Below are 72,089 nucleotides of genomic sequence, written 5' to 3'. Positions count from 1 at the left end.
CTGCTCCGCCCTTCTGGCTTTGCTGGACTTCATTGTATATCTACTTTCTAGCTAGCCTGTGCTCTGTGTCTTGCTCTGTTAGTTTGCTTGGTCTACTGACCTCTATGTTCTATATATTTTGTTTGTTCGTCTGTCTGCTACTATTTCTGTTAGGAGGTGTCCCATATTCCTCCCAGTCCTTAGTACTTGTAGGGATTCCTCCCCCACATCTATAGGTCTCCGTACAGACTAGCTTAGGACTTTAGCAGGTCTGATCGCAGGATCAGGTTCCCTGTTACATCGTAGGGATTCAGCTGAGTTCTATCGTAGGGACAGATCTCCTCTCTTTCCTTAGCTCTGATAGCAGAACATAACAACTGCGACCTCCATCACTTTTCCAAGGGGCATTGATATTGTCTTTTTATTCCACTGCGACCTCCACCATTCTTCCAAGGGGCATTAAACCATCTTGTTAAGCTACTGCGACCTCCACCATTCTTTCAAGGGGATTTAAAACCATCTTGTTAAGCTACTGCGAACTCCACCACTCTTCCAAGGGGCATTGATATAGTCTTTTTATTCCACTGTGTCCTCCAGCATTCTTCCAAGGGGCATTAAAAATGTCTTGTTAAGCTACTGCGACCTCCACGTCTCTTCCAAGGAGCATTAAATCCGTCTTGTTAAGCTACTGAGACTTAAACCACTTTTCCAAGGGGCATTGATATTGTCTTTTTATTCCACTGCGACCTTCACCATTTTTCCAAAGGGCATTAAACCACCTTGTTAAGCTACAGCGACCTCCATCACTTTTCTAAGGGGCATTGATATTGTCTTTTTATTCCACTGCGACCTCCACCATTCTTCCAAGGGGCATTAAAACCATCTTGTTAAGCTACTGCGACCTCCACCACTCTTCCAAGGGGCATTGATATTGTCTTTTTATTCCTCTGCCACCTCCACCATTCTTCCAAGGGGCATTAAAACCGTCTTGTTAAGCCACTGCGACCTCCACCACTTTTCCAAGGGACAATGATATTGTCTTTTTATTGCACTGCGACCTCCACCATACTTCCAAGGGGTATTAAAATCATCTTGTTAAGCTACTGCGACCTCCACCACTTTTCCAAGGGGCATTAAAACCGTCTTGTTAAGCTACTCTGACCTCCACGTCTCTTCCAAGGGGCATTAAAACGGTCTAATTAAGCTACTGCAACCTCCAACACTATTCCAAGGGGCATTACAACCACCTCGTTAAGCTTCTGCGACCTCCACGTCTCTTCCAAGGGGCATTAAAACCATCTTGTTAAGCTACTGCGACCTCCACCACTTTTCCAAGGGGCATTAAAACCGTCTTTTTAAGCTACTGCGACCTCCACCACTTTTCCAAGGGGAATTAAAACCGTCTTGTTAAGCTACTGCGACCTCCACGTCTCTTCCAAGGGGCACTAAAACCGTCCTGTTAAGCTTCTGCGACCTCCACCATTCTTCCAAGGGGCATTAAAACCATCTTGTTAAGCTACTGCGACCTCCAAAACTCTTCCAAGGGGCATTGATATTGTCTTTTTATTCCACTGCGACCTCCACCATTCTTCCAAGGGGCATTAAATCCGTCTTGTTAAGCTACTGCGACCTCCACGTCTCTTCCAAGGGGCATTAAAACCGTCTTGTTAAGCTACTGCAACCTCCAACATTCTTCCAAGGGGCATTGATATTGTCTTTTTATTCCACTGCGACCTCCACCACTCTTCCAAGGGGCATTAAGACCGTCTTGTTAAGCTACTGCGACCTTTGCCACTTTTCCAAGGGGCATTGATATCGTCTTTTTATTCAACTGCGACCTCCACCATTCTTCCAAGGGGCATTAAAGCCATCTTGTTAAGCTACCGCAACCTCCACGTCTCTTCCAAGGGGCATTAAAACCATCTTGTTAAGCTACTGCGACCTCCACCACTTTTCCAAGGGGCATTAAAAACGTCTTGTTAAGCTACTGCGACCTCCACGTCTCTTCCAAGGGGCATTAAACCCGTCTTGTTAAGCTGCTGCGACCTCCACTACTTTTCCAAGGGGCAATAAAACCATCTTGTTAAGCTACTGAGACCTCCACCACTTTTCCAAGAGGCATTAAACCCATCTTGTTAAGCTACTGCGACCTCCATGTCTCTTCCAAGGGGCATTAAAACCGTCTTGTTAAGCTACTGCGACCTCCATCACTTTTCCAAGGGGCATTAAAACCGTCTTGTTAAGCTACAGCAACCTCCACCACTTTTCCAAGGGGCATTAAAACCGTCTTGTTAAGCTACTGCGACCGCCACGTCTCTTCCAAGGGGCATTAAAACCGTCTTCTTAAGCTACTGCTACCTACACCACTTTTCCAAGGGGCATTAAAACCGTCTTGTTAAGCTACTGCGACCTCCACATCTCTTCCAAGGGGCATTAAAACCGTCTTGTTAAGCTACTGCGACCTCCACCACTTTTCCAAGGGGCAATGATATTGTCTTTTTATTCCACTTTGACCTCCACCATACTTTCGAGGGGCATTAAAACCGTCTTGTTAAGCTACTGCAACCTCCACCACTTTTCCAAGGGGCATTGATATTGTCTTTTTATTCCACTGCGACCTCCACCATTCTACCAAGGGGCATTAAAACCGTCTTGTTAAGCTACTGTGACCTCCACATCTCTTCCAAGGTGCATTAAAACCGTCTACATAAGCTACTGCAACCTCCACCATTCTTCCAAAGGGCATTGAAGCCATCTTGTTAAGCTACTGCAACCTCCAGGTCTCTTCCAAGGGGCATTAAAACCATCTTGTTAAGCTACTGCGACCTCCACCACTTTTTCAAGGGGCATTAAAAACGTCTTGTTAACCTACTGCGAACTCCACGTCTCTTCCAAGGGGCATTAAAACCATCTTGTTAAGCTGCTGCGACCTCCACCACTTTTCCAAGGGGCAATAAAACCATCTTTTTAAGCTACTGCGACCTCCACCACTTTTCCAAGAGGCATTAAAACCGTCTTGTTAAGCTACTGCGACCTCCACATCTCTTCCAAGGGGCATTAAAACCATCTTGTTAAGCTACTCTGACCTCCACGTCTCTTCCAAGAGGCATTTAAACAGTATTGTTAAGCTACTCTGACCTCCACGTCTATTCCAAGTGGCATTGAAACCTTCTTGTTAAACCACTGTGACCTCCATGTCTCTTCCAAGGGGCATTAAAACCATCTTGTTAAGCTTCTTCGACCTCCACCACTCTTCCAAGGGGCATTAAAAGTGTCTTGTTAAGCCACTGCGACCTCCACCACTCTTCCAAGGAGCATTAAAACCGTCTTGTTAAGCTACTGTGACCTCCACCACTCTTCCAAGTGGCATTAAAACCATCTTGTTAAGCTACTGTGACATCCACCTCTCTTCCAAGGGGCATTAAAACAGTCTTGTTAAGCTACTCTGACCTCCACGTCTCTTCCAAGAGGCATTTAAACAGTATTGTTAAGCTACTCTGACCTCCACGTCTATTCCAAGTGGCATTGAAACCTTCTTGTTAAACCACTGTGACCTCCACGTCTCTTCCAAGGGGCATTAAAACCATCTTGTTAAGCTTCTTCGACCTCCACCACTCTTCCAAGGGGCATTAAAAGTGTCTTGTTAAGCCACTGCGACCTCCACCACTCTTCCAAGGAGCATTAAAACAGTCTTGTTAAGCTACTGTGACCTCCACCACTCTTCCAAGTGGCATTAAAACCATCTTGTTAAGCTACTGTGACATCCACCTCTCTTCCAAGGGGCATTAAAACAGTCTTGTTAAGCTATTGTGACCTCCACCACTCTTCCAAGGGGCATTAAAACCGTCTTGTTAAGCTACTCTGACCTCCACGTCTCTTCCAAGGGGCATTGAAATGTTGTTTTTAATTACCTCTAATCTCCACGACTCTTCCAATGGGCATTGCATTTCCTCCTAATTTTAGTCAGCTTTGGCTTTTCAATGCATAGGCGAACACTAAGGGAGACCCACTCCCCAATAATGGGTAGAAGGTTTTTAGTACGCTGTAATCCATGTCTGTTTAAAGGGGCATTGCAGTTCTTCATAATTTTTGGAAAGCCTTCCATTCACTGCTTAGGCCAACAGTGTACAGGAGACCCAGTTGCTATAAATGGAAAAAGTGGTTTAGTTAAGGCCCTCTGACCTCCATGTCACTTCCAAGGGGCATTGGAGTGCCTCGAAATTTTTGGTAGGCATTGCACTCACTGTATGCCCTATAACTGTGTAGCCGAACCGCTCCTTTTGTTACAGAAACATATCCTACAAGACATGTGTGGTTGACTGGCCTGATATTGATGTGAATGGTCCCTGTTCCTCCTGCTCTTTCTCCTTTGCCACCACCTCATCCATCATTCATTACCTGAAGCTTTATTTTAACGGGAGTCATAGAACTGGGATAGTAGCAGGAAAACATCCAGCAATCCTTGTAGGAGGTAGGATATGCGCCAAAACGCTGACCACCTCACGCCTAGCCATTACTACATACATGCGCCTGCATTCCAAGGAACTGAAAGCTAAGGAGATGGATGGCCTCATGATCATGAATAATTTACTTGTTGTGTAGTAGGCTGACCACTGCTGCTGTCTACCTTCTGAACTTTGTGTTGAAGCCTGATTGACCCAGGACCCGCAATCCTCTATGTCTGGTGAACGTCTTGCATCCCAGTGTCCAACTGTGTCCCGGCTTCCACAATATTAACCCAGTGTGAAGGCGTCAGTCAGATGGACCATCCCTGGCCACATTCAATTGTCCACGTGTTTGTGGTTAGGCTGTCCTTCAAATAGGGGTGGCTGGGGACCGTTTATGGACTCCCGGCCGCCCCCCCGGGCGGCTGGGGACTCAGTATGGATACCAGGCCGCCGACGCAGCCATGACATGGTGGCCGGCGACTGCCTCCACATGCCTAAAAAGCCCAATTTCAAGTGCAAGCAAGCTAGCAGTATGGTATTGCAGCCTGGGGGTGGGTGGGTGGCAGGTTCCACAGTTACGCTTGCATTCTAAGAAAACAAAGCAGATAATAACTTCTATCATCATCATCATGCTCCTCACCTTGGCACTCTCAACTCCCCTGATGGAGAAGCCAGGGCCCACCGGAGGAGTCTGGTTCTCTGGTGGGCTCGTCCAATGCTGCCCTAAAGCAGGCCAGGCTAAGAAAAGTGTGGGGGAAGTTCACAGGAGAAATAGGGGCGGCCGGGGACCGTGTGTGGGCACCCGGCTGCGGGTCGGCTGGGGACCGAGCGTGGACACCCAGCCGCCGGGCGGCTGGGGACTGAGTATGGATACCAGGCCGCCGACGCAGCCATGACATGGTGGCCGGCGTCTGCCTCCACATGCCTAAAAGGCCCAATTTCAAGTGCAAGCAAGCTAGCAGTATGGTATTGCAGCCTGGGGGTGGGTGGGTGGCAGGCTGCATACTTGCGCTTGCATTGCAAGGAATGCTGGAGGTACAATTGAACTCTGCCCTGGGACAAGGACTTGCATGGGGATAGTTGCAAGTCTGCATCTTCTGATGCGGCAAGGATCACTTCTGATGGGCACACTTTTAGGCAGTGACCTGGGTGTCAGAGATGCTTCCAGGGGTCTTCCCCATGCTGTTCCCATGTCTTTTCAGCACTGTATGCATGTGTCACACAGCACATGTCCAGATAAGATTGTAAAATGTTAAAATGACATTTCCAGGTGTATGCATTTGCCGCGGTTGAAAGCAATACAAAAGTGTAAAAACACATAAAAAATGCTACTTGTGAACATAGCCCAAGGTGTGGAGGAGTATTTTTGTTTTTGTTTATTTATTTTACCTTATACACAAGTCTTTACCCTGGAAAGTATGTTCCTTAACATATTTCACAGGAAAACAGTTTTAGTTTTGTTTCGAACGTTTTATTGTGAGCCCGTAAAAGTGGTTTAATACCTCTGACCACGTTGTTGACAACAGTGACCTGGGGGTCAGAAATGCTTCCTGGGGCGATCCCCATGCTGTCCCCATGTTATTTGAACACTGTCACTCTCGTTTTGGCACTTTTTAGGCTTTCTACAGACTGCCGGGGGTGCCGCTGCAAAAATGCTCGGGTCTCCCATAGACTAACATTGGGCTCGTTGCTCGGGTCGAGCACCCGAGTATCACGGTGAGCTCGGCCTGAGCTTCGAGCACCCGAGCATTTTAGTGCTCGCTCAACACTATTGACCACTCTTGTTTTGAAAACTGCTCCAGGTCTCTCATATTTGAAGGGTGCCTTCTCTCAATAGCAATTTTAAGATCTCTCCACAGGTGTACAAAGGGATTTAGATCCGGATTAATTGCTGGCCACTTCAGAACTCTCCAGTGCTTTGTTTCCATCCATTTCTGGGTGCTTCTTGATGTATGTTTGGGGTCATTGTCCTATTGGAAGACCCATGACCTAGGATGCAAACCCAGTTTTCTGACACTGGGCACTACATTGTGACTGAAAATCCTTTGTTAATGTTCAGATTTCATGATGCCTTGCACTCAGTCAAGGCACCCAGTGCAAGAGGCAACAGAACAACCCCAAAACATATTTGAACCTCCACCATAAACAGTAAAATTATGTTCTTTACGAAAAAGCTCTACCTTGGTCTAATCTGTCCGCAAGATGCTTTCCCAGAAGGATTTTAAGCTTAGTCACGTACATTTTGGCAAGCAGTCAAATGTTGATGGATAGTTTGCACTGACACTGATACACCCTGAGCCTGCAGGAAAGCTTGAATTTCTTTGGAACTTGATTGGGGCTGCTTATTCAGTTACACAAAATAAAATGGGATTAACAAAAGAAACTTACTAGACAGATCTCAGAGACGATTCAGTCTAGCTGGAGGGGAGGCTCTCCAATGGACCGTTATTGAACGGGACCCCTGCTTATAGAACATATACCTCCTGGCATGAGTAAAGATCCATCTTCAGCTGGATCTTTTATGCCAAAGGGCATCCCAGCCCAGACACTCCCCTGGGATGACGTCACGTGAGCTTGGCTCCACCCTTCATGTTTTTATTAAAATCTCTAACTTCTGCGATAACTTCTCGCTGGTTGATCACAGAAGTTAGCAAGTGACGCCATATTTTTTATTGTGAATTTGCCTTTCTGTAGAGAACAGACATGACATAGCTGCTGTCCATTATTTTGGTACTTTTGCGCAACAGATCACCAGCAGGGCTCACAGATCCGGAAAAATGTGCATATTGTTCCTTAAATGACCCTGCTGCTAAAAATGTGTGTCCCATCATTATCGGAATTATAGATCATCCGATATTCCGTATTTTCTGTGGGTGCCTACGAGACTGGTGAGCAAAAAGAGTTTGCAAATGAGGATGACCCTGCTATTGTACGGAGTGTGATAGAATTTCTGGCCCCTGTTTAGGTGTCTATTTATCACAGGTCCCTGCTACTACAGCTACCTTCGTATGGTAATTAGTTTGCCACCTCTTCTGTACACTGCTAATTTGCATAGATGCATCTGGTTAGAGCATTAGCTCTTGCTCCTTTGACAAATAGTATAGGAGAGCGGAGAAGAGGGGCTTGGAGAGAGAGAGATTCTTAATATTTTCTATGACAGTTCTCGTCTCCTCTTTCTGTTCCCCATGCTTTGTGTGGCACACACATACACACAATGCAAAGATTGAGTCAACTTCTCTTTTTATATGGTTTCAGGTACGATTTTTATATTATCCATACCTGTTACTTTCCACAGGAGAGTTTGAACAAGCATCATATGTTTGAAACAAAGTTGCTTACTCACAATTTTGCAAAGGTGCCAACAATTTTGTCTGGCCCATTTTTGGGGTTTTGTGTGAAATTATGTTCAATTTGCCTTTCTTTCTCAGTTTTTTTTGCATTATTCCTATACACACAAATAAAATAAACATGTGTGTAACAAGACATGTGTAATTGCAATAATTTTCTTGGAGAAATACTTCATTTTCTGGAACAATTTCAAGGGTGCCAACACTTTTGGCCTTGAATGTATTGTCATGGGTGTGTCAGAGGTGACAGAGAGTCGCCCTGCAGTGGGTTGCAGGAGATCTCCACATTTGCTATTGCAAACAGCTTCTTAGATTAGAGGCTGTCTTTATGACCAAGCGGCTACCTCTCTCTTGCTAATTAGCTTTCTGGCCTGGGTGTATATATACCTGGAGTGTCTGAGAGGTAGTCGCCGGCAATTTTCATTTCTACTTGTGAAGCTTAGCAGGAGCAGTCCTTTGTCCTCTCTGGAGCTTGAGGCCGTGTGCTTATTTGGAGTACATCTAAAGCTAAGCCATTTCCCCCTGTTTTGTCTACCCTTGCTGTCTATAGAGTTTAGTGGAGGTTGACTAGTGCTCATCTCCTCCCATCCCTAGCTGTAGCCATACGCCAGGGAGAGCAGGGCGAAGCACGCGTGCAGCGATTGCTGAATCCCATTGCAACTACAGTACATTATGTACTGTTATACTCTGTTCCTGTAGTATACAGTATAAGCGTTCAAACGATGACAGGTGCAACTAAAGTGACTGAAATACAAATTGAAATAAAAGAAATGTTTTAAAAAAATACATAAAAAATAAAACATATATAAAACTTTAAATCATCATCATTTTTCCCATCCAAAAATAAAGGAAAAAAAATAATATATTTACTAACACTGTGTCTAAAAAAGTCCAATCTATCAAATAAAAAAAATGGAAATGCCAGAATTGCTGTTTTTTGGACACTGCACTTCCACAAAATGCTGTTTGTACCCTAATATGGCTTCAATAAAAAGAGCTGATTTCACTAAAAACAAGCCCTCATAGAGGTCAATCAACAAAAAATAAAACAGTTATGGTTTTCAAAAACTGGTGACATAAACAACATTTTTTTTTACAGAATTCTGAATTTCTTTATATTACTAAAATCTAATAAATATACATCCAATTAGATACTGTTGCTATTGTCCCAATAGTGCTCTAGATAAAACAAATAACAGTGTTGTGAATTAAATAACACTGTAAGTACTATAATGCTATGATCCCTGTAGACTTTATATATAATAAGAAACAGTGTAATGGATCCAATGACACTGTGAACAGATCAAAATATCGTTCAAATAGGTCAAAGTGCAAGTAGAATATCTAGTATCAAATCATAGGCTGGAAAGATAATAGGAATTGTACAAAACCAATAATGTGAAGTCCCAGTGACTTGAAAGACATCTGGTGAGGATGATTAAAATGTCATGAGACAGATCAAATTAGAACTGAGGGGTTTAATATTGCCCTCCTTGTTTGAAGTGTGTGAGTAATGTGAGTAATAAGGGTAAAAAAAGTCTGTGATTATAGTGTTGTTACTGCAGTATATCTCAGATCAAGCAATTCAGTAACACTAACTATACTGACACTACATATACTGACACTAGCACTCCCATATTCAGTGTGCTTAACCCTTTAGTGACCTGACCAATTTTTTTAAATCTGACCAGTGTCACTTTATGTGGTAATAACTCTGGAATGCTTCAACATATCCCAGTGATTTTGAGATTGTTTTTTCATGACACATTATAATTTGTAATAATGTTAAATTTAGGTTGATATGTTTTGAGTACATTTATAAAAATATCAGAAATTTGACCAAAATGTTTAAAAATTTGCAATTTTCAAAATTTGAATGATTATCCCTCTAATCCAGACAGTCATACCACACAAAAACATTAATAAATAACATTTCCCTCGTGTCTGCTTTTCATCAGCACCATTTGTAAAATGTTGTTTTATTTTGATAACATTTAGAAGGTTTAAAAATGTAGCAGTAATTTTTCATTTTTTCAAGGAAAATTACAAAACTTATTTTTATAAGGACCTGTTAAGTTTTGAAGTGACTTTGGGGGACCTATATACTGGAAACCACCAAAAATTGATACCATTTTAAAAACCGCACTGGTATGAAAAAGTTTATTTTTACGACCTAAATTTTGTTAACTTCTGAACGGGCCGCTATAGCCAGCAGACTTTAAGGCTGTTATTTGGCCATGAGCTGCCATAGCAAACATCAGGACCACACAATCAAGATTTCAATATGCCAATGTTTTTTTAAGAGAAAGCCCCCCCCCCCCGCACTCTGTTAACTATTTAGATTCTGTTGTCACTATTGATAGCAGCATATAAGGGGTTAAACGGCCATGGTCGGTGCCAACACAGATCATGGCTGATGCAGCATGTTGTCAGCTAGTGTACAGCTGATAGCTATAGGATTGTCACCCTTCGGGAGATGCTAGTCTCTTATATTGCAGGTCAGTAAAAAGACGTATTGGTGAACACTATTGAATTAAGCTCTGCAGTGGTATGCCAAAATCAGATTAGGGCTTTTTCTATCCCTATGTGGATTGAACTGTGCACTCTGACCTCCTATCCTTGCACTTTACAATCTTAAAATTGCACTGCTTGGCAGTCCTCTTTCTTTTATACTTCATGTGATAGATATCAGCAGGGGACTTGAGAATTTCAAGAAATTCAACTAAAAGTCAATCTGCCACCAATCAATTTTCTGATCTCCACTCCTAAATGTTCCACAATTAACTATATTGAAAAGTGGAAGCCTTTAAAAACTCAGCCACAAAGCAATAGATGATGTAAAGCTTCATTAACAACATAGTTCAAAACCTCCTCTAGGATTAACATAAGAACAAAATTGTGCGCTAGGATCTTTGTGGCATAATTTTCCATTTGATAGCATGTGGAATGCAAGACTAATATCGCCAAGCACAATGACAATAATTGGATGGAGAGTTGAAAAGCATACAGTACAGACCAAAAGTTTGGACACATCTTCTCATTTAAAGATTTTTCTGTATTTTCATGACTATGAAAATTGTACATTCACATTGAAGGCATCAAAACTATGAATTAACACATGTGGAATTATATACTTAACAAAAAAGTGTGAAACAACTGAAAATATGTCTTATATTCTAGGTTCTTCAAAGTAGCCACCTTTTGCTTTGATGACTGCTTTGCACACTCTTGGCATTCTCTTGATGAGCTTCAAGAGGTAGTCACCGGAAATGGTTTTCACTTCACAGGTGTGGCCTGTCAGGTTTAATAAGTGGGATTTCTTGCCTTATAAATGGGGTTGGGACCATCAGTTGTGTTGTGCAGAAGTCAGATGGATACACAGCTGATAGTCCTACTGAATAGACTGTTAGAATTTGTATTATGGAAAGAAAAAAGCAGCTAAGTAAAGAAAAACTAGTGGCCATCATTACTTTAAGAAATGAAGGTCAGTCAGTGCTAAAAGTTGGGAAAACTTTGAAAGTGTCCCCAAGTGCAGTTGCAAAAACCATCAAGCGCTACAAAGAAACTGGCTCACATGAGGACCGCCCCAGGAAAGGAAGACCAAGAGTCACCTCTGCTTCTGAGGATAAGTTTATCCGAGTCACCAGCCTCAGAAATCGCAGGTTAACAGCAGCTCAGATTAGAGACCAGGTCAGTGCCACACAGAGTTCTAGCAGCAGACACATCTCTACAACAACTGTTAAGAGGAGACTTTGTGCAGCAGGCCTTCATGGTAAAATAGCTGCTAGGAAACCACTGCTAAGGACAGGCAACAAGCAGAAGAGACTTGTTTGGGCTAAAGAACACAAAGAATGGACATTAGACCAGTGGAAATTGTGCTTTGGTCTGATGAGTCCAAATTTGAGATCTTTGGCTCCAACCACCGTGTCTTTGTGCGACGCAGAAAAGGTGAACAGATAGACTCTACATACAACACCGACAAAAAGTTCAGCTAGGGAAAGAGAAAATAAAATAGACAGGGAGAAAATCCCTGTACTATAAATGGTTACTTCTATTATTCTATCAGTAATCCCAGGCTGACACAAAAGGGGTTTGAATCAAAAAGTATATAAATTTTATTGCACAATATTACATTTAATTACACAATAGCGATAAAAAGGTGTAAAAGTGGATGGGGAGGAGAGAGGACAGCTAAAGGAAACAAGGTAAAACAGGAATACCCCGTTCAGAGACTAACATCCCCAAAGAGAGGGCAGCTTACAATGTAAACCTAATTAAAGTATAAGCTGTATAGGCTGTCTGATGAGTAGTGTGATTATATAAAGTCCTGGCAAAAAGTCATGCCAGGTGATATCAAATCTACCAATAGAAATACAACATGGAACATATATATATATAACTATGGTGGGTTATAAGTTAAGAGATGACTATATAATAAAGTCCATGTTGTCAGACCAATAAGGTTATATGGTCTCCGTTACCTTGAGTCATTGTTGGTAGATATTAGGACAGCATGGAGTAAGGTGCTGGGGATGCCTGGCAGATAGACTCTACATGCCTGGTTCCCACCGTAAAGCATGGAGGAGGAGGTTTGATGGTGTGGGGGTGCTTTGCTGGTGACACTGTTGGGGATTTATTCAAAATTGAAGGCATACTGAACCAGCATGGCTACCACAGCATCTTGCAGCGGCATGCCATTCCATCCGGTTTGCGTTTAGTTGGACCATCATTTATTTTTCAACAGGACAATGACCCCAAACACACCTCCAGGCTGTGTAAGGGCTATTTGACCAAGATGGAGAGTGATGGGATGCTACGCCAGATGACCTGGCCTCCACAGTCACCAGACCTGAACCCAATCGAGCTGGTTTGGGGTGAGCTGGACCGCAGAGTGAAAGCAAAAGGGCCAACAAGTGCTAAGCATCTCTGGAAACTCCTTCAAGATTGTTGGAAGACCATTTCTGGTCACTACCTCTAGAAGCTCATCAAGAGAATGCCAAGAGTGTGCAAAGCAGTCATCAAAGCAAAAGGTGGCTACTTTGAAGAACCTAGAATATAAGACATATTTTCAGTTGTTTCACACTTGTTTGTTAAGTATATAATTCCACATGTGTTAATTCATAGTTTTGATGCCTTCAGTGTGAATGTACAATTTTCAAAGTCATGAAAATACAGAAAAATCTTTAAATGAGAAGGTGTATCCAAACTTTTGGTCTGTACTGTATAGCCATTGAACTCTGGAGCAGTGGAAACGTGTGCTATATATATATCTATAGAGTGACTAATCATGATTCTCTGTCTAGCTGACTGAGTGACAAGTCTGGCTTCGACAGAAACCAGGAGAACATTGCCTGCCTCACAGTATTCTGCCAACTGTAAACTTTGATGAAGGAAGGACCATGCTATGAGGTTGTTTTTCGGGAGTGGGCCTCGTCCCCTTAGTTCCAGTGAAGGGAAATCTTCATACTTCAGCATACAAAGGCATTTTGTGCAATTGTATGCCTCCAACTTTGCAGGAAACAGTTTGGAGAAGGCCCTTTTTTGTCACTTCATGATTGTATCCCAGTGCACAAAGTAAGATCCATAAATACAAAGTTGGGGGTAGTTTAAAGTCAAATAGCTTGACTGATCCACAGAGAACCCTGACGTCAAACCAATCAATCACCATTGGGATGAACTAGAATGCAAATTGTGAGCCAGGCCCTCTAGTCCAACATCAATGTCTGACCTCACACATGTTCTTCTGGATAAATGAAAAATATTCTCACAGACACTCCAAAATCTTTGTAGAAAATCTTTCTAGAAAAGTGAAAGCTGTTCTAGTTGCAAAGGTAAGTCAACTCCATATTAATGACTATGGATTTAGAATGGGTTGTTATAAAATTTTCTGTAGGTGTAATGTGTACAGATGTTGCAAAGATTATCACAACTCACAATTCACCATCTTGATAACTTTTCAGTTTATCTCAATTAAGAGGATTAAGAAAACTTAACATTGCACAAGACATTGACCGAAGTCAAGTTAGGTGTTGAATTATGCTTTTTTGAGCTGTGATATCCCAGTGTTGTGTTTATCTGTTGTGTTAGCTAGATCTATAGGTGTCACAATAATTTTGTCTATGTAGTGTATCATAATTGCTCAAAAGCAATGAAATGGAAAAGAAATGGAAAGAAAACTGAATCTAAATTGTGATGATCCTCAATGCTGCATCTATGGTTGCAAAGGAGTTTTCCTGGACAGCAATCTCGTCTTTTCCTTTAAAGCTTTTTATCTGATTTTTTACGCCAATCTATATGTTTTATAAAGACATTTTTTATGCCTGCAGAAAGAAATCCTGGTTAAAATATTAAAAGTTTGTAAAATCCTCTCTTCTGCTACTAATAACTTTTGATCTTTATTTGCTTTTCATAGAATTTCTTTTCAAGACAATGCAAATAAAATAATGCATTTCCTGACATGTTACCGGCAGGAAATTTACTGTGACTTTTCTTTGTGTTTATGCCTTTAGTACTTAACCATTACTGAAAAAATATTGCACAGAACCCATCCTCAGAGGTAAGCTGTTTTCTTGTAAATGTTTTAACAAAGATGCTATAATGCCAAAACCCAGATTTAATAGCCTAAAAACTATTTATTACTCCATATTGAATGTGTTAACATCTGCTGCATGTCACAAGAGTGGTTCATGTTAATGTAACATATATCAAAGGAAGGATAGTTCTTTTGCATGGTTACAGCAATGAAAAGGCTGCTTTCGCAAAATGATTTCTCCTATCAAAGGAATTATATCCGAAATATGCATTTTAAATGGAGCCTTTTAACAATATTTTTATTTATGTAAAACCTATTTATACTGACAAAGATAGGGAGATGCAATAAAGAGAGCAATAGCTGCACAGATAATTAGTCTGCCAGAACGAATAGTAACTGCTGATGAAAACTCTGTCTTTTGGTAAGAACATTTAATGGATACCTTGAAAACTTTGTTAAACGTTTTTATTGTTTACTCAGCATGTCAATCAAAATCATTGTAATAACTTACCATAAAGGCAATGCAATTTATAAAAATTTTCTTTTTTTTCCATTCTAATAATATAAAAAACATATTTTCTGTATATGTAAAACTTGAACGAACTTTCTAAGTTGAAAAAGTGACGAAGCTCTGACAGATTCCTGAATAGCTAATATTCATTGACAAAAGTTAGTAGATAAACCATTGGACAACTGGACAAATAAAGAGCGTATTAAAATTAAAGGTGATTTAAGAGAAGTGGAAAATTACATATACAAAGAGAACATTTTTCATTGAATATGTAAAGATTAATTGCAACATAAAAGTTACAACATAATTCTTTTCTAAGCAACTGAGTAAAAATATCTTATTCAAGGCATAACATAAAAACAATGCATTATGTAACATTAAAAGCTTTTCAAGAGAAAACAAACAGTGTTAATGAGAATATGTCATTATAGTTGACAGTATTTAAATGAGTTTTTTATTTTAAGCATATTTTTGCTCATATGAAAAAACAATATTTACCCTTTTCTCAGCTTTTTCACTAGCCATCAGGGCATACAAAATAGGCAGGTATTACGTTTTTTTGTGGCTAACCTGTTGATTTTACTATGTAGACTAAGTCACTATCACCAGGGTTGAAGGAGTTGTCTCATATTCTTACATGGGTAAAATTGCAAAGTGCTTACAAGTAACTTTTTAACTTCTTATTTAAAATATTTTCCATCTCAAGAACAGAGGTTTTTTTTTAAATCAGATTTTTTTTATTGAAAGTTTTTGTATATAACCTACTGTATATAAACATTACAAAGCAAAAAAGTACCCACAAAGATTCCTGATCCTTCCCAGACCTACAAAATACAAGTAAAGTAGTTTAGTAAAGGAGAGAAAGGCTGGAATGGCCAATAATATATCACTTGTCACAATGTATAATGAGTTTCGACATTTGCTGGTATAATACAAATAACATCAATATTACACATATACTTTCAGGGATTTATACATTACAGAATGTAGAAGCTGAAAATAGACTCAAATGATATATTTTTAGTTCTCGCAATGAACAACCGGATCTGTCAATCCAAGAGGCCCAAAGTATTTCAAACTTAGTATTTCTCTTTAAATAAATATCTCTTTCCAAATTCAGCAGCCAGTTAATCTTGTTTATGAATTCTGGTTGGTTATCCAATATTGGGCTATTAATTTCCAATATTGGGCTATTGGAAGCTATCAGCTTGAATGCACAGGATTGTGGAGAAGGACAGATTTACGACCAGTAGAGGTAACAGCTGAAGAGAAAACGTAAAATCCATTTGTCTACATTATAGAAATTATCTCAAGCTCAAGGAAGATACATATTAAAAAATATATTGTTATTAAAGCAATTTAAAAGGATGTCATAATATAAAATCAATTTAAAAAACAGAAACCTTCCACTTCCAATTGCAGAAACCTTGGGTATAAATAACCCACATATGTATCAATAGTAAGTACCCTAAAAGAACGGCCCATATAGTGAATATATTTGATATTAGGCTTCAGACCAATTTGATGAATATGAGAATAATCCTTATCAAAACACTATAAAAGGGTAATCAGAATTATAGAAAAGCCATGAATAACATGTAATATGTCACAACAGATGTTTACAAAAAAGTAACTTCTACTAATACCTTGCTGCACAGTACCTCCTCCCATCATCCCTCTACGATTAAAGGCATCCCCACAGGGCAGTTCCTTAGGTTAAAAAGAATATGCTCAGATAATGAATCCTTTTACCAGCAATCCCTAGACCTCACAAGAAGATTTCAAGATCGAGGTTATAGCAAAATGAATATTAAGGCAGGATACAATAAAGCAAAGAATACCAGTAGGGAACAGTTACTATACGGCAATAAAGATAGGATTGGCAGTACCAAAAATGTAGTCAGATTCATATCTGACTACAATGTCCAATGGCCAGAGCTGAATGAAATTTTGAATAAACACTGGGGAATTTTGATAAGTGACCCTATTTTGCAAAAAACTTTGCCTCCCAAACCCATTTTAGTTGCAAGACGGTCCAAGAATCTTAAAGATTCTCTAGTACATAGCTACTACGAAAATCAATCTGCACAAATACTGGACAAAAAGAAATTTGGTTTCAGGAAATGTGAAAAATGTAAGGCATGTAGGAACATGACTAGCAGTAAAGACTTTTGCAACTATAACAACAGTAGGGTTTATGAAATAAGAAAGAGTCTTTCTTGAAACTCCAAAGGCGTAATTTATTACTCCTTATGTCCCTGCAACAAAATCTACGTTGGCCTGACCACCCGTGAACTGAAGATCAGAACTAGGGAGCATGTGTTGGATATTGAAAAATCTATTCATGTAGATGAGGTGTCTGGTTTGAGAACCCTTCCGAGACACTTTAAAATCCATCACAATAGCGACCCGAAGGGCTTGAGAGTAAGAGGGATTGATCAGGTTGACATGGGAGTTAGGGGTGGTGACCTAGGCCAAGCCCTAGCGAGATTAGAAAGTAAATGGATCTTCAGACTTGGTTCAATATCTCCCCAGGGCCAGAACGAACAATTTGGGTTTTCTGCTTTTCTGTAATGGTGGGGCCTTTATATTAAAAATGATTATGACAGTTCGTTTCGAATTTTGGGTTAATTAGCAATTTCATATACTTCCCTGTTTTTCTATATATCAGTATTTTTTCATGGGTCCCTTTTTCCCCCTTTTCTATTCCTGACTGGGTACCCTGCATTAGTCCGTTTTTTTAATTGGTTTTAATTGTTTTTAACATTATTGTTTCTATGTCTAGTACTTACCAGCTGTTTCGGATTGGAAGAATGATGTTTCGGAGTGATTTTGGTGGCCCTGTCCTGGAGGTGAAATTTATAAGAATCTGCTATGGGTGCCTTCATATTCAAGGATGGTTGACTCTATGAAGAAAGAAAAAAGTAAAACATAATCAAGAAAAAACACTGAGAAAATACTGTATCTATTTTCTGTATTTTAATAATCATATCTTTGCAAGTGATGTTATCCTTCTATGTATCTACATTTCTGTGGACTTTATGAACAGACAGCTTTTTTATTTGGACACATATATATATATACCAATTTTCTGGATATTGAACTTAATAATACACCTCATTTAATGTGCTGGTCGGCCTTTATATGTATAGAGCACATTTTTAGATCGGCCAGATAGATGACAATATCTATGTCATGTCTCCTATCTATGAACAGATAAAATCATGATAGAAAAGAGGATGTCTTTTGATTGGGACCTTAAAGGGCAAAGACATTGTAAAAGCTGAGAATCTCATAATTTTTTAAGACTAAGTCACCAGAGGGGAGGTGTGTGTGTGTGTGTGTGTAAAGTATGCTAATAAAAAGCCAATGCAAATTATGATCCTTGTTAAATACCAAGAAGATACATTGCTGTGTAGGAATGATCCATGTTTTTATCAGAGTTCTTCCCTCCATAAATCTGAGCTATTTCCGCGACCAGATTTAGTAATTTTCTTTAGTTTTCTTACGTTATTCCTTTTTATTTTATTTTATGTAATTGTGTATGCTGTATTGTTTGTCCCCTTTGTAAAATATTTTGTATATTTTTTTATAGACACTGCCTATGTTTATGGATTAAATATAAAATTAAATAGCTCTTTTTCTCTTGATCTGTAATCTGCACTCCTGAAGCCATATGCTACCTGCAGCGGGTGTCCAATCGGCCTATATAAACTATTGTTGGTGGCAGTTAGTAGCTCTTTTGATATTGTGGAGCTGGCAGTGACTGTTCCTGAGTATATACATATATTACAAAACCAACAGGAGATTAGACCCCTAAAATGTAACTTTTATTTAAATATGCTAAAAAGGACTCAACAATCCCCACAACAACAACCAAAAAAAGCGAAATAAAAGGGATTAGGGATAGGTAACACACCAGTCAGGAAAGATTACCGACTATATCTGTCCCTATTTTCACCCTAAATTCTCTCCCTTACGGACAGCGGAGGTTTGCACCCTAATGTTTGCTCTGTGGCGCCCCCGCTCCACGTCAGTGTCCCTGATGTCCCTAGAAAATATCTATCTTCATAATTAAAAAACCACAATCGTGAAAAAAGATAGAAAACGGTGAACGTAAAGTTTAAGAAGCCGACAATTCATCATAAGTATACACTAAAAAACCAAGTCTGTATGTTATAGCAGTAATAGTGGCACTGGGAATTTTAAAAGGCAGAATTTATCTCAGAGTAGCTGGCTTAGTATATTCATATGTATTCCAGCATATAATTAATAACAACAGCTGATAAAGCTGGATCCGATATATATGAAACTAATTCCCAAATATAGTGCCCACAGACTGGTATCAAATATGCATCACTACTTAAAGTCGTTCTGAGTCATTAGGCACCGCCTATATATTTTGCTCAGGTGTTCAATATATACATATATTCCATACATTGGCATCGGAGGTGTATATAAATATCATACACTCACTGTTAGTTTCCCAATAACTGGTCTAGTAGTGGAGGCAGCCTCGGCCTCGTCCAGCACTCATTGGACAAAGGCATTTTACATTTTTTCTTTAGCTTTTATCTCAACCAGTCATAAATCTGCCCTTCTCCACATTCCTGTGCAATGAAGCTGATTGGCCTCACATCTGCTAACATTAGGATTTTCCTTAATTATCTGTTTCCAAAGGAGGGGGTCTCCTCCTAAATTGGAGAATGATGTAACCAATACCCCTTTTGTAATTGGGAGAATCCCTTAATTAAGTCATCTGTTCTAGATCTCCAGTTCCCAAAACCTTGTAGACTGCAGCGATTGGGTAACCATGTTGTTTCCCAAAAGAGTTATCCCCTGCATATTTTTTTCAGCTCTCTCACTCTTTCACCAGAATCTTCTGGTTCTGGCTGGCTTTTATCCTAAGTTATGTGACAAGGCTTATTAGAGAGTCGATATTGACTTTTAGGATTGCTACTTCCTATAGGTGGCACTAGAGTTCTAGTCCTCTTCCTCTCTGAAGAGATAATTTGCATATTTCCCAGAGGAGCTCTGCGGCTTAAAAGTCTCCTCACCATGGCATGCTTGATATGTCACTCTCCGCAAAGAGAAACATTATCCCTTAGATCACTTGCTTAAATTTTGTGAGTATTCAAGTGAGGTTTAGTCTGTCATAGTCTTTTATTTGTGCCATTATGTTGATGCCTAACTATTTGCTATTGATTGGAAGTATAGGGTCTTCTAGTCAAGCGGTGAATACTTCAAAGCTGTTTGCTGTAAATGACTCGCCCCCTGGGCCGTGGGGCACGCGGATCCGGGTGATAGGGGAACGATGGGGGTAGTAGTGGCGGCCCGGTCCCGCGGCTCAGGGTGGTCAGACCAATGGTAGCCTGCTACGTACCGACGATAAAGTCCGACTACGCCACCCGTGGATTGCGGTTGTTAGGAACCGCCGCTGCAAGGCAGTCCGCTGGGGTTGATGACTTGTGCAGCTGGGATGGTGTGACTCCCCACGGGAAGAGTGCGGCCCCAGGGCAGTGTAGTGGATGTTGGGAGTGATGGTAGTGAGAGTCCCGGTGCTGATAGTGCTGGAGAAGCGAAAGAGCACACCGACAACGTACTGCAGTCCAATGGCGTTTACTCACAGTTCAGGTACTCCAGGTCACTTCTGTACAGGTAGTGACCGCCCGAGCCGTGCTGCGTCCACCAGGTGTGGGGCTCGGTCAACTCCCAGGCAGTTCAGGAGCATGGCACAGGACCCCCTTTAATCCTTTCTCTGGCCTGCTTCACCAATGACCCACTTTTGTCCAGCGGCCGCGGACTTGTGCGGTTAAACGTGGGCCCCGTCCTCCGCTGTCCTATATGGTGCCTTCCTAGCAGGTTTGATGAGGTGTCGCACCAATAGATGATCACGACAACCGGTCTTTGGCTGAGGGTAGTTTCTCCTCCACCAACTTGGGATCCGGTACCCTTAATCTGCCTGACCCTTCACCCTGGATTCTCGTGGGTTCTTAGGGTCCCTTCCACCTTCTTGTTCCTGAGCCCTTCTGTTTCTCTGTCTCTTCTTCTCCCTTTCCGTTCCTTCCTGTTCCTTTCTCTTGGAGCTGGGCTCAGGTGGCACCACAGCTCCCCTTCACCTCCTCCTCGGCCTCTCACTAGGCCCTCCTGGAGTAGAGCTCCTACAGAGCCTCTACTCCCTGTCTTCTCCTCTGACAGAACAAACCTAGATCTAAGATGATGCCCACCTTTTATACCTCCCTCTGACCATGAGCCCAGGTGACCAGCAACCAATGGGCTCCTTCCTATGCTCAGGAACCAACCCCTATCTGCCCCTACAGCACTGGGTGTTCCACCCCCCTCCCCCCTCCAGACAGGGACATAGTCGGTCATGCCTGCACTTCTGTCTAGTGGGAGCACCGTTGAGCTGTCCCTCGGAAATGGTGTGTGTGTGCTGTATGCAGCTAACTGAGCCCTGGTCCATACTCCATCCTTACCCGGGAGTGGAATATCACACCTCTGGCAGAGGTGCAATACCCCTGTAGCGGCCGAGCCCTCGGGGCGCTACATAAAGATTGCAGGTACAGTGCTGAAGCTGCTTGCATCGGAGAGCTCACAGTTTAAACCATTAGTCTGAACTGACAATTTTCAGGTGTACATCACACCCCAGCAAGCCTGGAAGCAGACTATGCTTTCCTGATTTAAGATTAGACAACCCATTTAATGACAGATAACCAATCCATTGTTTTACAGTAAAGCCCCCGTCACACTAAGCGAGATCGCTAGTGAGATCGCTGCTGAGTCACAAGTTTTGTGACGCAACAGCGACCTCAGCAGCGATCTCGCTACGTTTGACACGTAGCAGCGACCAGGCCCCTGGTGTGAGATCGCTGGTCGTGTCGAAATGGCCTGGACCTTTTTGTGATCGTTGAGGTCCCGCTGGGTATCATGCATCGGTGTTTGAGACCTTACCAACGACCTCGTTGGCGACTCAGAACTGAGACACATAGGCGTGCATTTGTGTTGCATCGTTATACAGGTCACTACGGGTCGCCGTAGCGTTGCTGCATCATTGGGAAGATCTGAAACAGCGACGCAGCAACGATCCCTGCCAGGTCTTATCGTTGTCTGGATTGCTGTAGCGTCGCTAAGTGTGACGGTACCTTAAGACTAGTTAGGACATGTAGATAAGACTCTGTATGCAGTTATCCTGCCTGACCACAGTCTTTGAAGAATGGATGTATTAGATTTCTTCCTAACCATGGTGTCAGTCTATTAATACGTTCCTGTCCATTAACTGCTATATAATGCAGCAACATTATCTCCTGAAACAAACATAAAAAGAAAAAATAGTTACAATGATAAAAAAATTATCAAACACATTCTTTCACTTCTACATATTGTAATGCAGCGGGTGCTTGGCATTACTGTAATGATCCAGTGTGGGTGTTTTGGCTGAACATGTACCTCCCCCTCAGCTGACTGGTCACATGACTGTGACATCACACAGGTCCTTTTGCACACAACAGGATTGAACACATGACTGTGACATCAGCTAAGGTCCTGTCTGTGTATGTGTGTGTGTGTGTGTGCTACAGGATATATAAACCCTGGTAGTTTGAAACAGGGGTAGCTAGTGAGAGGCCTAGTGTGGCCTAGCGTGTGAGGCCTAGTGAGGCTGAGAGTGAAGCCTGGCAGCCTGAAAGGTCGAGCCTGGATCCTGTGTGTGGATCCCAGTGGCCTTTGAGGGAGAGACGGCTTGGAAGGCAAGAATCCTGAAAGGCGCAGGCTGGATGTTGTGAGTGTGAAAGACATACCAGTAGCCTTAGAGGGAGCGACGGCTAGAGACCCCCATCTGGGAAGCCGCAAAGCCACAGTGGTGGCAAACAAATGGACTGAAGCAGCTAAAACCCGACAAAGGTAATACTCTTTGTTATATGGACATTTACATGGACATTGCTAATTTATTACCTTGTGGAAGGCTGTAACTGGAGCCAAGTGGGCCGGTCTGCCACTTGAGGCTCGTGGACATTATGTGTGTGAACAGTGGTTTATGATAATAATAAATGGCTGCATTGTGAAATACCGGAAGGACATTGCACGTGTGCTTAATTTACCCGGTGCAGCGAGTATCCCCCAGTACAATGAATAGCGCTGCTTTACAATATATACATATATCTGCTTAGCCCTTTTATGTTATATGGCAAATACTGTAAATATCCATCATGTAGTGGTTGCGGTGTGTGGAGCAGGCTCAGTAGCTGTATCCACTCCACAGTTTTACACAGTCGACATCTGCTTCTAACAGCAGCTATGGAAGCTAGCTTCGATCACTGCTGTTAACCCCCTAAATGCCACTATCAATAAATGACTGTGGCAATTAACCCCTTCGCAACCCTGGGATTTTGCGTTTTTGCATTTTCATTTTTTGCTCCCCTTGTTCCCAGAGCCATAGCGTTTTTATTTTTTGGTCAATATGGCCGTGTGAGGGCTTATTTTTTGCGGGACGAGTTGTACTTTTCAACACCATTACTAGTTTTACCATATCATGTACGGGAAAATGGGAAAAAAATTCCAAGTGCGGTGAAATTGCAAAAAAAGTGCAATACCACAGTTGTTTTTTATTAATTTTTTTTACCACGTTCACTGAATGCTAAAACTGATCTGCCATTATTATTCTCCAGTTCATTATGAGTTCGTAGACACCAAACATGTATAGGTTATTTTTTATTTAAGTGGTGAAAAAAAAATTCCAAAATTTGATAAAAAAAAAAAAAAATAGCGCCATTTTCTAAGACCTGTAGCGTCTCCATTTTTCGGAATCTGGGGCTGGGTGAGGGTTTATTTTTGCGCACCGAGCTGAAGTTTTTATTGATAACATTTTGGGGTAGATCCGATGTTTTGATCGCCCGTTATTGCATTTTATTGCAATTTTGCGGCGACCAAAAATCGTAATTCTGGCATTTAGAATTTTTTTTCTCGTTACGCCGTTTACCGATCGGATTAATTTTTTTTTATATTGATCGATCGGGCGATTCTGAATGTGGCGATACCAAATATGTGTATATAGGTTTTTTATTATTATTATTTTATTTTGAATAGGGCGAAAGGGGGGTGATTTAAACTTTTATATTTTTTTATATTTTTAAAAACTTTTTTTTCACTTTTTGCTTGCTTCCATAGTCTCTATAGGAGACTAGAAGCAGCAACTGTCCGTTCGCCTCTGCTACATATAGGAGACGAGTAGATCCCCTGTATGCAGCAGAAATGGTCCTGTGCTATGAGCGCCGACCACTAGGTGGCGCTCATAGCGACCCGCTCATGACAACCACTGGTGTCTGCTGCAGACCCAGGGTTGTCATGACCACCCATCGGTGACCCGCGATCACGTGACGGGGTCGCCGATGGGCGGGGTAAGTGACGCGCTTCCGGCGCGGCACTGTTAAATGCCGCTGTCAGAGATTGACAATCACATTTTCATAGAGCTCTTATTAAACATAGACTCAGTAAGCGACTAAACTCCCCTTAGTCGTAGCTTCTAGTAGCATATAAAAGGAATCTGTCACTGAGCTTTTGCTACCCCATCTGAGAGCAGCATGATGTAGGGACAGAGACCCTGATCCCAGGGATGTACAGTATAACTTATGGGCTGCTTGCTGTAGTTTTGTGAAAAATTATTTACCAGTCCTATGAATATTGCGCTCTATATAACCCCGATCAAATCACTGATTGACAACCTCGCTAACACCACTGATTGACAGATTTCAATATACACTGTACATCAGTAGAAAGCTGCCAATCAGTGGTGTTGGGGGTCACACAGAGATCATAAATACGGAGGACTTAATGGCAGCAGGTTTACTAGTCCTTTAATTATAATTTTCTGTTGATAAAACAGTAATTTTTTAAAAACTATTGCAAGCAGCCCTGCAAATGTCACGTCGCTGGATTCAAGGTCTCTGTCTCTACATTATAAATTTTTCAGATTAAGTGTCAAAAACCTGGTGCCAGATTCCCTTTAACAATTAACTCCAGCTGTGTAAAAGAAATATGAAACTTCATTAAAAAAAAAGTTGAGTTCCAATCTATATAAAAATGTAGTGCAAAATTAGTCAGGATTAGTGTTGAGCCACCCCCGTAGTGTTCGGGTTCGGTTCGGTTCGTCGAACACCGGGATGTTCGAGGAACTGTTCGTCGAACTGTTCGTCGAACACCTTAGAACACCGTCGAACACCGTTAAAACCAATGGCAGGCAAACAAAAACACATAGAAACACATAGAAAACACCTTCAAAGGTGTCCAAAAGCTGACAAACTGCTCAGAAGACGCTCTCTTTAAAAAAGCCAGCCGGCAATTCAGCAGCGGCATACACCGGTTCCCGACAATTTAGACAAGAAGGAATAGAGCATCACACATAGATTAGATAGATAGAAACATGTCAGTCACACATATAAGAAGCACAGTGACAGTGTTGCTTACTGTACTTGTCATTTAGTGTAAAGGATTTATTTAAAAAAATAATAGTGTTTTCGTGCACCGTCTCTTTAAAAAAGCCGGCCGGCAATTCAGCCTCGGTACCCGACAATTTAGAACAGAAAGATAGAGCATCACACATAGATTAGATAGATAGAAACATGTCAGTCACATATATAAGAAGTACAGTGATAGTGTTGATCACTGTACTTGTCATTTAGTGTTAAAATAAAGGATTTATTAAAAAAAAAATTGGCGTGGGGTTCCCCGTAATTTTAGTCTCTAGCGGAGGTTAAGCAGACGGCTGGGGCAGATGTTTGAAGCCTGGGAAGGGGGTAATACCCACGGAGCTTCCCAGGCTACTAATATCAGCCCCCAGCTGAATACCTAGCCTTTACTAGCTATTAAAATGGGGGACCCCCCCAAAAAAATGACGTGGGGTCCCCCCTATTTAAATAGCTAGCAAAGGCTAAGCAGACAGCTGGGGGCTGATATTAATAGCCCAGGAAGGGTGCCATGAATATTGGCCCCCTCCCAGGCTAGAAACACCAGCCGTCAGCTGTCCCAGAAATGGCGCATCCGTAGGATGCGCCAAATCTGGCACTTAGCCTCGCTCTTCCCACTGCCCTGTAGCGGTGGCAGTGGGGTAATAGGGCTGGGGTTGATGTCAGCTTATAATGCCAGCTGACATCAAGCCCAGGTTAGTAATGGAGAGGCGTCTATAAGACACCCCCATTACTAACCCCATAGTCAAAGTTAAAAGAAAACACAAACACCCAGAATAAAGTCCTTTAATTGAAATAAACACACAATTCTTTATTGTTCTAAATTAAACCATACTTACCATCACGCCCATTCCAGCTGAAGCCAACGATCTCCTGCAATAAAGGTAAAATAATAAACCAACATCATCCTTACCTTTCCATGGTTCCCACGACAGCTTCAGCTCTGCTACATCGAGATGACAGGCTGGACCGCAGCAGAACGCTGCCATCCAGCCTGTCATCCCGCAGACACTGAGAAGCGCAGGCTTGCTTGCGCTCCTCAGTGTCTGGCTGTGACGGCATAAAGATGAGCCGAGGTCATGCCCAATGAGCTCGGCTCACCTCATGCACGTCACTAACAGCGTGGGAGAATTCTCACGCTGAAGCGCTGAGTGCAGGAGAATTTTCCCACGCTGTCAGTGACGTGCATGAGGCTGATATTTAAATTTAGCGCACAAATCGGTGATTGGTCGCGGGCAGCGTCCGCGACCAATCAGCACAGTAGTGTTTAACTTTGGCGGCAAGATCAGTGATTGGTCGCGGTCAAGACGGCGACCAATCACCGATTTGTGCGGCACATTTAAATAGCGGCCACGACCAATTGGATGTCAGCGCCGCTCCCTGGTCCTCCCTTCATGCCCTAGCCGCATGGATGTCAGCGGCGCTGCCTGTGCGGATACTTCCGCTGCGAGAACCCGGGACATGAGCGGGCGCTCGGAGCAGAAGTATCCCGACCCGCAGCTCCGCTCCCCGGTCCTCCCTTCACACCCTAGCCGCTGATGTCCCCACAGTATCCGCATGGTGTTACAAAGGTCCGGACATTTGTGTTAAAAATCGCTGATTGGTCGCGGGCGCTGCCCGCGACCAATCACCGATTTGGGCGCCAAATTTAAATATCGGCCGCGACCAATCACCCATCTTGGCTCCACATTTAAACACCGCTGTACTGATTGGTCGCGGACGCTATTTAAATGTGGCGCCAAAATCGGTGATTGGTAGCGCCCAGCGTCGGCGACCAATCAGCACAGCGGTGTTTAAATGTGGAGTCAAGATAGGTGATTGGTTGCGGCCGATATTTAAATTTGGCGCCCAAATCGGTGATTGGTCGCGGGCAGCGCCAGCGACCAATCAGCGATTTTTAACACAAATGTCCGGATCTTTGTAACACCATGCGGATACTGTGGGGAGATCAGCGGCTAGGGTGTCAAGGGAGGACCGGGGAGCGGAGCTGCGGGTCGGGATACATCTGCTGCGAGCAGTCGCTCATCTCCCGGCTTCTCGCAGTGGAAGTATCCGACCAGGTAGCTGCGCTCCCCGGTCCTCACCAATACGATTCGCTGATTGGTCGCGCTCTCCGCACGCGACCAATCAGTGATCTTGGCGCTAAAGTTAAACACTGCTCTGCTGATTGGTCGCGGAAACTGCCCGCGACCAACGACCGATTTGGGCGCCACATTTAAATAGCGGCCGCGACCAATCAGTGAGATTGGCGCCAAATTTAAACAACGCTCTGCTGATTGGTCGCGGATGCCGGCCGTGACTAATCAGCATTATTGGCGCCAAATTTAAACACCGCTCTGCTGATTGATCGCGGTCGCCGTCCGCAACCAATCAGCAGTATTGGCGCCAAATTTAAACCACGCTCTGCTGATGGGTCACGGCCGGCGATTGCGACCAATCAGCATTATTGACGCCAAATTTAAACCCCGCTCTGCTGATTGGTCGCGACCGCCAGCCGCGACTAATCAACATTGTTGCCGCCAAATTTAAACACCGCCCTGCTGAATGGTCGCGGTCATGACCAATCACCGTTATTGGCGCCAAATTTAAACACCGCTTTGCTGATTGGTCGCAACCGCGACCAATCAGCATTATTGGCGCAAAATTTAAACCCCGCTCTGCTGATTAGTCGCAACCGCCGGCCGTGACCAATCAGCGATATAGTCGCCAAATTTCAACACCGCTTTGCTGATTGGTCGCGGTTGCTGGCCGCGACCAGTCAGCGATTTTGGCGCCAAATTTAAACACCGCTCTGCTGATTGCGCCGGGTCTGCCGCATACATATTCTAGAATACCCGATGCGTTAGAATCGGGACACCATCTAGTTTCATGAAATAATTTAAAAAAAAATTGACGTGGGGCTTCGCACTATATTTGTGTCCAGCCAGGTACAGCAGGCAGGAACGGGCTGCCCCCAACCACCAGCTGCCTATTTGTACCTGGTTGGACACAACAATATAGGGAAGCCCTTTTTTTCTTAATTATTTCATGAATTTCATGAAATAATTAAAAAAAAAAATACGTGGGGCTTCGCCCTATTTTTGTGTCCAGCCAGGTACAACTAGGCAGCTGGGGGCTGGAATCTGCAGCGCAGGGAGGCCCAAGCTTTCTGGGTCCCCCCCGCTGCAAATTGCAGTCCGCAGCCACCCCGGAAAATAGCGCGTTCATAGAAGCGCCATCTTCTGGCGCTGTACCCAACTCATCCAGGGCCCTGGTGCGGTGGCTCACTGGGTAATAAAGGGGTTAGGGCCAGCTTGGCATTATCAGCTGGCCCTAAGCCCGAAATTCATGGGGTCACGTCAATATTAGACATGACCGCCATGAATTTCTAGTAAAGTATTTAAAAAAAACACAACACCCAGAATAAAGTCCTTTAATTGAAATAAACACACAATTCTTTATTGTTCTAAATTAAACCATACTTACTGTCACGCCCATTCCAGCTGAAGCCAATGTCTTCTGCAATAAAAGTAAAATAATAATGCAACCTCATCCTTACCTTTCCATGGTTCCCACGACAGCTTCAGCTCTGCTACATCGAGATGACAGGCTGGACCGCAGCAGAACGCTGCCATCCAGCCTGTCATCCCGCAGACACTGAGAAGAGCAGGCATGCTTGCGTTCCTCAGTGTCTCGCTGTGACGGCATAAAGATGAGACGAGTTCATGTCCAATGATCTCAGCTCACCTCATGCACGTCACTGACAGCGTGGGAAAATTCTCCTGCACTCAGCGCTACAGCGTGAGAATTCTCCCACGCTGTCAGTGACGTGCATGAGGTGAGCTGAGATCATTGGACATGAATGAGCTCACCTCATGCACGTCACTGACAGCGTGGGAAAATTCTCCTGCACTCAGCGCTACAGCGTGAAAATTCTCCCACGCTGTCAGTGACATGCATGAGGTGAGCTGAGTTCATTGGACATGAACTCGTCTCATCTTTATGCCGTCACAGCGAGACACTGAGGAGCGCAAGCATGCCTGCGCTTCTCAGTGTCCGCGGCATGGCAAGCTGGATGGCAGCGTTCTGCTGCGGTCCAGCCTGTCATCTCGATGTAGCAGAGCTGAAGCTGTCGTGGGAACCATGGAAAGGTAAGGATGAGGTTGCTTTATTATTTTACTTTTATTGCAGGAGATCGTTGGCTTCAGCTGGAATGGGCGTGATGGTAAGTATGGTTTAATTTAGAACAATAAAGGAATGTGTCTTTATTTCAATTAAAGGAGTTTATTCTGGGTGTTTGTGTTTTCTTTTAACTTTGACTATGGGATTAGTAATGGGGGTGTCTTATAGACGCCTCTCCATTACTAACCTGGGCTTGATGTCAGCTGGCATTATAAGCTGACATCAACCCCAGCCCTATTACCCCACTGCCACCGCTACAGGGCAGTGGGAAGAGCGAGGCTAAGTGCCAGAATTAGCGCATCCTATGGATGCGCCATTTCTGGGGCGGCTGACGGCTGGTGTTTCTAGCCTGGGAGGGGGCCAATATTCATGGCACCCTTCCTGGGCTATTAATATCAGCCCCCAGCTGTCTGCCTAGCCTTTGCTAGCTATTAAAATAGGGGGGACCCCACGTCATTTTTTTGGGGGGGGGTCCCCCATTTTAATAGCTAGTAAAGGCTAGGTATTCAGCTGGGAGCTGATATTAGTAGCCTGGAAAGCTCCGTGGGTATTACCCCCTTCCCAGGCTTCAAACATCTGCCCCAGCCGTCTGCTTAACCTCCGCTAGAGCCTAAAATTATGGGGACCCCCACGCCAATTTTTTTTTAAATAAATCCTTTATTTTAACACTAAATGACAAGTACAGTAAGCAACACTGTCACTGTACTTCATATATATGTGACTGACATGTTTCTATCTATCTAATCTATGTGTGATGCTCTATTCTTTCTGTTCTAAATTGTCGGGTACCGGTCTATGCCGCTGCTGAATTGCCGCTTTTCATGTTTCACTGTTGGCACTGTTCCCATCGATTTGGGCAATCACTGTAATGCCACAACCACCATGGCTATGGCATTACAGTGAGTGGCAGGCAATCCCTGCATGATTGGTGCTCAAAATAGTGCCAGACATGCAGGACACGCTTTTGGTGCACGAACAGTTATCGAACATAACCTCGAACAGCCGAATTTTTTGCAAATCGTTCGGGTTCGTCGAACAACTCGAACACCGCCCAAAACAGCTCGAATTTGAGATTGGCGAACAGTTTTAGTCGAACACCGCTCATCTCTAGTCAGGATACAGCTTCATAACTAAAAATGTATTGGTGGTAAACATTAAAGATACACTTTCAAACAGACATAAGAAAGCGCATTAAAATTCATTATTGTTTTGTTTCTGTAATTTCCACAATATTGTCTATGCTCTAAATTAGTGTTTCCCAATTCAGTTCTTGAAGAACCTCCAACAGGTCATGTCTTGAGAATTTTCCACAGAGCTAACACATATTAAATAATAGTATAATGCAATTATTAATATCAACTATGTATTATTGAGGAAATTCACGATCTGTTGAGGTTTGCCAGAACCCTATTGGGAAACACTTGTGCCATTATCATGTAATAGCAGCCTTCTAGCACAGATTGTACTCAGATTTAATCCATAGTCTTTTATTATAAAACTCTTATTATATTCCAGTAAAAATAATGGTTATCCAGACACATTGAAGATTTGATAGCATTCACCTACATGTTTCACACCATTTGGTTGTCAACTAGAGATGAGCAGATCAGTGAAATTCAAATTTGCTAACTTCGCTGAATTTTCCCCCAAAATTTGATTTGGGGCTATTTGCTTGGAAAATGCACATGGGGGAGAGAGAGAGAATTCAGCTGACCACAAGATCTTACACTTTATAGGCGAGAGAGAGGGAAAGAGAACCTTGCTGACCATAAGAGCTTACACTCTACAGATGAGAGAGAGGACTCAGCTGACCATAATAGCTTACATTCTACAGGAGTGAGAGAGAGAGGACCCCACTGACCATAAGAGGTTACACCCTACGGGCGATAGAGAGAGAGGAGCCAACTGACCATAATAGCTTACATTCTACAGGATAGAAAGAGAGAGGAACCTACTGTCCAAAATAGTTTACTCTCTACAGGAGAGCGCAAGAGGACCCTGCTGACCATAAGAGCTTACATTGTACAGGAGATAAAGGACCCTGCTGACTAAAAGAGCTTACACTCTACAGTAGAGAACGAGAAAGGTAGAGAAATGAACCTGCTGACCATAACAGCTTTCACTGTACAGGAGAGAGGACCCTGTTGGCCATAAGAGCCTACACTCTACAGGAGAGAGAGACTTATTCAGTGACTCTGGAGACGGAAAAAGACTCTGTACAAACTGTGAGCCACTGCGAATCACAGATCTGTGATGGCCCAGGTACCGACCCCTATATCTTTACAAGATATGATAATCCATATGATGTCATAGCAGCAGATCATTATGGGGAGGCTCATGTGGTAGCACAAAATAATGTTAGCCCAGTCTCTGAAGCTTCAGCAGCCTGATACTTATAGCTCAACTTTAGGGTATGTGTGCGCACGTTCAGGATTTGATTGTAGAAATTTCTGCAAGGTTTCTGCATCTATTGGCAGGAAAAACGCTGCAGAAAAAACGTGTGTTTTGCCGCAATTTTGGTGCGTTTTTGATGCGTTTTTTGATGCATTTTTGTACAGCAATGGATGCTTTTAGGAGCTAAATAAAGAAATTTGAAGAAAAAAAACGTGCGACATAACTTTAACCCTTGGATTACCATCAGACCTGGGGTGAGTATATTGGTTAATTTAAATGTTTAAATAATGCGTCTGTTGTATTTCAAATAAAGTGTTTTATTCTCAGTGTGTGTGTGGTTATTTAACTCTTTGCTTTACTTTACTTAAGCTTAGTATTAAGGGTGTCTGATTGACACCTCTTCATCAGTAAACAAAAGGCTTGGTGTCAACTAATCCCATAAACCTTAATTCCATTAGCATTAATTCCCATTCATGTAATTTCTGGGGAAGCTAAGAGCCACTATTTTTAGCCTAGTAATGTGCCATTAGGCAAACATGTTCCCTGGCTATTAATAACAGCTCACAGCTGTTTGGTTAACTGCTACATCCCCACGATCAGCAGCTAGCAGCACTTTGTATGCAGTATATTTTAGCTACGTCCAAAACGCTATGTTCTAATGCTGCACTTTTTTTGTCAGTACATGTGGATCCACAGCATGTAATGACATTTCAAATGGTCAAAATCTGCAGCAGAGACACTCCGTTACAGAAATTGACATGCTGTGGGTGAGTTTGGGTATGTGCCCATGATCATCAGGAAATGCTGCGGGTTTGAAGATGCGTGTTTATGCAGCGTTAAACTTGCTGCGGCCAGATGTTACAGCATAGTGGGTGGTATTTCTGGAAATCCCATGTCCACTATGCATGCATCTGAGGCTGCAGATCACCCGCGGACACTGACATTCGGCGCATCTTTCAGGACCGCAGCATGTCAAACTTACTTGCGGAGTCGCTAGTCTCCGCAACAGAAATTTGACCACTAGAATGTATTGAATGCAGTAAATCTGCATGGTTCAGTGAACACATGCAGAATTACCTGTGTTCAATAGAATGCAGCATTTTGGACGCAGCAAAAATATGCTGTGTCCAAAGTGCTGCTACATCCAGATCGTGGGTACATCGCCTAAAATTAAAAAAATGGCGTAAGCTCTCGCATCATTTTCATAGCCAGCAGAGGGAAAGCCAACCACTGGGGGCTGATATTATTAGCCAAAAATGTTCCCTGGCTATTAATAACAGCCCACAGCTGTTTGCTTAGCTTTTACTTGATAAATTACAGGGGACCCCAGAAAATTAACGTAGGGTCCCCCTATAAAATCTAACCAGCAAAGGCTAAACAGACAGCGGCTTCAGGCTGATATTAATAGCCAGGGAAGGGGCCATGGATCCTGGCCCCCTCCAAGGATAATAATATCAGCTCTCAGCAGCCCCAGAGATGGCGCATCCATAAGATGCGGCAAATCTGGCGCTTAGCCTCCGCTCTCCCCACTTGCCCTGGTATGGTGGCAAGTGGTGTAATAGGGTTGGGGTTCATGTCAGCTTTGAATTGTCGGCTGACATGAAGCTTAGCTAAGTAAGGGAGGGCATCTATAAGATGCCCCCATTACTAACCCCATAGTAAGGTTTTTGAAACACATGGCCAGAATAAAGTCTTTTATTTAAATAAAATTCCACATGGTTTTAATCATTTATTTAAAGGTAAAAAACACCATATACTCACCTAAGGCCCAATCCCCGAAGCCCTCGTCTCCTGTAAAAAAACAAAAATAAAAATCAACAATATCACTCACCTGTCCACTGTCATGACGTAATCCACAGTGTCCCACAATGAACTGGGTCACTTCTACAGCAGCCACAACAGCAATCACTAATGTGGCTGTTGTAGAAGACAGCACTGTATAAACTGACAGGAGTGTAGTCACTCCTGTCAGTGTATAGTGCTGTGCGCTGTGCTGCAGGAGTGAGGTCCCTTGAGTTAAAACATCTGATGATCAGCTGAGAGCTCCGGTGACCTCACTAACTGCATCAGTGTTGCATGGGAAATTTGTCATGTAGCGCCAATGCCGTAAGTGAGGGCACTTGAGCTATCAGCTGATTTTAGCTGTTTGAACTCCAGTGACCTCAGTGCCGGCAACTCAGCGCTATACACTGGCGGGCACCATCACGCTTCCGTCAGTGTATAGAGTGCTGCAGGGTGATCGGATTGCCGTGGGACATTGGGATTAAGATAGAAAGGTGAATATAAGGTGTTTTTTTTTATATTTTGTTTTTTTTTCACACAGCGCACAGACGCTGGCTGAGGAGAGTACTTCACCCCACAGCCACGCCTGTTCTTGCTATTGTCAGCGGGAGCGGCCGTCGGATGATGGGAGGAGTAGTCTTCCACGGTCAATTCCTTGTGCATTTTTGCTGCATCTTTGACTCATTGACTTGAATTGAGTCAGTCAAATACGCAGCAAACATCGGCAGCAAATCCGCAAATATTATTATACCAGAGTTTTTGCTGCGGCTCTGACTGACTCAATTAAAGTCAATGGGTTAAAAACGCGGCATAAACGCACAAAGGATTGACATGCTGCAGATTTAAACGCAATGACAATTCTAATAGGAAAATTCCTGATCATGTGCACAGCCCTTCAGGATTGTCATTGCATTAGCTGGCACATGGATTACCTAGCATTTTTGGCCTATTTCCGCGTGGAAAAAACGCCTCAAAAACGCACCAAAAATAGCACATTGTGCACATTGCCTTACAGGTTAAGTACACTATCTGGCAAATTCTTGCTATTCTCTCATCTCAATGTGTGCCAAGAATCCTCAGCACTAGGGAGTGCTCTGTTTCTTTTTTTCTACTTTAATTTCTCTATTGGTTGACAGGTTTCTGCACACTGTGCATGATGTGGATACGTGGTTCAGGACATTTCTAACATGAAGAGTTGAGCTTATATCACAATTTTTTTTATACACTTCTAATATACTTTGTGGTTCAAGATACCGTATATACTCGAGTATAAGCTGACCCGAATATAAGCCGAGGCACCTAATTTTTCCACAGAAAAACTGGGAAAACGTATTGACTCGAGTATAAGCCTAGGGTGGGAAATGCAGCAGCTACTGGTAAATTTCCCCATCCTGGTATGCATAGCCCTCTTATCCCCAATCCTGGTATGCATGGCCCCCTCATCCCAAATCCTGGTATGCATGGCCCCCTCATCCCCAATCCTGGTATGCATGGCCCCCTCATCCCCAATCCTGGTATGCATGGCCCCCTCATCCCCTATCCTGATATGCATGGCCCCCTCATCCCCAATCCTAATATACATGGCCCCTCAGCCCCAATCCTAATATACATGGCCCCTCACCCCCAATCCTGGTATTCATGGCACCCCTTACCCCCAATTCTGGCATGCATGGCACCCCTCACCCCCAATTCTGGCATGCATGGCACCCCTCATCCCCAATCTTGGTATGCATGGCACCCCTCATCCCCAATTCTGGTATGCATGGCACCCCTCATCCCCAATTCTGGTATGCATGGCACCCCTCATCCCCAATCCTGGTTTGCATGGCCCCCTCATCCCCAATCCTGATATGCATGGCCTCTCAGCCCAATCCTGGTATGTGTGGCACCCCTCATCCCCAATCCTGATATGCATGGCCCCCTCATCCCCAATCCTGATATGCATGGCCTATCAGCCCAATCCTGGTATGCATGGCCTCTCAGCCCAATCCTGGTATGCATGGCCCCCTCATCCTCAATCCTGGTATGTATGGCACCCCTCATCCCCAATCCTGGTATGTATGGCACCCCTCATCCCCAATCCTGGTATGTATGGCACCCCTCATCCCAATCCTGGTATGTATGGCCCCCCTATCCTTGTTTACATGGCCCCCATCACTGTACACATTAAAAAAATAAACACTCATATTCACCTTCCTCCCCTCTGCTCCAGCGCTGCTCCTGCTCTGCCAGCAGCAGCTCGCGTCCACATCTGAGCAGCGCATGGCGTCACTGCCATGAGCTCTCATATGCTGAGGTGAGCTGCTGGGATATTCACTCCTCTCCACACCGGAATTATGTGCGTGGAGAGGGGTGAATATCCCTGTTCTTTAATGGCTTGCGCACAGTGTCAGCAGCTCCACAGCTCCCTCTGCGGCTCAGCTGTCTTGAGTGGTCACTACTAAAGAGAATGCATATTCACCCTTCTCCACTCCCATGGGCATGGAGAAGGGTGAATATGCATTCTCTTTAGTAGCGGGCACAGAGGATCACTGTGCTGCAGCGGTAGCTGCAGTGCTGCTGACACTGTGCACGCTATTAAAGAAATGCATATTCACCCCTCTCCACTCCAATGGGCATGGAGAAGGGTGAATATTCATTTCCCTTTAGCAGCGGGCACACATGGTAGCTGAAGCAGCCGGCTACCGTGTGTGCCCCACTCCTCCGCCACCGCAACCCCCCCACTATCTACCACCGGACTATGTATATACTCGAGTATAAACCGAGGGAGCTTTTTCAGCTTAAAAAATGGGCTGAAAAAGTCAGCTTATACTCTAGTATCGGTGCCTACGCCACATTTGTGCCTCACTGCATGATTAAGTCCCGTCCCACGAGCCATGCCTGCGCTACACACTAGTTTGTGTGCACGCACAGCAGCATCTTGCATCTGCGCGTGCGTCGGACTTTCCCTGTGCCCGTACGGCCCCAGGACATCATGTGATTTTTCCAGCTGATTTCACTTTAGCACCTGCGGTATTTAAATGCGACTCACGGCACCCCGGACCCACACCGTCGTCAGACCGTTCACTATGCTCATGTGAACCGCACTGTGACACAGGTAATTAATTACCTTTCCTATCTTTTATATTATTACAACAATACTAAAGTTCTGCTGCTTATATTCACACTTTATGTGTATGTAACTCCACAGATCTCATACAGAAGAACTTGCCAGACAGGTAATGCATTGCTTGTCAGGATGAGATAGCTAACAAGCAGATCATGGAGTTTTCTCCTTTCTTCCCCCCCCCTTCGGGTCTCCTGTATGCTTAATTCTTTGTCACTTATTTTCTTTCTCTCTTTTTTTTTTTTTTGATACATGTGATACGTCTGCCCTCATAGTATGTCCCCTTTTTACACTTTTGAAGGAGGATGTTTTACACTTGAGTTGTACATGTTTAACAATCTATAACTAAATTGTATATATTTCTTTATTTTTTCCTCTTCAGTGGTTAACTCTGGAATGAAGCACCACTATGTATTCATTTATATGAGATATCTTCATGTGCTGAGTGTCGGCTTATTTGTTACCCCCCGCCCCTTTTTTCAGGTATGATTGTAATTTGATTTGTCATGAGACGATGGATTTTCATTTTTTATACAGTTCTTCCCTTTTTTGTATTGTTTTAGATAAACCTTGATAAAGGCTGAGGCCGAAACGTTGGTCATACATCTGTCTCATGAATAAATACCTTGATTTGCATCAATATCCATTGTGCCTAAAGGTTTTCTTTAATATTATATTGACTTTCCTGGTGGCACTATTTGGAGTTTGTGGACCCATTACCTTTGATTATACTCGAGTATATACCTGAGCATAAGCCGAGGGGGACTTTTTCAGCTTAAAAAATGGGCTGAAAAAGTAAGCTTATACTTGAGTATACATGGTATCTACCCTATTGGAAGAAAACTTTTTTTTTAGCCAGAGGCAAAACTTTTTTTAACGGGAACCTGTCATCAGAAAAAACGCCATTAACCTGCATATATGGGGATAATCTGCAGGTTAATAACGTTACTAGCCTGCCCGGTGCCTGCACGTAGCCAAATGCTGCGGGGAGAAAATGAATTTTATTCTCTCCAGCAGCATTCGGCTTCAGTCATGTGGGCGGTGGCCGCTGAGAATATATTGAGCGGTGGTTGTGACCACGCCCTGACTGACACTCGCTCTGCATTGGGGCCGGCTGTCAGTCATGTCAGTCATGATTTATTTTGTACACATAGAAGATGTAGAAAATGTAAGTCTACTGGACAGTAGTATATAGTAAGTGAAAAATAGAAAACACCTTAGATAATAACTGTTACTATGGATCTTATATGAGTATATTTGTAGCAGAGAAATTACAACTAGTGCACTGAAAGCCCCACATTTAATTTTCCATTCCATGCCAAGCTCAATTGGCATGATTTCATGACAGAAAATAGATTGCTAAGTTCCATTCTCATTCCATCATAATTTACTTTAATGTAGTGACTAAGCAAGATGAATCATTTGCCTCACCGTTTGAAAGCATGTCATTTCCTCTCCTTTATTTCTACTGTAATATATCTCAGAATTAATATTTCTACATATCTTTAGCTGGACTACTGCAACAAAATACTCATTCTCAGACCTTTCCTGAGTTCAGGCCGGTATTGTAAGGCGTTTGGAAGCAAAAAATAAATATTTCTTCGAAAAAAAAAATTGGTGGAGATTTATTAAGCTAAATTTTACAGAACTTTCGACAAAAAAAAAGGACTTTCATGACTAGCATCAAATCTATCATGTATTGTGTGATAAAGGGCATGACTGCGATAAAAGGGCATTGCTTTGGGATTTCTGCTGCAAAGTATGCCATCTATTAGGACAGTCTAAAAAGTGTGCCAGATACAACAAACAACATAAACCACTTTAATAAATCTGCTGTATTTTAATTCTTTCTAGTTTGTACTATGTAAGAATTAGACACTACTGCTAAATATCCCCCGGTGCCTGTATATATTTTCCCTAAATTCATGACAGCTACGTATGTCATCATATTCTCATTATACACTGCTCAAAAAAATAAAGGCAACACTCAAATAAGACATCCTAGATCTGAATGAATGAAATATTCTCATTGAATACTTTGTTCTGTACAAAGTTGAATGTGCTGACAACAAAATCACACAAAAATCATCAATGGAAATCAGATTTATTAACCAATGGAGGCCTGGATTTGGAGTCACCCCCAAAATTAAAGTGGAAAAACTCACTACAGGCTGATCCAACTTTGATGTAATGTCCTTAAAACAAGTCAAAATGAGGCTCCGTATTGTGTGTGGCCTCCACGTGCCTGTATGACCTCCCTACAACGCCTGGGCATGCCCCTGAAGAGGTTGCGGATTGTGTCCTGTGGGATCTCCTCCCAGACCTGGACTAAAGCATCCGCCAATTCCTGGACAGTCTGTGGTGCAACGTTGGTGGATGGAGCGAGACATGATGTCTCAGATGTGCTCAATCGGATTCAGGTCTGGGGAACGGGTGGGCCAGTCCATAGCTTCAATGCCTTCATCTTGCAGGAACTTCTGACAAACTCCAGCCACATGAGGTCTGGCATTGTCCTGCATTAGGAGGATCCCTGTGCCAACTGCACCAGCATATGGTCTCACAAGGGGTCTGAGGATCTCATCTTGGTAACTAAGAGCAGTCAGGCTACCTCTGGCAAGCACATGGAGGGCTGTGCAGCCCTCCAAAGAAAAGCCACCCCACACCATTACTGACCCACTGCCAAACCGGTCATGCTGAAGGATGTTGCAGGCAGCAGATCGCTCTCCATGGCGTCTCCAGACTCTGTCATGTCTGTCACATGAGCTCAGTGTAAACCTGCTTTCATCTGTGAAGAGCACAGGGCGCCAGTGGTGACTTTGCCAATCCTGGTGTTCTGTGGCAAATGCCAAGCATCCTGCACGGTGTTGGGCTGTGAGCACAACCCCCATCTGTGGATTTTGGGCCCTCATACCACCCTCATGGAGTCGGTCTCTAACCGTTTGTGCAGACACATGCACATTTGTGGCTTGCTGGAGGTCATTTTGCTGGGCTCTGGCAGTGCTCCTCCTATTCCTCCTTGCACAAAGGCGGAGGTAGAAGTTCTGCTGCTGGGTTGTTGCCCTCCTACAGCCCCCTCCACGTCTCCTGGTGTACTGGCCTTTCTCCTGGTAGCGCCTCCAGCCTCTGGACACTACGCTGACAGGCACAGCAAACCTTCTTGCCACAGGTCACATTGATGTGCCATCCTGGATGAGCTGCACTACCGGAGCAACTTCTGTGGGTTGTAGAGTCCATCTCATGCTACCACGAATGTGAAAGCACAACCAACATTGGTACTGATATGTGGTCTGTGGTCCACACCTGCAGAACCACTTCTTTGAGTGTGTCTTGATAATTGCTAATAATTTCCATCTATTGTCTATTCCATTTGCACAACAGCATGTAAAATTGATTGTCAATCAGTGTTGCTTCCTAAGTGGACAGTTTGATTTCACAGAAGTTTGATTTACTTGGAGTTATAGTCTGTTGTTTAAGTGTTCCCTTTATTTTTTTGAGCAGTGTATATTCCTGTACTGTGTTAGCCAGTAGATAGAAAAATATTTAGATTTAAGAGTCCTCAGTGGTTGATACCTTTTAATGGCTAACTGAAAAGATGGTAACAAATTGCAAAAAATGCAATAGGTAAGACAGGTGATGGAAAGCAGAGTTATTATGGAAGAGATAAACAGTTCTGGCTATAAATATTTTAGCAGTTAATAGATAAGGAGTGTGAAGGTTTTATTTTCCTGTGACTAGGTCCAGTGTTATGATGGCCTCACGAGTCTGAGGGGCACATTCCTTAGTTGATGTAGAATGACATAAATCCTTGCGATACATTCATTCCTGCTCTGAAAGTGTTAAAGATCACCATCAGTTTTTATTCTGAGATTCTTCATTCTCTTTGAGATTTGAAGTTACCTTTTAATACCAGTAATTTCATGTATTTTATGCTGTGATCAGGGGAACAAAAATGCTTGGCTACAGGTAGATCTATTTTTTTTTTCTTTTATTGTCTGGCGATGATGATTCATCCTTGTTCTAAGTTTTTGCCCTGTCTCCCCTGTATAGAGACCCCCAGCTGGATATTTGGTACATATAATTAAGTATACTACATTAGATGTGATACAGCTGAAAGTACCTGGGATCTTATAGTCCTGATGTGAATTGGGGATCTTTATCTTGTCTGTGGTCGTTATAAACGGACAGGTTTTACATTTTTTCTGGTTGCAAGGAAAGGTACCTGTAGCAGGAAGAGATGACAGGGAGCTTCTGACAATGATGTATTCTAATATCCCACACCAGGATGGATTAAATGCCTGCAAAATCTTCATAGAAAATACAGGAATTGTTGCTGATTCTGTGGTCAAACTTACAGAATTCATCCTCACCCACAATTACTTTGAATTTGATAACAACATATATCTACAGGAAACTGGTACAGCGATGGGAAGTAAAATGGCTCCACAGTACGCAAATCTTTTCATGGCCAAACTTCAAAGTGACTTTTTGTCCTCATGTCCCTTCAGGCCTCTGGCCTACTATCGTTTCATTGACGATATTTTAATCATCTGGACGGGGTCTGAGCAACAGCTGAAGACGTGCCACGAACATTTTAATCTATTTCATCCCACCATCAACCTAACACGCAACTACTCCTGCACTGAAATTAACTTTTTGGACACCATCATCAAGCTACAGAACAATGAAATAGAGACATCCTTGTACCGGAAACCAATCGACCGTCATACGTATCGTAAATGGGACAGTTTCCATCCAAAACACATAAACTCTATTGTTTACAGCCAAGCCATCAGATACAATCGGATATGTTCCAACCCTATGGATAGAGGCAAACACATTGATGGCCTCAGAAAGACCTTTTTGAAACAGGGCTACCATCCAAGAACGATTGAGAACCAGATTACAAGAGCCACCAGAATATCAAGGAATCATCTCCTACATTACAAAACCAAACAAGAAAACAACCGGGTGCCTCTAGTAGTCACCTACAATCCAAATCTGGAGGCGCTAAGAAGAGATGCACGGAAACTACAACCCTTACTACAAAAAAGATGCCCGATTACAATCCATATTTCCAGCCCCCCCCACTTCTGTGTTTCACGCAGCCCCCAAATCTAAGAAGCATCATTGTCAGAAGCTCCCTGTCATCTCCTCCAGCTACAGGTACCTTTCCTTGCAACCAGAAAAAATGTAAAACCTGTCCGTTTATAACGACCACAGACAAGATAAAGATCCCCAATTCACATCAGGACTATAAGATCCCAGGTACGTTCAGCTGTATCACATCTAATATAGTGTACTTAATTATACGGTATGTACCAAATGTCCAGCTGGGGGTCCTTATGTAGGGGAGACAGGGAAAAAACTTAGAACAAGGATGAATCATCATCGCCAGACATTAAAAGAAAAAAGAATAGATCTACCTGTAGCCAAGCATTTTTGCTCCCCTGATCACAGCATAAAATACATGAAATTACTGGTATTAAAAGGTAACTTCAAATCTCAAAGAGAAAGAAGAATCTCAGAATTAAAACTGATGGTGACCTTTAACACTTTCAGAGCAGGAATGAATGTGTCGCATGGATTTACAGTACAGACCAAAAGTTTGGACACACCTTCTCATTTAAAGATTTTTCTGTATTTTCATGACTTTGAAAATTGTACATTCACACTGAAGGCATCAAAACTATGAATTAACACATGTGGAATTATATACTTAACAAAAAAGTGTGAAACAACTGAAAATATGTCTTATATTCTAGGTTCTTCAAAGTAGCCACCTTTTGCTTTGACTGCTTTGCACACTCTTGGCATTCTCTTCTACATCAACTAAGGAATGTGCCCCCCAGACTAGTGAGGCCATCATAACACTGGACCTAGTCACAGGACAATAAAACCTTCACACTCCTTATCTATTAACTGCTAAAATATTTATAGCCAGAACTGTTTATCTCTTCCATAATAACTCTGCCATCACCTGTCTTACCTATTGCATTTTTTGTCTTATTGTGTATAAAGATGTGACTCTTCTGATTTTGTGGTATATTAGCCTGATGAAGAGACCTGCGTAGTCTCAAAAGCTTGCAATTTGTTACCATCTTTACAGTTAGCCATTAAAAGGTATCAACGATTGAGGACTCTCAAATCTAAATATTTTTCAATCTACTGCCTAACACGGTACAAGAATATGCATTTTATTAAAGAACCTGATATGAAAACAAAACAAACTTTGCTAACATTTTTAAAAAAAAAATACAATTTAAACTATAAGAATTTTCTGATAAAACATTCTCTTTAAAAGAATGAAAGATGCGGAACATATAAGAAAGTTTTATTTAACAGCAATAGAAAATAAAAATAGTAACAAGTATTAAACTTTTGAAAGAATAATCGTTTTGAATGTATCATATCAAAAAGTAGATTGGCCCTGACCACGTGGTATAAAACAACTGTTCGTTAGAGATGTATATAAAAAGAACAATATTCATCATGTCAGTATCCTACTACCACTTCATAGTTTCTATAATATGGAAATTTTAAATGTATACTTATAATTACTTTTATGTAGTTCTTTTATTATGCATTCTCTGCTTAGTTTTTGCCACTGTTGATGCTACTGCTGCTTCTTTTATTTTGTAAGTTCCTTTACTCTCCTCTTTTTATATCCCTGACACTGGACTTCCCAGTCACACTCTGTGCACTGGACTTTATAGACCAACTATAGGGACATCATGATTCACAGTCTCTATAAAGTGAAGCCACCAGATTCTTCAATTTCAAAACTAGTGGTGCTGATCAACCAAGAGCACTATACACTGGATTACTTGATACCATCTTGAGAACAGTGCTTGATGGTGGTGAGGTAAGTAAGTAACTGATGACCTTCCTCTGTATACTATGTAAGAGAACTTTCTATGTTCTCAGAGCACACAAAATTAATATTTCCCCTGTATGAGACCTGAAACCACTAGAACGCACTTGTCACGACTCTGTTGTTTGATATTCCGGGGCTAGGTGCTCTTTCCCTAAGGGCACACGAGCTATCCCTGCTACCCGGATTACTTCTAATGATGAAGACGCCAGGGCTATGTGCCTTGCTGAGCTCTTAAATCAGCCCTTATCTGTTTCCTCACCCACCCAAGGAAGTGGGGGGTAGTAGTGTATAAGAATACACAAACCAGACTAATGGGAAGATGTACAGGGATAAATGAAAATACCAATCATACAAATATGCACTCGCAATGCACTCACAAACAACAGAGTGTAACACCGGGAAGTAAAGGTAAGGAAAAGCCAAGTAGGAGAAGATAAGGATATGCACACAGACAAATCATCAAGCTACAGTCTTTAGAACAACACTCCAAACCCGTGATAGTACCCCCCCTGCTAAGAGGGACCGCCGGAACCTCAGGGTCGGATCTATCAGGGTGTGCCGCGTGAAAAGACCGGACCAACCTGACCGCATGGACATCAGATGCTGGTACCCACATTCTCTCTTTAGGACCGAAACCCTTCCAGTGTGCCAGATACTGAAGAGACAGATGAACCAAGTGAGAATCAATGATCTTAGCTATCTGAAATTCCAAATTCCCATCAACAATGACCAGAGATGAAGGTGGTGGTGATGGTTCAGAGGACGCAATGTATTTTTAGCATAGAGACTGGAGAAACACATTATGAATCCTAAAAGTGGGTGGCAAAGCAAGGCGGAATGCTAGAGGATTGACGACGGCCACAATCTTATAAGAACCAATAAACCTGGATTCCAGTTTCCAAGAAGGAACTTTCAAACTTTTTATTCCTCAACGACAATCACATCAAATCAACCACACACTCGTCCGGACCCTCTAAATGTCTCCGATCAGCCACACTCTTATATTTGGATCCCATCTTTCTCAAATTATTAAGCACCCTTGCAACACAGATATAATAGATGATGAAAACCGTTCCTCTTCAGGTATTGCTGAAGAATGATTCCTATTAAAAGAGCTTAACTGAGGATGAAACCCATATCCCCTGAAGAACAGGGACTTAGCAGTAGACTCATGACAATGGTTATTTACCATGAATTCAGCTAGAGGTAAGTAGTTAACCCAATCTTCCTGATTCTCAGACTCAAAACATCTAAGATAAGTCTCAAGATTCTGGTTAACACGTTCAGTTTGACCATTAGACTGTGGATGAAAGGCTAAGGAAAATGATAAACGGATCCCCAAACGAGTCCAAAATGGTTTCCAAAATTTGGAAATAAATTGTACTCCCTGGTCAGAAACAATATCGGTAGGAATCCCATGTAATTTCATGATTTCTTCAATGAAAAGTTGCGCCAAGGTCTTGGCGTTGGGTAAAGCGGATAGCGCAATAAAATGAGACATCTTGCTGAATCTTTCCACCACCACCAAAATAACTGTAACACCTGCAGATACGGGTAGATCAGTGATGAAATTTACCAATAAATGAGTCCACGGTCTACTGGAAATCGCCAAAAGTTGGAGAGACCCAGATGGACAAACATGAGGGATCTTAGAACACACACAAGCATTACAGGCAGCTACATACTTCCGAAGATTCTCGTGTACCCTAGACCACAAAAAATGCAGAGTAAGGAGATCTGTAGTGGCTTTACTATGAGGCTGTCCGGCCAAGACCGAATCATGATGTTCACTTAGAACTTTAAGACCGAGATTCACAGGTATGCACAGTTTACCTAAAGCACATGCAGCAGGGGCATCCACCTAAGCCTGTACAACCTCCTTCTCAAGATAAGAACCTACAGAAACCATAACTGCCCCTTTTTATAGTATGGGAACAGGTTCATAATTATCTCCACCCCCAGGAAAACAACGAGATAAGGCATGTTCTTATTCCCCAGCCTATACGCCACAAAAAGTTGAATTTATTGAAAAACAATGACCATCTTGTCTGTATAGGCATCAGATGCTTAGTAGATTCTAAATATAAAAGATTTTTATGATCAGTGATTACTATGACCGGATGACCGCCCCCGCCAGAAAATGTTGCCACTCTTCAAAAGCCCACTTAATTGCCAAGAGTTCTTAATTACCAATGTCATCGTTTTTCTTAGCAGATGACAGTTTCTTAGAAACTGCACATGGACACCATTTACTAGGACATGCACCCTTCGACAATACAGCCCCCACCCGCACTTCAGATGCGTCAACTTCCATAATAAATGGCTGAGTAACACCAGACTGTATAAGAATTGGTACAGATGCAAAACATTTCTTCAAAGTTTCAAAAGCCTTCCTGGCTGGACTGGACCATTTGGGAAAGTCTGTTCCTTTCCTGGTCATGTCTGTCAGAGGTTTTGCCACTACCGAAAAGTTTTTCATGAACTTACGATAGCAGTTGACAAAACCCAACAACCTTTGAAACACCTTTAAGTCCTCAGGACGATTCCAATCCAGTACTGCCGAGATTTTCACCGGATCCATTCCAAAACCGGTGGACAATATTAAATAACCCAGAAAAGGGATCTCCTCAATGAGAACATACATTTCTCTGGTTTGACAAATAATTTATTGTCTCTGTGTATCTGTAAGACCTGCCTGACATGTACCTGATGTGACTCGAGGTCAGGCGAATAAATCAATATGTCATCAAGATAGATCACAGTAAATCTACCTGCCAGTTGATTTAAAATGTAATTAACAAAGTGCTCAACCCGAATGGCATCACGAGGTTTTCCTAGTGACCCTCATATGTATTGATGGCTGTCTTCCACTCATCCCACCTCCTTAATATGAATGAGATTATATGTTCCCCTGAGATCCAGTTTAGAAAACCATTTGGCTCCTACAATCTGATTAAAGATGTCCAGGATGAGAGGGAGAGGATATGGATCCCGGACAGTGATCCCATTAAGTTTGCAGAAATCTAGGCAGGGGCATAATTCCCCCCATCCCCCCCCCGGTCTTTTTTCTTGACAAAAAAAACCCTGCTGCAACAGGAGATGAAGAAGGTCTGATATGGCCCTTTTCCAGGCTTTCAGAGATATAGTCCTTCATGGCCTGCCTCTCTGGACCAGAGATATTATTTAACCTGCTTTTTGGCAGCTTGGCTCCAGGAATAAAATTACACACATCCCAGAAGTCATACAGGTATTCCGGCAGAGATTGGGTACCCACTCTAGCTAGCCAGATCCCTAAACAGTGTCCTTGGCAATACTTTCTCCACTTTAACACCTCCCAAGATTGCCAGTCTACCACAGAATTGTGCAGCGTAAGCCAAGGTAGTCCAAGGACCACAGGAAAGGGCAAGCCCTCTAGCACATAACAGTCAATAAATTCTGAGTGCATGGCTCCTACCTGTAAATGTAAGAAATGAATGACCTGAGTAAAATACCCTTGGCTGCAGGGCACAGAGTCAATGGCAATTATGGGTAGAGGTTTAGACAGCTTATGTGGTTTGAGGCCTTGGATCTGGATGAACCTAGCATCAATCAAATTAAACCCTACCCCACTGTGACCTACCCACAGAGGAGATATGTACACCTGGGTTGCCAACCTCCCTGCATCCCGTGCTCCTTAGTTTTCTGGCGGCTGTTTACGGTGTGATATCGAAGGACAAGCACCCACAAAATTACCATTTCCACCAAAGAAGAAACACACTCCCCATTTACACTGAAGTACAGTTGGAACAACAGAATGAGTCACTCCACCCACCTGCATGGGTTCCTCAGTTGACACCGACCTAGGTTCCCTTATACCCCAGGCCCCCTGCAAATTGGAGTGTCTCTTTATGTCTCTGGTGAAGACGGCGATCCACACGGATAGCCAGAGACATGGCTGCCTCAAGGGAAACCGGAGTCTCATACAGGGCAAAGGCATCCTTTACCCTTACAGATAGCTCTTGACTGAACTGGCTATGGAGCACGGGGTTATTTCACTTAGTATCTGTGGACCACCTCAGAAACTCAGAACAATACTCCTCCGCTGGTCGATTCTCCTACTGAAGCTGACATAGTTTAGCCAGGGAGACACGGTCGTGGTTGTTGTATATGTGAGCCAGTGCCTGAAAAAATTCCTCAACCATCTGAAGCGATAGAGAGTCTGACACGGGAGAAAATGCCCAAACTTATGGTTCATCATGAGGGAGCAAAATTATGATCCCCACCCTTTGCACCTCTGTTCCTAAGAAGTGAGGATGTAATTTAATGTAAAGCATACAAACCACCCTGAAAACAACAAACTTGTCTCCCCCTCCCAGATAACCCGTCAGGCAAAGCAATTTTGGGCTCCACCAGGGGTTGCCCTGGAGTCGCGGACCCTATACCAGACATGTTTGGGTGCTGCGAAATAACAGTGTGTAGATCTGCCACCTCCAGGTGGAGTTGCTGCAGTTGCCCAGCCAGAGCAGTAATTGGATCCATGATGGATCAAAAAAGGATCTGTTATTTGATATCCCGGGGCTAGTGTCACCTTCCCTATCCCGAAAGCTAGGGGGCCCTAGTTATCCCTGCTCCTTGGATTATTTCTAATGGTGAAGACGCCGGGGCCACGTGCCAAATCAGACTAACCAGGGAAGACGTAGAGGGATAAATGAAAATACCAATCATGCAAATATGCACTCACAAACAACAGAGTGAAACACCAGGAAGTAAAGGGAAGGAAAAACCAAATAGGAGAAGAAAAGGATATGCACACAGAAAAATCACCAAGCAACAGTCTTTAGAACAACACTCCAAACATCTCTTCAAAAAACCAACACCTCCAACTCCAGAACCAGGCAGTATGAAACTAACACTGGCAATCCCTGAATGCAAGAGGCGAGTATATGTATCAGAGTGGAGTGGCAAACACTGAACAGCTGAGACCATCAAAGCAGGAAAACTTCAGAAGCTCTTAACTGAACAGATAAACCCCTGCAGTGCTAGCAGAAACCTGCACTGTTAAATATTATGGTAAAGTGCTTCTAATCAGTGCAGGAGTATGTGAAATCAGACACCATGGTTTTCTGGCCCCTCTCTGTTGCAGTCAACTCGTGACAGCACTACTTTAATATAAAGTTCATAATAAAGGCCAATAAAAAACTAAAATGGCAATAATTATTTTAGTAATAAAATGACTGAGGGGTAAAATATTGTTTTTTTATTATTAGAAAAGTATATACAGTGCCTTGAAAAGGTATTCATACGCCATGAACTTTTCCACATTTATTCACGTTACACCCACAAACTTAAATGTATTTTATTGGGATTTTATGTGATATGCCAATCTAAAATAGCAAGCATTTGTGAAGTGTAAAGTAAATAATTCATGGGATTATAAATATTTATAGAAATCTGAAAATTATGACATGCATTTGTATTCAGCCTGCCTGATTCAATACTTTGCAAGACCACCTTTCACTACAATTACTGCTGCAAGTCTTTTAGGGTATGTCTTTACCAGGTTTGCACATCCAGAGGTTTAAATTTTTGCCCATTCTTCTTTGCAAACTCGCTCAGTGAGATTGGAAGGAGATTGTGAATTGCAATTTTCAAGTCTTTCTGCAGATTCTCAATGGGATTAAGGTCTGGATTTTGACTGACCATTCAAGCACAGGAATATGCTTAGATCTAAACCATTCCATTGTAGCTCTGGAAGTATGTTTAGGATTGTTGTACTGTTGAAAGGTTAACCTACACCTCTGTCTTAAGGCTTTTGCAGCCTCTTTTGCAGTCTGTATTTAGCTCCAACTATCTTCCCGTCAACTCTGACAAGCTTCCCTTCTTCCACATGCTAGCTGTGTCCCCTACATGGCTTTATGCAAACTGCAAACCAGAGCTGTGGTTCTCTGTAGCCCCTCCAGACTGACCATAGGCATTTAGGCTGCTTTTCTAATTAGTGCTGTCCTTGGTCTGGATGTCAGTTTAGGTGGAAGACCATGTCTTGGTAGATTTGCAGTTGTGCCACAATACTTCCAATTTTGGATGATGGATTGAACAGTGCTCCATAGATATTCAGAGCTTGGGCTATTTTTTAAAACCTAACCCTGATTTACTCTTCTCCACAACTTCATCCCTGACCTGTCTGGTGTGTACTTTGGTTTTCATGATGCTGTTTGATTCCTAATGTTCTCAAACAAATCTTTGAGGCCTTCACAGAACAGATGTATTTAAACTGAAAATAAATTACATATAGGTGGACTCAATTTACTAATTATGTGACTTCTGGAGAAATTTGTCACTCGGGATTTTATTTAGGGCTATCAGACTATTGTGGGCTGAATACAAATGCATACCACAATTTTCAGATTTACAGGTGCATCTCACTAAATTAGAATATCATCAAAAAGTTAATTATTTCAGTTCTTCAATACAAAAAGTGAAACTCATATTATATAGAGTCATTACAAACAGAGTGATCTATTTCAAGTGTTTATTTCTGTTAATGCTGATGGTTATGGCTTACAGCCAATGAAAACACAAAAGTCATTATCTTAGTAAATTGGAATAATTAACAAAAAACACCTGCAAAGGCTTCCTAAGCGTTTAAGAAGGTCCCTTAGTCTTTTTCAGTAGGCTCCACAATCACGGGGAAGACTGCTGACTTGACAGATGTCCAGAAGGCAGTCACTGACACACTCCACAAGGTCCCAGAGTCTGGAGGAAGAGTGGAGAGGCACACAATCCATGCTGCTTGAGGTCTAGTGTGAAGTTTCCACAATCAGTGATGGTTTGGGGAGCCATGTCATCTGCTGGTGTAGGTCCACTGTGATTTATTAAGACCAAAGTGAGTGCAGCCATCTACCAGTAAATTTTAGAGCACTTCATGCTTCCCTCTGCCGACGAGCTTTTTGGAGATGGTAATGTCCTTCTCCAGCAGGACTTGCCAACTGTCCACACTGCCAAAAGTATCAATACCTGGTTTAAAAACAACAGTATCACTGTGCTTGATTGGCCAGAAAACTCCAGACACCAGATACCAGACTCCACAATGCAGAGGAGCTGAATTCTGCTATCAAAGCAACCTGGGCTACCATAACACCTCAGCAGTGCCACAGGCTGATTGCCTCCATGCCACGCCACATTGATGCAGTAATTGATGCAAAAGGAGCCCGGACCATTTCATTAGGCCAACATTTCGGATTTTAAAAACATTTTTAAAGCTGTTGTTATAAAGTATTCTAATTTACTGAGATAATGACTTTTGTGTTTTCATTGGCTGTAAGCCATAATCATCAACATTAACAGAAATAGACACTTGAAATAGATCACTCTGTTTGTAATGACTCTATTTAATATATGAGTTTCACGTTTTGTATTGAAGAACTGAAATAATTTAACTTTTTGATGATATTCTAATTTTGTGAGATGCACCTGTATATTTTTAAAATAATTAGAAAACCTTGTATACTTTCATAAATTGCTAATTTGTGTTGGTATTTCACATAAACTACATTTAATGGGGTGTAATGGGATAAAATGTGGAAAAGTTCTTGGCGTATGAATACTTTTTCAAGGCACTGTAACATGGGTTTAATTTTTTAACGTGAATGAAGATTTCTGTTTTATCAATCTGCCTCTTGAGCAAATATCAATCTGACCTGAAGTCTCTAAGAAAGATTGGGAGAGAAAATTAGTACCACTTGATACAAGAATAGAACATGAGTTCTGATAGAACAAGAAGACATTTTTTATTAATTGTAGTAAAAATTGGTTTGTATAACCAAGTCAGCTGAAAAGGAACTCCTGGTATCGAATGTGAGTTTGAAGGAAAGTATTTCAAGAGCAGTAATGCAATCATTTTAAAAATATTTTATTAACTTTACAATAGCGTAATCCATTTATTACAAACATTTCTAATTGTGGGTAAACATTAATTAATGTTCTACTGTTTAGGAAACCTGAATAACCTTCTATGAGGGGTACAAAGATCTCCAACTCATACTATAGGTTCCTTTAAGCAATTTAATACCTCCATTTTTGTTTGGAGATATCTTGTGGAACTATTCTAGAAGACAATTTTCTTCCATGAACAAGTAGTCTTTAGAAAGCTTCTTTTCCTCCTTTAGACTTGAAGACTCGGTGACCCTTCTCTCAGCATTTCAATGAGCGTTTCCTACCTCTCGTTAAATGTTAAACCAAGGAGTTTAGCATATAAGAATAAAATGAAACATTTCTTCTTATGCATGACTTTGGACAGAGGTGTTATGGAAAAAAAAAATGTTCTGGCTGAACTGTACTTCCTAATCAAATGGGTGTAACAGATGGCTGCTGGAGCAACCCATCACAATGGAAATATCTGCAGTTCTCATGGTAACAGAATCTGTCAGGTCTGAGGGATTTGCAGGGTTTTTTTTCCCAGAACATCTGAGATGCAATCTCTTTCGAGCCGTCTAGCAATCATTCTCCTTTTACACCTCCTATTCAGCTTCACGAGGACAAAGATGAGATGCTTTCTCAATAAAGAAAGCCATACAGGATGTAATTATATTATAAGCACTTAATCTAGCATGAATGTGAATATGTGGGAAGACCTAATTATACTACCACAAAACAAATATCATGGTTCACATTGAGCTTCACCGCGTGACTATGCAGATTATTTCATCTGAACATATTGCTGAACTTTCTATGCTAGATAAGTGGAGTTCTATATGTGGATTTTTAAGGCATGTCTGGCCAAGTAGGCGTCAGAATAAATATTCAAAATGATAGATGTGTTATAAAAAAGTTAAGTTTGTTATTTACGAAGCAAGACTCTTAGAATATCCATGAACCATATAATAGTACATAGGACAGAATTGTAAATTAGATAAAGGAGGAATCAAAAGAAAATATATAATAATATATTGCATTAAACATAAAAAAGCTTCACACTGTTTCCTTGAATCCTAACAACAAAGCTATACCAATTTCCAACATATTTTTCTCATTAAGAAAACTATAGACCACATTTAGGCTCGTTTCATACATCTTTGAAATGCTGATCTTTCTCATATCAAAAAACCCGGACCAGCCGATGATCTTCCAATGTAACTTAGCTGCTTCACATATGCCTATGAAGCAGATAGCTCAGGAGCGAAGACCCGGCTGGGTCGTCCATTGAGAAAATGGTCAAGCATGTGAGTAACCGTCCTAAGAGGTTGTAGTTGGTTACCAATTAACAATTTAAGGCAACACTCATTTGTTTAGTATAAAAAGCAAAAACTTATTTTCTTTTTGTAAAAAAAAAAAGTCATCCAAAATAAAGTAGTTTGGTACAAAGCAGCTTAAAGATGCAAACGTATTTGGCATCCACAGGCTTAGACTAAGGACCACTAAAGGTCAGATATGCGCTACCTGTGTTAATGCCATTTTGTTGTTAATGATTGCCTTGTAAGCTGCTTTGTTCCAAACCACTTTATTTTGGATGATTTTTTAACAAGAAAATCAAGTCTGGCTTTTCTTTACTAAGGAATCAAGTGCTGGCTTAAACTGAGGATTGTTGTGGTATTTATGGTGTGGAATTGCTGTACAGCGGGCAGGTAAGCTGATTAACTTTCTCCAAATACTTGGTTTACAAATAATAAAAGCTATGGTGCGTTATTTAATTTTAGGGCAGATGTTTTTCTTCATTTCAATACCCTTTCAGATTCTACTTGTTATATTAGAGATTTGCAGATAATACATTAGCCTAATGCACTGAATATATAGCTGAAATTTTGTGCAAAAACTTTATCTTCTAAAAAGTCTTTTTTTAGTAACATGTTCAGTCAACATAGATACTATTGTACCTCACTAATTTATTTTTTTAGATCAGTTTGAAATATCTTCACTGCTAGGATGATGGGAATGTAAATTGTCAATTCCTAAATTAAAAAAGCACTCTCATTAAACATTTTGATGCCTAAAACTGTGTAAATGTATATATAGTGTAAATGCGATAATATACCCATTGTTTGTTGTCTTCCATGGTTTCTGGAGCAGCTCCAGTCCTTTTCTCACTCACATGACTTCTATTCTAACTTGCCGGATCACACTGAGATCTTGGTGTGAGCCAAAAGTCTGACGCTCCATAGGCTTACATTGTAAGAGCAACTTCCGGCTCACACATAGACTCCATTGTGATCCAGCAATTTACAATTAAAGTCACGTGATGCAGAAGAGTACCGGAGCAGCGCTGGAAACTTTGTGTTCTCCATGGCTTCTCTAATATGCTTCAAAAGACAAGAAAAATAACAAGTACAAAATATAAAACACCAAATAAACTTGTGGGGAAAAAAACATCAAAATTCCTTAAAAGCAAGTTTACATTAAATACATAATTTGTATTTTAATACATATGGTACTACAAACATTTGTACACTGAACACAGATTCTATTAAACTTCAGAAAAAACTTGTAGCCAAAAAAAGACAAAAGTTTGCTTCAAATACCATGCTTAGATGAATGTGTAAGGAAGATCTAGATAGGGCAAATGAGCACAGATAGGGCAGTAGTGTAAGAAACAAGATGGTGTGTGGGTGATGGTAGCACTCACCTGTAAATTTTGTGTCCGGACACAACACTGGTAGAAGTCTGATAGTAGTTTGGCAAAGTGGATATTATCATGATGTGCAGGCTGCGCTTACAGAAAGGATGATATCCAGAGAGTATAAGCAAGGCTTTTTATTTACATCACGCTGCCTCCTTTCTTAAGGTAAAAAAACAAGTGTTGAATGAATATGTAGTGTTATGCCTTTGTTGATAAGGGGAAAAGTAACACCTAGTTGTCAATTTATTGATACACTTCCAAAAGGAATAACAGAGAACAACACAAATTTGAAATAATATATGATTTTATGAAAGATATAAATATTAATACAATTTCTTTAAAATATTTGTTAGCTAATCTAAGGGGTAAAGTCTCTCCTTGTGTGGAACACCAAGGTGACATAGGGAGACTTATAGGATGTGCAATTCTCCTCTAAAAATTTAAATATGGTAATAGCCTCTTCAGAGAAGAAGAGGACTGGAGCTTTAGTGGAAGTCTAGTTTGCACCAGAGTCCCAGTCCTCTTCCTCTCTGAAGAGGCTGTTTGTATATCCATGTTTGCTATCACTTTAGCTCCTTTACTGAGGCCTCTACTGTTAGGCATCGGGCATTTGCTGGATTTGAAATGGGTTCAGAACCATTAGTGGATTCTGTGGTCTCCTATTCTGGTCCAGCCGGGGCTGATGCTGCTCAGCATCGTCGTCAGTCCCAACGCCTAGCTGGTGCACGAGATGTACAAGTTGTCTCTTGGGTCTTTGCTCCTAGCAACATGAAGCGTAGGTTGCAGAGGGAAACAGGGCTGCCCACAGTCTAAGTCCAGGATTCACTGCACTGAGCATGCCCGTGACATGGGGGTCGCGGGTGACGTCACCAATAGTGCGACGGTGGGCAGGGCTTAATCTTTAAATAGCCCACCCACAAACATGGCGGCACGCTCTGATCATTGAGCTGTGATGGTGTTGTTGTGTGGATGCTTGGTCGTTTGGGCTCCACGTGTGCTTTAGCTTCTGTCAGGCAGGTTTAGCAGGGGATAGGCAGCCTTAGATGGAGGGAGGCAGGTAGCTTCCTCTGACAGTCTGGCTCTGACAAAGGGGTCGCCATACACCCCGAGCAGTCTGCAGACGCCATATTCCCGGCACCGCCTGTAAGCCACATGGAGAGATACTCCTCAGTCCGGTAGCACGCCGACTGGGAGCACGTATACACCGGCGTGTATCACACACGCATCCTAGCACCTGCCGTGTAGTCCCTGTGCTGTAAACAGGGCTACAGATACATTATTTATCGCACATCTCTCGTGCAGTTAACGGAGATAGTGCGAATCCCTATTCCCGTTCCGGTGTGCAGTAACACGGAAGGGATTGTTATTTCAGTCGGTGTTCGGCCGCAGTCCTCCAGGCTGCATCGCGGACCCCAGGTTCGGTTGCTTCCATTATTTAATAAAGTTGTTTGCAACCGTCCCCTTAACATCTACATTGGTTTATAAGCTGCTCTTTTTATTGTTTTACAAAAGGTCTATTTCCTACTTGAGCAAAAATATCCTGACCTTGTCTAAAAGATGTATTCTAATTTAGGTTACTGTTACTCACTATTAATTAGTCTTCACGTACTAAACTCTCTTCTCTCTTTTCTATATTGAATGCAGCAGCCAGACCATCCACTATACCAACGTATTCTCCCTATGTTGTTGCACTGGCTACCCATTCTCTTTAAAATTCAATCTAAACATAAAACTTTTACCCACAAAGTTCTCCAGTGTGCTTCAATTCCCTACATTTTCTCTCCTCATCTCACTCTACCACTCAACCCATGCTTTCTTCCATTAATGTAAGACTAACATCATCCAAAGTCTGAATCTCCCACCTCCAAGACTTTTCTCAAGTTGCACCAGTTCTATGGAATGCACTACCCCAGACAATAAGCTTACATTTACTAATCTTACTTTTTTATATTTACTTCTTTCTACATTTTTATTTAAAACGTAGTCATTTCTTTCAACAGAATCCCCTTATATATTATAAGGATAGATGGACCAATGTATAAAACAAGCATATTTTAAAATTAATTTCAGTCCTATTTTTCTTTATTGATTCTATAGTCTGGAGAACATTACTCTTGTTTGAATTGTATAAGAGTTTGTTACTGCGCTGAATTAGAAAGTGCTGTGTAATCTTTTGACACCGCAGACATAAAGATTATTATTAATATTATTATTGTTTGTGTGGTAAGAAGAATAGGCATATATGGATGGAACAAAATATGGTCTTATTGAAAACTGAGCCCCATGACTATTGACATATATCACATATATATTGAAAATGCTGATAAACTGTATATTGGAAGTAGAGTCATAACATCTAGATGATACAGTTCTAAAAGTTTTATACAAATGTATGATGTAATAAATATGTTTGAAATACTTCTGTAAATTTAACTGTGAAATCAAACTTATAATTTGATAGTCTTTTAGCCTGTTGAGTTATTTTATCTGAATTTGTTGATCTAGATCTATGAAGCCCTTCTATTACGACTGCTGGAAAGTAAAAAATATACCCGTCTTATTTCTATTCTTGTTATTATTCCAAATATTTTGTGGCTGGAAATCATGTTATGATAATCTGAAACAGTCTGAGATTTCATTCTAATTTCAGTTGATTTGAAACCTTCTGAAGAGCTGCCATCTGTTCTTGCACAATTCAAGAAATAGTTTTGTGTAAGCCAAGTGTCCATATGTCTGAGTCTGGAGTATAACATGAATGCTCAGCTTGCTACAGTTCTTGATGTCTTGAGGTCTGAGAAATGAAACCCAAACTAGTATGTACTCTCCCTTTAATCCAAGTTCTATATGAATGATACATTTCCATTATTGCTATATCACTTCTGTTTTATGTATATGTTCCTTCTGTTGTGACTGCTGGATTGATCATTTGTGATTAGGTAGAAGCATTTAGTGGCTTCATCACAATGTCTTCATATGTATTGCCATCACCAATATTGTCCTTCAACTAAGTTAATGTTATGTTAGAACAGTAATGTAAATGTAAACTTTTCCAACTTGCAATTTCCAAAACTTAGTGAACATCACATTAATATTTGCTATAAAATTAGCAAGATTGTTTTCACAGACATTCTGTATAATCACCCGATTAGCTAGTGATCATGGTTTATAAAGCTTTGTTTAAAGGGTCAATTTATGCTATAATGTTTCTCCAGCATGGACCATAGTCTTGTTAAAGTCCATATCAGTCCTTATTCACGTGTCTTTTTTCCATATACTTGGTTTGTAAAACATAAGAAAGAAAACATGCCTGTTAGAGTCTATGTGGCTATTCACAAAACCACAAAAATAAAAATGGGAACTTGTTAGTTTTTGATGTAAATTAAACAACCAGTACAAGGCTATTTTTATATAGAAAAAGTGACCATTGTCAACAAGTAAGGGGGACCACCACCATTTTAATTATTTTTTCTTTAGTTCTAGTGATATAGGATAGAGGAAGTGTTCATTTCACATTTTATGGTGGTATGGGAAATAAAGGGGACTTCAGAGAAATCTAAGCACCTGCCAAGACCTGGGGTCCATTGGAGGGCACTAGCCCTCTGCATTTACAGTACATGTGCAGTATTTTACACAAGACATTGCTATGTTTTATTATATCCTGTTTAAATTTTCTTCTAACATACAGCATTGGGGGAAAAGGGCTCTTGAACTTTGACAGAACTTGTAAACTGGATTTAAACGTTTTATTCTAATCCATTGCTTGTAGCTAATCGCTGCTAGGACTCGAACCTGGGATCTGCTTCATGGGAGGCAGAGACACTAACAGAGAGCTACAGGCTGCACTATGGTCTATATAAGGAGTTTCTCTACCTAAAAACCTTAGTGGTACTCTTTGTTAAAAAGGTCTATTTTTGTTATAGTGGTCATGCAATATAATCCATGTTCCTTATTAATGTCCATATAAGAGTAATTCAAAGGAGACACAATCTTATATCCTCTAGACAGAACAAGAAAGAAAATGAACCATGGACAACATGCAATGAAACTTACCACCATTTTCAGCTCTTTTTCTTATGAATTTAAAATTTCTTGTGATTTGGGGCCAAGATGTTTACAGGGTTACCTTGACATTTTATGGTGATTGAGGACAATGAATAGGTCAAAACCAGTGTCAACATCTGTTCTAAAGCGCACTGGAGGGCCCTCTGCTGCTCTTTACATTTTATTCTTAGCTTTTTCTTATACCTTAAAGGGTTTGGTCACTACATATTTATTGATATCCTATCCCCAGGATAGGCCATCAATATCTGATTGGCTGCTACCCGCACTGGCTGAAAATTCTCGGACGCTGCCAGAGCTCCGCAGATCATTTCTATAGTTGCTGCGGCTAGGTACTGCAGAATAGGGGTGGATCTATAGTACCTGGCTGCAGTCACAATAGTTTTGACAGAGCTGCTGTGTTTCGGTAGCATCCGAGAACTTCTGCCTTCACTAGTGCTGGTTATAGCTGATCAGCGAGGTGGAGAAATGGGAAAGTGAAAACTCAAAAATTCTGCTCACCATCTGAACCTCTGAAGTCCCACACTCGAATTTATATCAGTAAAGCAATAAAATTACAAGCAGCAGCGTCTCCCTTTTTTTAATGTCAGTTCATATATGATGGGTTAATATGGAGTTTTTTTAGCAAAAAATAACATAAGAAAATATTTATGTAATTTTTGCATAAAATGCACAAAAATTGCAACAGAAAACATTGCAAAAATGTAACTGGTGCCATTATTAGTGCACATTATGCAAAGCGGATGAAAGAAGTTGAGACATAGGAAGGGAGCACTGTGACTCTATCACTCAATGACCTGAAGGAACTGACCCTGTAGCAGGGGAGGGGTGAGCATTGATAAGTTGAGGTTGTTCAATAAAGAACAAGAGGGCATTGAGCCATTGCAATTCACTGACAGTACACAAATATAAGTAGAATCTATTAGAAATTTAGGACATTGATTAAATGTGCTCACGAGGACTCAGCACATCAGTAGTAAGTTTGTTAAATTATAGTAGAAAGAAAAGGACATTGTACAAGGCATAATACTTTTTCCACAATCTAATGGATTAACGAGAATGTTTTTTATCTTTTTTGTATGTTTATTATTTGATTGACCATCTTGGCCTCACTTCAAGAAGATAATGGCAAACAGGGTAATAAACTATGCTTATCTTCTCTCTGGAAAGTCTGGCTGAGTGTCACAGTTGGCTCCACACCCACAGCTTCACAATCTAGTGAAGGCGTCTTAGGCTATGTGCCCAAGATGCAGAAATGCTCATGATTTTTTCCTGAGCGTTTCTGCATCTCCCTGGTAGAAAAAACGCATGCGGATTGTACATGCGGATTGTACATGCGGATTGTACATGCGGATTGTACATGCGGATTGTACATGCGGATTGTACATGCGGATTGTACATGCGGATTGTACATGCGTTTTCCTGCCAGGGACATGCGGATGTGAAGCGTTCTTCACTTGCATTTCTGCATGCGGGTTGACATGCGCTTTCCAAGCGATTTTAGCATCACTTGGAAAGTGCTTGTCAACTTGGTCACACTATATAAATCCATGCAAACAGCATGGATTTATATAGTGTGACCGAGAGAATGTCAAAAAATAAAAAAATAAATATATACTTACCCTCTGATGGCCTGCGCTGTCTTGCTTCGCTCGGTCCCGGCTGCCGGCAGCGGTAGAGTGAAGGACCTGCCGACGTCAGCGTCGCGTGACCCGTCACATGACTCTGACGTCAGCGCAGGTCCTTCATTCCATCGCGAAGTGCCGGGAAGCAAAGAGGAGCGCACCGCAAGCCGCCAGAAGGTAAGTATACATTTATTTTTTATTTTATTCTTTTTTTTACAGCTTTTTTAATGGTACCTGAGTGTGGATGAGACTCTCCTCTACACCCGGGTACCATCCGCACATTAGAACGCGCCAATTACGCAAGAACAGATGCAGTCTTGCGGAATTGGCGCGTTCTAATGCAAGTCAATGGCGGCGAAAACGCAGCACTTCCGCAAAATAATTGGTAGTGCTGCGTTTTTTTCCGCAATGATAATCCGCAGCGGAAATTTCCGCAGCATGTGCACAGCACATGCTGATTATCATTGGGAAACATGGCAGGCCTTCTACCATGCGTTTTTTAAGCGTTTCTGCAGCATTTTTGCCGCTGCAGAAACGCTTAAAAAACGCATCGTGGGCACACAGCCTTAGACTGAATTGACTATTTAGAATCTCAGTGCAAAGTGTGAACTGCCTGAACATTTAAAGTCTATGGGCATTCCAAAATTCGTTAAATTACAGTTAATTTATTCATGTTAACCCACCTAAACTTCTTTTTTTTACAAACTCAAGAGAAAGAATAATGATCATTGTAAAACAACAATCACCAGAAGGTCAAAGAAAAATTCCATTAATTTACTACTCAGAACACCAAATATCAATCAGGATAACAGATTCATGAGAGTCATGTGAAAAATCAGTGGAGCAGGGTTATGGTAAATAGTTTGTGCCCTAAGTATACGTACAAATTTTTTCAGTTGGAAAAATGAAGTGAAAGGTGTTGTTCGGTCTAAATTGATAAGTCTTCAGTCACTCTGTGTGACTGTGATGTGAACTGCGAGGATTTGCCGGTTTCTGAGACTGCACTGGCGGATACGTATGCATTATGCATTCTCCCGGCCAGAGCCCATCTAGTAAGAATGATCTCGCTCCATACACTTATATTGAGTAAAGCCGAGCCCAGTTTAGTGACGCGTACATCCAGTGGGTGCAGCCTCACTCAATACTAGTGTATGGAGCAAGGCCACGTCCACTAGACAGGCTCTAGCCGGGAGTATGCATAATGCAGAATAAGGACTAAATCTGTGTATACTTGTATGTAGGGGCGGCTGGGGACCGAGTGTGGACACCCGGCCGCCGGGGCGGCTGGGGACTGAGTATGGATACCAGGCCACCGACGCGGCCATGACATGGTGGTCGGCGTCTGCCTCCACAAGCCTAAAAGGCCTCATTTCAAGTGCAAGCAAGCTAGCAGTATGGTATTGCAGCCTGGGGGTGGGTGGGTGGCAGGCTGCACACTTACGCTTGCATTCCAAGAAAACAAAGCAGATGATAACTTCTATCATCATCATCATGCACCTCACCTTGGCACTCTCAACTCCCCTGATTAAGAAGCCAGGGCCCACCGGAAGAGTCTGGTTGTCTGGTGGGCTCGTCCAATGCTGCCCTAAAGCAGGCCAGGCTAAGAAAAGTGTGGGGAAGGTTCCCAGGACAAATAGTGGCGGCTGGGGACTGAGTATGGAGACCTCGCCGCCGATGCAGCCATGAGGTAGTGGCCAGCTTTGGCCTCCTCCAAACTAAAAGGCCCCATTTCAAGTGCAAGCTAGCAGTATAGTATTGCAGCCTGCAGGTGGGTGGGTGGTTTGCTGCATATTTGCGCTTGCACTGCAAGGAATGGGGGAAGTACAATTGAACACTGCCCTAGGACAATGACTTGCACTGGGATAGTTGCAAGTCTGCATCTTCTGATGCGGCAAGGATGACTTCTGATGGGCACACTTTTAGGCAGTGACCTGGGAGTCAGAGATGCTTCCAGGGGTCTTCCCCATGCTGTTCCCATGTCTTTTCAGCACTGTATGCATGTGTCACACAGCACATGGCCAGATAAGGTTGTAAAATGTTAAAATGACATTTCTCGGTGAATGCATTTGTCACGGTTGAAAGCAATACAAAAGTGCAAAAACGCATAAAAAATGCTACTTGTGAGCATAGCCCAAGGTGTGGAGGAGTGTTTTTGTTTTTGGTTATTTATTTTACCTTATACACAAGTTTTTACCCTGGAAAGGAAGTTCCTTAACATATTTCACAGGAAAACAGTTTCAGTTTAGTTTTTGAACGTTTTATTGTGAGTCCGTAAAAGTGGCTTAATACCTCTGACCACATTGTTGACAGCAGTGACCTGGGGGTCAGAAATGCTTCCTGGGGCGATGCCCATGCTGTCCCTATGTCTTTTGAGCACTGTCTCTATCGTTTTGGGCACTTTTTAGGCTTTCTACAGACTGCCGGGGGTGCCGCAGCAAAAATGCTCGGGTCTCCCATAGACTAACATTGGGCTCGTTGCTCGGGTCGAGCACCCGAGTATCACGGTGAGTTCGGCCCGAGCTTCGAGCACCCGAGCATTTTAGTGCTCACTCAACACTAGTGATGAGGCATTAAATAAATACAGAAAATTAAATAAATTCTGTAAAAACCAAAGCAAGGCAGCAAAGATTGAAATAGAGAGACTCATTGCCAGAGAAAGTAAAAATAATCCCAAAATATTCTTTAACTACATAAATAGTAAGAAACTAAAAAATGATAGTGTTGGCACCCTTAAAAATAGTCTGGGTGAAATGGTGGATGAGGATGAGGAAAAAGCCAATATGCTAACTGATTTTTTTTCAACAATATTTACACAAGAAAATCGCATGACAGAAAACATGATCAGTGATAACAAAAATTCTCCATTAAATGTCACTTGCTTAACCCAGCAGGAAGTACGGCGGCGTCTAAAAATCACTAAAGTTGACAAATCCCCGAGCCCGGATGGGATACACCCGTGAGTGCTGCAGGAATTAAGTAAAGTCATAGATAGACCATTATTTTTAATTTTTAAAGATTCCATAATAACAGGGTCTGTACCACAGGACTGGCGTATAGCAAATGTGGTGCCAATATTCAAAAAGGGGACAAAAACTGAACTTGGAAATTATAGGCCAGTAAGCTTAACCTCTACTGTGGGTAAAATCCTGGAGGGTTTCCTAAGAGATGCTATACTAGAGAATCTGAAGAAGAATAACCTCATGACCCAATATCAACATATCAATATAACCGCTCCTTTCAAACTAATCTGATCAGCTTTTATGAAGAGGTAAGTTCTGGACTGGACCAAGGAAATGCAGTGGATGTTGAGTATATGGACTTTTCAAAAGCTTTTGATACGGTTCCACACAAAAGGTTGATACATATATTTTCCCCTATCCCCATTGTTCTCATTTTATGTAAGTGGGTTAAGAACTTTCTCAGTGATACGAAACAAAGAGTGGTTATTAATGGAACACACTCAGACTGGGTCACAGTTAACAGTGGGGTACCACAGGGGTCAGTATTGGGCCTGCTTTTTTTTAACATATTTATTAATGACTTTGTAGGGGGCATACAGAGTAGTATTTCAATATTTGCAGATGACACTAAACTCTGCAGGGTAATCAATACAGAGGAGGACAGTTTTATATTACAGGAGGATCTATGTAAACTAGAAGCTTGGGCTGATAAATGGCAAATGAGATTTAATGGGGATAAATGTTAGGTAATGCACTTGGGCAGAGGAAATAAAATGTATAATTATATGCTTAATTGTAAAACACTGGGCAAAACTGTCACTGAAAAAGACCTGGGTGTATTGGTGGATGACAACCTCACGTTTGGTGGCCAGTGTCAGGCAGCTGCTGCAAAGGCAAATAAAATAATAGGATGCATTAAAAGAGGCATAGATGCTCATGAGGAGAACATAATTTTACCTCTACACAAGTCACTAGTGCGACCACACTTAGAATACTGTGTACAGTTCTGGTCTCCGGTGTATAAGAAAGATATAGCTGAACTAGAGAGGGTGCAGAGAAGAGCGACCAAGGTTATTAGAGGACTGTGGGGTCTGCAATACCAAGACAGGTTATTACACTTGGGGTTATTTACTGTGGAAAAACGAAGACTTAGGGGTGATCTTATTACTATGTACAAATATATGAGGGGACAGTACAAAGACCTTTCTACTGATCTTTTTACTCTGAGTCCTGAGACGGGGACAAGGGGGCATCTTCTACATCTGGATGAAAGAAGGTTTAATCATAATCACAGATGGGGATTCTTTACTGTAAGAGCAGTGAGACTATGGAACTCTTTGCCGCATGATGTTGTAATGAGTGATTCACTACTAAAATTTAAGAAGGGCCTGGATGCCTTTCTTGAAAAGTATAATATTACAGGTTATATATACTAGATTCATTGATAGGGCGTTGATCCCGGGAACTAGTCTGATTGCTGTATGTGGAGTCAGGAAGGAATTTTTTTCCCCAATGTGGAGCTTAGTGTTTGCCACATGGGTTTTTGTTTGCCTTCTTTGGATCAACATGTCAGGCTATGGGTTGAACTAGATGGACTTAGTCTTCCTTCAACCTTAAAAACTATGTTACTAATATACAGTGGGTACGGAAAGTATTCAGACCCCTTTACATTTTTCACTCTTTGTATCATTGCAGCCATTTGGTAAATTCTAAAAAGTTCATTTTTTTTCTCATTAATGTACACTCTGCACCCCATCATGGCTGGAAAAAAACAGAAATGTAGAAATTTTTGGCCGCATTCATGAAAAATTTAAAGGGGTCTGAATACTTTCTGTACCCACTGTATGCTATAGTTAGAAGATATATTGTATTTAAAATTACACTGAAAGGTAAATAAAAATATGTGTAGAATTATTGTGCAAATTGTCTCTTCATAGAGGAAGAGGACTTGAACTCTATAGCACCACCTGTTGGAAGCAGCAATCCTACAAGTCACAATCGACCGTTTAACGAGTCGTGCAATATGACTTAGGATAAAAGCCAAATCATAATCATAATTATTGTGTGTGTTTACATAAAGTAAAGGAAATTACACAGCAGAACTAAGGTGTCTATATGCATGCTGAATTTAAAAAGGACCCGTCAATTCTAATAATACCTCTGTTTTAACAAATGCTTGAATTTTTGTGGAAATAATAGTTTTGGAACATTTTTCTAATAACTCTGTCTTGTATTGTTCCTCAATTAATTTTCCTAGAAAAGTTTGAAAAAATAAAAACTGGGTGGGATTATTTGGGGGTATTTCTCTACCCAGTGTAACATTATCCAATCAGAGCAGCCAATTTCAGCCTGTGAGGTGAGGGGATGCACCTCTTTGACAAGGAGAGTAATAACACCCAGTGTTTAATTTAGTCATAAATCAGGAGGAATTACCGAGTTATGACAATTGTTATTCCATATGGAATTCATATGCTTGCTTAAACAGTCAGTTCGGGCCACGAGAGCTGTCTTCTTTAACCCCTTTACAGCCCATGACGTATTAATACGCGTCTGTGCCCTGGGACTTAAGAGCCTGACCCGTATTAGTACGTCATCGCGATCGCGCGCGTACACAGGCTGTGCGGGCGCGATCGCCGCCGGGTGTCAGCTGATTGTCACAGCTGACACCCGGTACTATGTGCAGGGAGTGGTCCCGCACCGCTCCCGGCACATTAACCCCCGCAATGCTGCGATCGGAGTCGATCGCAGCATTGCGGTGGCAAGGGGAGGTGATTGCAATACTCACCTCCTCTTTCGGCCTCCAGCGCTGTCTGCCGGGTGTTGCCATGATGGCCCGATGTCGTCATGACAACATCCGGGTCACCAGGCAGCAGGAACATTGTTTGGTCATGCGCAGTGCACGACCAAACAATCTTCTCACTGTGCAGCGCTGACTGCCTGCATGACACAGGGATGGTGCTCCATCCCTATGCTATGCTGGCGATCAGAATAAAAAAAGTGAAAGTCCCAGAGTGGGACAAAGTAAAAAAGTGTAAAAACTGTCAGAAAGTGAAAAAAAATAAAAAGTAAATTGTAAAAATATTAAAAAAAAAAAAAAAAAAAAAAAATAATCCACCAAAAATAAATAATATAATAATAATAATAGTTTATTTTTATAGCGCCAACATATTCCGCAGCACTTTACAAATTTTAGGGGGGACTTATACAGACAATACAGAATAAGCATATCTCATATCGAACGGAGTGAGGGCCCTGCTCGCGAGCTTACAGTCTATGAGGAAGTGGGGGAGACACAAAAGGTAAAAAGTACATATATTGTATAATGCAGCCTTGATATACTGAATAGGATAAATAATAATACATGGACTGGTCGCCAGCCAGTATGTGTGCAGTCCTGACAGAGGCTTTTATGTGCATGGTTGGTTTGAACCCGAAGTTGAAGAAGATTTTAATATGGGGGAAAGCTGGGATGGACAGAGTGTGTTTAGGTGATACGCCAGTCTAAAGAAATGTGTTTTTAGGGTTCGCTTGAAACTGTGGGTATTGGGAATTAATCGAACTGTCCTGGGTAGTGCATTCCAGAGAATTGGCGCAGCACGCGAGAAATCTTGGAGACGGGAGTGGGAAGTTCGGATTATGGAGGATTTTAGTTTCAAGTCATTTGCAGAACGGAGGGCACGTGTAGGGTGGTAGACTGAGACAAGGGAGGAGATGTAGGGGGGTACTGAAGCATGGAGCGCTTTGTGGGTAAGCGTGATAAGTTTAAAACGAACTCTATATTGGATGGGCAACCAATGCAATGACTGGCACAGGGAAGAGGCATCTGAGTAGCGGTTGGCGAGGAATATGATCCTGGCTGCTGCGTTCAGGACGGATTGGAGAGGGGAGAGTTTAGTAAGAGGGAGACCGATTAGTAGAGCGTTGCAATAGTCAAGACGAGAATGAATAAGAGCGACAGTAAGAGTTTTTGCCGAGTCAAAGGTGAGAAAAGTCCTGATTCTTGAGATGTTTTTGAGGTGTAGATGACATGAACGAGCGAGTGATTTGATGTGAGGAGTGAAAGAAAGATCTGAATCAAAAATGACCCCAAGACAGCGGGCTTGTAGCTGGGGAGTAATGGTTGAGCCACAAACGGAGATGGCAATATCGGGCACAGGTAGATTAATGGAGGGAGGAAAGACGAGTAGTTCAGTTTTTGACAGATTCAGTTTTAGGTAGAGGGAGGACATAGTGTTAGACACAGCAGAAAGACAATCACTGGTCTTTTGTAGTAATGCAGGGGTGATGTCCGGAGCAGAGGTGTATAATTGGGTGTCATCAGCATAGAGATGGTACTGAAAACCGAATCTACTGATTGTTTGTCCAATAGGAGCGGTGTATAAGGAGAAAAGAAGGGGGCCTAGGACTGATCCTTGAGGAACCCCGACAGTAAGAGGAAGTAGGGAGGAGGAGGAGCCGGCAAAAGACACAGAGAAGGAGCGGTCAGAGAGATAAGAGGAGAACCAGGAGAGAACCGTGTCCTTGAGGCCAATAGTGCGGAGCATAGTGAGGAGGAGCTGGTGATCCACAGTGTCAAATGCTGCAGAGAGATCCAGGAGAATCAGCAGGGAGTAGTGACCATTAGATTTAGCTGTTAGTAGATCATTAGAGACTTTAGTGAGGGCAGTTTCAGTAGAATGTAAAGAGCGGAAACCAGATTGTAAAGGGTCAAGAAGAGAGTTGTCTGAGAGATAGCGGATTAGACGGGAGTGGACCAGGCGTTCCAGGAGTTTAGAGATAAAGGGAAGATTGGAAACAGGTCTGTAGTTGGCCTTGCAGTTCTGGTCGAGGGATGGTTTTTTAAGTAATGGTTGTATGCTGGCGTGTTTAAAAGAAGAGGGAAAGATACCAGATGAGAGGGAAAGGTTGAAAATTTTAGTTAGGTGAGAGGTGACAGCTGGAGCAAGGGACTGAAGGAGATGTGAGGGAATAGGGTCGCTGGTGCAGGTGGTAGGGCGAGAAGATGCAAGGAGCCTGATCACTTCATCTTCCGTGACTGGTTCGAAGTCAGAAAATGAGCAAGATACAATGTGGCGGGGGGGAGCATGCATAACATTTGGGGATTGGGAGAAAATTTCCTGTCGGATATGGTCAATTTTTTCTTTGAAATAGTTAGCCAGATCGTCAGCGCTGAGGTCGGTGGTCGGGGCCTGTGCTGTTTGATTGAGGAGAGAATGAAACGTGTCAAAGAGTCGTTTAGGATTATTGGAAAGTGAGATGATGAGGTTGTTAAAGTAGGTTTGTTTGGAGATGTACCCATCAATAAATATTATTATGAAAAAAAAAGCAAACAAACAATAAAAGTACATATATTTGGTATTGCCGCATCTGGAACAACCTGACCTATAAAACTGTCCCACTAGTTAACCCCTTCAGTGAACACAGTAAAAAAAAAAAAAAAAACGAAGCAAAAAACAATGCTTTATCATCATACTGACAAACAAAAAATAGAATAACACGCAATCAAAAAGACGAATATAAATAAAAATGGTACAGCTGAAAACGTCATCTTGTCCCGCAAAAAACAAACCACCATACAGCTCCATAATCTGAAAAATCAAAAAGTTATAGCTCTCAGAATAAAGCGATGCAAAAAAATAATTTTTTCCATAAAATAGCTTTTATTGTGTAAAAGCGCCAAAACATAGAAAAATTATATAAATGTGGTACCGCTGTAAACGTACTGACCCAAAGAATAAAGCTACCTTATCAATTTTACCACACGCCGAACAGAATTAAAAAAAAAAAAAAAATTCCTGAATTGTTGGTTTTTGTTTATTCTGCCTCCCAAAAATCGGAATAGAAAGCGATCAAAAAATGTCACGTGCCTGAAAATGGCACCAATAAAAACGTCAACTCATCCAGCAAAAAATAAGCCATCACATGACTCTGTCTGCCAAAATATGGAAAAATTATAGCTCTCAAAATATGGCGATGCAAAAACTAGATTTTACAAAAAATGCGTCTTTTAGTGTGTGACAGCTGTTAATCATAAAAACCCCATATGATTCTGGTATCGCTGTAATCGCACCGACCCGAAGAATAAAGTCGTCTAATCACTTATACCGCACGAGGAACGGCGTAAAAAATAAACTCTTGGGTTAGGGTTGTGCTAGGGTTAGGGTTGTGCTAGGGTTAGGGTTCAGCTAGGGTTAGGGCTGGGGCTGAGGTTAGGGTTGGGATTTTTTTCAAAAGTAAGAAAAAAAGATGACGATATGGCGACTAGTGTTGAGCACAAGTGCTCGCTACTTGAGTTTGCATCGGGTGCTCTGGTATGCATTGAGTATCGTGGGTATTTGAGTGACATGCTCGAGTCTCCGCCCCATATGCTTCGCGGGCAAAAAAACTTTGCGAGGATTGCCTGCCATGCACGAGCGATCCCCGCATGTTTTTTTTGGGGTGTCTAATAACCGTGAAACATGTGGGGCAGGGACTCGAGCATGTCACTCGAGCACACGCAGTACATGGTGCATACCTGAGTACCCGATGCAAACTCAAGTAGAGAGCACTTGCGCTCAAGACTAATGACAACTTATTCAATATGATGACCTAATGTTATCAAATTCTGTGTCGTACCTCTGGGTTCAAAATGTTCACTATACCCCTTGATAAAATCCTTGAGGGGTCTAGTTTCCAAAATGGGGTCACTTGTGGGGGGTTTCCACTGTTTAGGCACACAGGGGCTCTCCAAACGCGACATGGTGTCCGCTAACAAATTGAATGGAAAATCGGCTCAAATTGTTAGCGGACACCATGTTGCGTTTGGAGAGCCCCTGTGTGCCTAAACATTGAAGCTCCCCCACAAGTGACCCCATTTTGGAAACTAGACCCCCCAAGGCACCTATCTAGATGCATAGTGAGCACTTGGAAACCCCCAGGTGCTTCACAAATTGATTTGTTAAAATGAACAAGTGGAAAAGAAAACACTTTTTTATTTTTACGGATTAATTTGTGAAGCACCTGGGGGTTACAAGTTCTCACTATGCATCTAGATAGGTGCCTTGGGGGGTCTAGTTTCTAAAATGGGGTCACTTTTGGGGGAGCTCCAATGTTTAGGCACACAGGGGCTCTCCAAACGCAACATGGTGTCCGCTAACAATTTGAGCCGATTTTCCATTCAATTTGTTAGCGGACACCATCTCGCATTTGGAGAGCCCCTGTGTGCCTAAACATTGGAGCTCCCCCACAAGTGACCCCATTTTGGAAACTAGACCCCCCAAGGCACCTATCTAGATGCATAGTGAGCACTTGGAACCCCCAGGTGCTTCACAAATTGATTCGTAAAAATGAAAAAGTGGAGAAAAAAAATACTTTTTCATTTTTACGGATTAATTTGTGAAGCACCTGGGGGTTCAAAATGCTCACCACCCATCTAGATAAGTTCCCAGGGGGGTCTAGTTTCCAAAATGGGGTCACTTTTGGGGGGTTTCCACTGTTTAGGCACATCAGGGGCTCTCCAAACACAACATGGCGTCCGCTAATTATTCAAGCAAATTTTACAATCGAAAATTCAAATGGCGCTCCATCCCTTCCGAGCCCTGCCGTGCGCCCAAACAGTGTTTTTTCCCCACATATGGGGTATCTGCGTACCCAGGGGAAATTGAACAACAAATTTTGGGGTCCATTTTTTTCCTGCTACCCCTGCAAAAATAAAAAAAATTGGGTCTAAAGTAACATTTTTGTGAAAAAAGTTAAATGTTAATTTTTTTCTTCCACATTCCAAAAATTCCTGTGAAGCACCTGAAGGGTTAATAAAGTTCTTGAATGTGGTTTTGAGCACCTTGAGGGGTGCAGTTTTTAGAATGGTGTCACTTTTGGGTATTTTCTGTCATAAAGACCTCTCGAAGTGACTTCAAATGTGATGTGGTCCCTAGAAAAATGGTTTTGTAAATTTTGTTGGAAAAATGAGAAATCGCTGGTCAACTTTTAACCCTTATAGCTCCATAACAAAAAAAAATTTTGGTTCCAAAATTGTGCTGATGTAAAGTAAACATGTGGGAAATGTTATTTATTAACTATTTTGTGTGACATATCTCTCTGATTTAAGGGCATAAAAATAAAAATTTTGAAAATTGCAAAATTTTCTAAATTTTCGCCAAATTTCCATTTTTTTCACAAATAAACGCAAGTGATATCAAAGAAATTTTACCACAGTCATGAAGTACAATATGTCACGAAAAAACAATCTCAGAATCAGGGGGATCCGTTGAAGCGTTCCAGAATAATTACCTCATAAAATGACAGTGGTCAGAATTGTAAAAATTGGCCTGGTCATTAACGTGCAAACCACCCTCGGGGGTAAAGGGGTTAAGAGCAATCAATGTTTTTGGATAATTTAGTAAAGTAAGTGAGCAAGCATGGTGCCAATTAACTTTTATTCTTTTTGTTTTTATACTTCACTTATTTTGTGCAAATTGTCGTTGGATTGTTAAGAATTCCATGGCAGATTGAATAAAAGTTATGCAAAGAAATTGATTGATAATTAATAAAAGCAGGAAAGGAAAGTCCAATTTACAATGTTTCATAACGAGTCCAACCCATAAATAAACGTTTCACACAGGGCTACGGTATTCTTCATGCCTTTAGGCTTTCCAGTTACTTAAGGAGAAATTGAATGGCTTGAGCAATATGAAAGTCATTCTGGCTCTTAGCCTTGAGGTTACAGCAGAAACAGATTCTGCCCCTCCTTTCATGCAATTAAAAGGACAGAAGTAAAACAACAGGCTCATACAGTAGTTAACATATTTTTACAAAGATGCGTCACATGCTATTTTTTTATTTATATATTTCATTTCGTCCATTGTTCTTTTTCATTAAACCTGCATAAACAGGAAGCAAAACAAATGGTGAACAAAACATTAGAATGTTAAAGAAAACAATGGGAACAGTCTAAGATAAGAAGCGATCATTTAATGAAAAGCAGGAATAGTTTTGTAGGAGCAGTGCAATTTGCTAAGCATGCCTGATCTTTACCTGTCCCACATGAATAACAACGTACATTGTTGTAGCTCACAGGAGGCCTCTGATTTCTGCCAGCTTAAACAGAATGATTGGAAAGTGAATCATTTCCTGCAATTTAATTCATAGCTGAATTCAAGGTACAGAAAGATAAGGTCATACAGACAACGATCTGTCTCCAGAAAGCTATCAAAATTGTAATGCTTCTATAGGAGGAAGCTTAATTGAAAGAAATAGACTTTCTTATTGGGATGAGACAGGACTGCAGA

Source organism: Phyllobates terribilis, unplaced genomic scaffold (genome assembly GCF_046119375.1).
Source record: "Phyllobates terribilis strain yellow unplaced genomic scaffold, ASM4611937v1 Scaffold_1__5_contigs__length_1240528914, whole genome shotgun sequence".
NCBI lineage: Eukaryota > Metazoa > Chordata > Amphibia > Anura > Dendrobatidae > Phyllobates > Phyllobates terribilis.
The sequence above is the reverse complement of the archived record's forward strand: the minus strand, read 5'-3'. Positions refer to the sequence as shown.